Source organism: Oncorhynchus gorbuscha, linkage group LG12 (genome assembly GCF_021184085.1).
Source record: "Oncorhynchus gorbuscha isolate QuinsamMale2020 ecotype Even-year linkage group LG12, OgorEven_v1.0, whole genome shotgun sequence".
NCBI lineage: Eukaryota > Metazoa > Chordata > Actinopteri > Salmoniformes > Salmonidae > Oncorhynchus > Oncorhynchus gorbuscha.
Window position 1 is genome coordinate 78,226,626 of NC_060184.1, and position 72,089 is coordinate 78,298,714.

Here is a 72,089-nt window from a genome sequence, read left to right on the forward strand (position 1 = left end):
CACCACCATCATCACCACCATCATCACCATCACCACCATCACCACCATCACCACCACCATCACCACCATCACCACCACCACCATCACTGCCATCCCCTTCACCATCATCACCACCATCATCACCACCACCACCATCATCACCATCACCACCACCATCACTGCCATCCCCTCCACCATCACAACCACCATCACCACTACCACCATCACCACCATCATCACCATCCCATCACCGTCACCACCACCACCATCACTGCCATCCCCTCCACCATCACAACCACCATCACCACCACCACCATTACCACCACCATCACCATCACCACCACCACCATCATCACCACCACCACCATCACCACCACCATCAACATCATCATCATCACCACCATCATCACCACCACCACCATCATCACCACCATCATCACCACCATCACCACCATCATCACCACCATCACCACCATCATCACCATCACCACCATCATCATCATCACCACCATCATCATCATCACCACCACCATCACCACCACCATCACCACCTCCACCATCATCACCACCTCCATCATCACCACCACCACCATCACTGCCATCCCTTCCACCATCATTACCACCATCACCATCATCACCACCATCATCACCATCACCACCACCATCACTGCCATCCCCTCCACCATCACCACCATCATCACCACCATCACCACCACCATCATCACCACCATCATCACCATCACCATCACCATCACCACCACCACCACTACCCCCATCAGAACCATCATCACCACCACCATCACTGCCATCCCCTCCACCACCATCACCACCACCATCAACATCACCATCATCACCATCATTACCACTATCACCACCACCATCAACATCACCATCACATCCTCACCACTACCATCATCATCACCACCTACACCACCACCACCATCATATTCACCACCATCATTACCACAATCATCTCTATCACACCATCACCATCACCTTGTAATACAGCGGTGTCGGCCTCTAACCTCAATGATATACACTATTTGCAGTAGACTCAGTAATAAATCATATTAAAGTGAGCTGTTGATATAACCCACAGAGATCTCTTTGCGGTGAGGCCAGACTTGTCATTGGATGACCTGTACCGTGTGTTGTATACGTGTCAGTGAGAATATTCACCTTTACCATAACAACCTGGTTATGTGACGCAGGGAATTTAAATCAAAAGATCATCCCAATGAAGTATCGTTTATACTGTGTGAGACATGGAGAGAAAAATAATGATGTTGAGGTCGATAACTGTATAAACCCTCTCAACAGATAATATTTTATCGGTTGCAAGTCGCCTTTAGCAGAAGCGTTGTAATGTTGCGGCACAATCTGGGTAGCGTGGCTCAGTTTTTAAAGTGGAACTAATACTTTAATTGCATTATGAATTACGAAGCATTATGAATTACGAAACATGAATCGGAGGTTTGCTATGCACTTAATTCATTTTAATGATCCTGAATCACTGCTTTCATTGCTCATTGCTTCCTTACCTCTAGGATTGTTGTTTTTATGATTTGAGGCAAGATGTTCATTGTTTGACTCTGGATCCTTAACAACAAAAACATATCCAAATGTTGTGCAGGAAGTATAATGTCGTAGGAAACAACTTCCAGCTTTGTGAATATTGATGTCGGGCTTAATTAGGGCAATTAAAACAACATTGTGTGATCTTGAATTGCTTTCTGATTCCAGTCTCTGATGACGCGTGAAGAGCACTTCACGTTGTGTTCTGAGAGATAATGATTCGAGCAGTGAAGGGAGTCGTGTTGGCGTCATTACCAACGCAGTGATTTATCAGTGAGTTCTCGATCATTTTCAAAACGATCGTAGATAATTGGAAACACAAGCAACACAACCCCTATGCCTTATCGCTTAGCCAAACTTTGAAAATAGTGTTTTCTCCAATCATAGTCTTAATCATTCCTGGAATGACAAGGGTTGTATGCAATTAATAAACCTGCCCTAGCCTGTTTTCTCCTTCATTAATAAACCTGCCCTAGCCTGTTTTCTCCTTCATTAATAAACCTGCCCTAGCCTGTTTTCTCCTTCATTAATAAACCTGCCCTAGCCTGTTTTCTCCCTCATTAATAAACCTGCCCTAGCCTGTTTTCTCCCTCATTAATAAACCTGCCCTAGCCTGTTTTCTCCTTCATAAATAAACCTGCCCGAGCCTGTTTTCTCCCTCATAAATAAACCTGCCCTAGCCTGTTTTCTCCTTCATTAATAAACCTGCCCTAGCCTGTTTTCTCCTTCATTAATAAACCTGCCCTAGCCTGTTTTCTCCTTCATTAATAAACCTGCCCTAGCCTGTTTTCTCCCTCATTAATAAACCTGCCCTAGCCTGTTTTCTCCCTCATTAATAAACCTGCCCTAGCCTGTTTTCTCCTTCATAAATAAACCTGCCCGAGCCTGTTTTCTCCCTCATAAATAAATCTGCCCTAGCCTGTTTTCTCCCTCATAAATAAACCTGCCCGAGCCTGTTTTCTCCCTCATAAATAAACCTGCCCTAGCCTGTTTTCTCCCTCATTAATAAACCTGCCCTAGCCTGTTTTCTCCTTCATAAATAAACCTGCCCGAGCCTGTTTTCTCCCTCATAAATAAACCTGCCCTAGCCTGTTTTCTCCTTCATTAATAAACCTGCCCTAGCCTGTTTTCTCCTTCATTAAAAAACCTGCCCGAGCCTGTTTTCTCCCTCATTAATAAACCTGCCCGAGCCTGTTTTCTCCCTCATTAATAAACCTGCCCGAGCCTGTTTTCTCCCTCATAAATAAACCTGCCCTAGCCTGTTTTCTCTCTCAATAATAAACCTGCCCTAGCCTGTTTTCTCCCTCATTAATAAATCTGCCCTAGCCTGTTTTCTCCCTCATTAATAAATCTGCCCTAGCCTGTTTTCTCCCTCATTAATAAACCTGCCCTAGCCTGTTTTCTCCCTCATTAATAAACCTGACCTAGCCTGTTTTCTCCCTCATTAATAAACCTGACCTAGCCTGTTTTCTCCCTCATTAATAAACCTGACCTGGCCTGTTTTCTCCCTCATTAATAAACCTGACCTGGCCTGTTTTCTCCCTCATAAATAAACCTGCCCTAGCCTGTTTTCTCCCTCATAAATAAACCTGCCCTAGCCTGTTTTCTCACTCATTAACTGAAACTGAACAAACAACCCCCGGCTTTCTTGAATCAGTTTAGGCTCTCTAACCCTCTGTTGCGTCTTACAGTATTGAATACATTATCGTCTGCCATTTGAAAATGCCTCCCCTGGAATGTGGTAATTGCATTGGGCAGACTGGCCGGTACCTGTGGTCCTCAGGCAGAGATTTTGAACCCTGGTTGGGAGAGGGTTTTGTTCCACGCTTTCCATCTGTTTTTGTTTTCAGACAAATTATGTTTTAAATATTGTAGAGTGGCAACTGGTCTGTGTGTTGAGTCACTAATGCACGCCAAGGTTGCCGTTAGACCTTCCACTGACTCAACCACTGTTTATCAAGGTTAACAGTTTTTGTGCTAAAATAATTCACGTGGTGGAAATTCCCAGGTACAATCATGATGATTTTCTGCTGTTCGGTGATCTTTAATTGCATACTCTCACCATTCGTACATCAGTCTTTAGTTTAACCAAACCAAATGGCAGGGTTGTGCTGCTGAAATGACTGATTGGATCTTTAAGGGCCTAGACACAGAGCCCAGTTTAAGGATACAAAACACTCAAATCACTCATTCGTGACTTCAAAAAGCACTGAGGTACAATTACTTTGACTCTAACGATAACATCACAACGATGTGAAGGGCCTATTGAAGAACTTTAAGAGGCTAGGAGAACAAAGTCGTCCTTTCAGGAGGACTTGAGAACATTTCATGCTCTCTGGACCCATATCCCCATATGCCTTCTTTCTGAGTGTCAGAGAATGACTGAAACACAGGGCCTGAAATAAAATGCAAATCCTGAAAGCCAATCAGATTGGATAGAATGAGTAAACAACAACGTCTGCAGAGCCGTCGCTTTAGATAAGCATCCTGAAAAGGAACGCATCACGGCCCACGTGCACCCAAAGACAAGTCAAAGTGGAGTGGCACAAGATACATGACCTGGTGTCTACATGAATGAGAACAATCACAAGTCTGATACATTACCTGGGGAAACTGGAGTCTACCTGAAGAGATCAACCACAACTATCATTCATTACCTGGGGAAACTGGAGTCTACCTGAAGAGATCAACCACAACTATCATTCATTACCTGGGGAAACTGGAGTCTGCCTGAAGAGATCAATCACAAGTATGATACGTTACCTGGGATACTGGAGTCTACCTGAAGAGATCAACCACAACTATCATTCATTACCTGGGGAAACTGTAACGCACCTTAAAGAGATCAATCACAAGTATGATACATTACCTGGGGAAACAGGAGCCTACCTGAAGGAGATCAATCACTAGAATGATACATGACCTATGGAAAGCAACTGGAGCCTGAAGGAGATCAACCTCAACATGAATTCAAAGCTGTGTACTTTATCATGGTGTGAGAGAGCGTGGCCAGGCAGACCTCCAACTAAAAGGGGAGGCCATGGGCGATCGCTAAGGGAAGCAAAACAATTGGTTCATGGGTGATTCCTGCAATGATTCTTAGCATTTGTAGCATGCTAATGATGACTTTGATTTGTGCTATGGGTTAATGAGGATAATTGATCTCTCATATGTAAATTACAATAGAGGGAACTGCAGAAATGTCTTGTTTCATATCATTGTTCTTTTGTTTTCCCGTTCTGCCCCAGTTTTCATTGAAATACATTGAGATTCAGCAGTAACCTTTTGGAAAGTGGAACTTGACATTTACATTTTTCATCTTCAGGATGTTATGTTGCGGAAGAGATGGGGCTTTACCGGGCTCAGTTTGATTTTCTGCTCGGTACACTGGCAAACACGTGACGGAATCGGACTGAACTGGACTTACTTGGTTACGGCGGTCTCACAAAGCAACACTCACTTCAGCTCAGGTCACCGATGCAAAAGTCAAGATCGTGCATCACGATCTCAATTTCCCCCAGTGTTGCTCTCCCTCTAGGAATTTGGTGGAATAACTTATATTTATAGGTGGGGCTGCTAACAATATCCAGTTATTTCAGGAAGCAAATTAATAAATCATAATGGAGGATTGGGATGCTTGCACCGGTCCTAGAGACAAATACTGTAGTGTGTGTGTGTGTGTGCGTGTGTGTGTGTGTGTGTGTGTGTGTGTGTGTGTGTGTGTGTGTGTGTGTGTGTGTGTGTGTGTGTGTAATGAACACTGAGTGCAAACTGCTTCAATGTTCTCACACTTGATTTATTTATTCAATTACATTTCATTTTCATTGGACTTTTCATGGCGGTGAAATGCAATTGCTTATAAAATATGTATTGCAGCCTCCAGAGTGGTGCAACAGTCTAAGGCACTGCATCGCAGTGCTTGAGGCAGTCACTACAGACCCGGGTTCGATCCCAGGCTGTGTCACAACTGGCCATGACTGGGAGTCACATAAGGCGGTGCACAATTGGCCCAGTGTCGTCAGGGTTAGGGGAGGGTTTGGACGGGGGGGTTTACTTGGCTCATTGTGCTCTAGCGACTCCTTGTGGCGGGCAGGGCGCCTGCAGTCTGACTTGGGGTTGTCAGTTGAACTGTGTTTCCTCCGACACATTGATGCAGCTGGCTTCCGGGTTTAGCGGGTTGGTGTTGAAAAGTGTGGTTTGGCGGATCATGTTTTCGGGGGATGCATGACTCGACCATTGCCTCTCCCGAGCCCGTTGCAGCGATGAGACAAGATTGAAATTGGGAGAAAAAAAATAGGTACAAAATAAAAATGTAATTATCAAACAAAATATGTAATGTAATTTTAACTCGGATGTGGATAGCATTTTTACTGTAACTTCAGTGAGTAAGAAATGGGGTTCTCGTCAACCTCCAGCTATAACCCACAGTATGCCTTCAAAGTACTTCCTGTTTCGGTTCTGCAGTACGGTGGTTCATTTATGACTGTTATGACTGAATCCATGAGAGGAAAGTTTGTCTCCAGTGACTGTTTCTCCGTAAAAGCAGGCAGGTTTTAACAAAGTCAGAACGCACGGTTTACAGCAGCTCACGGTTTACAGCAGCGCACGGTTTACAGCAGCTCACGGTTTACAGCAGCTCACGGTTTACAGCAGCTCGGGGTTTACAGCAGCTCACGGTTTACAGCAGCTCGGGGTTTACAGCAGCTCGGGGTTTACAGCAGCTCGGGGTTTACAGCAGCTCGGGGTTTACAGCAGCTCGGGGTTTACAGCAGCTCGGGGTTTACAGCAGCTCGGGGTTTACAGCAGATCACGGGTTTACAGCAGCTCACGGTTTATAGCAGCTCACGGTTTACAGCAGCTCGGGGTTTACAGCAGCTCACGGGTTTACATCAGCTCACCTCAGATGTAAAGGAACCACAAGACATTTTCCCCCCTGTGTATTGTCCCTATGTGGACATGCCCGAGGACACCCATGTGTAACATGTATGCACGCATGACTGTAAGTCACTTTGGATAAAAGCATCTGCTAAATGTCATATATTATTATATATATTATGACATCACCGAGCCATTTGCATCAATAACATGATTAAACATGTTCCTCTAGGACTGATCATTACTTTGTAGTCGTTTTTAGTAAAAAAAAACATTTTTGCTCAATATAAGAGATGTTCAACGGAGTTGTCAATTTTGGAAAAAAAAGGAGCATATAATCTCCCCACCATCACACCGATGTGATCATAACATGTTTGTCACAGCCTCACAGATAGGAGTAATCTGACTGACTGTCTGGGTATTTTCTGAGAATAAATGTGTCACAGCCAAGGTAAATGCACTCTCTCTTGTTAGAGTGATATGGGCTAGCATGATAATGCACGAGTCATTTGAGGAAAATGGGTGTGTCAGACAGTGGTGCACATCCAAAACATATTAATTGAAGCATTGGACCAATTACTGCGCGGCTAGGGCTAGCACCTCATTGGACCAATTACTGCGCGGCTAGGGCTAGCACCTCATTGGACCAATTACTGCCCGGCTAGGGCTAGCACCTCATTGGACCAATTACTGTGCGGCAAGGGCTAGCACCCCATTGGACCAATTACTGCCCGGCTAGGGCTAGCACCTCATTAGACCAATTACTGCCCGGCAAGGGCTAGCACCTCATTGGACCAATTACTGCGCGGCTAGGGCTAGCACCTCATTGGACCAATTACTGTGCGGCAAGGGCTAGCACCTCATTGGACCAATTACTGCCCGGCTAGGGCTAGCACCTCATTGGACCAATTACTGTGCGGCAAGGGCTAGCACCCCATTGGACCAATTACTGCCCGGCTAGGGCTAGCACCTCATTGGACCAACTACTGCCCGGCAAGGGCTAGCACCTCAGTGGACCAATTACTGCCCGGCTAGGGCTAGCACCCCATTGGACTCTGCTATCCATCCGTTTCCAGGGCGTGAAAACATCTTCGGTCATAAAAGTAAGAAGGGGGCAGCGTAATGCATTATAAAGCTTTGGGCTCAACAAGGTTTCCTGTGCCAGACTCTACACTCCTCTTCTGAGTCCCACACCATCCTAAGTTTCCTTGCCCTGTCAGGGAGTTGGACTGGCTACTGTGTGTGTGTGTGTGTGTGTGTGTGTGTGTGTGTGTGTGTGTGTGTGTGTGTGTGTGTGTGTGTGTGTGTGTGTCAGGAAGGGGGTACGGTGCTGTATAGAGCAAAGCAGAGTGACTAATCTATCCATCAGAAAGGGGCTGTCTGGCAGAGGAAGGGGTCTGTCGGTCAGAGGAAGGGGTCTGTCGGCCAGAGGGAGGGGTCTGTCGGCCAGAGGGAGGAGTCTGTCGGCCAGAGGGAGGGGTCTGTCGGCCAGAGGGAGGGGTCTGTCGGCCAGAGGGAGGGGTCTGTCGGCCAGAGGAAAGGGGTAGTGGAGAAATGTGCTCCCCACAGCCCCATGGTGCACTGCTGCACTGCTCTTAATAACTGACGTTGAGAAGTTAGCACTTAAAACATCCCACTTGATATATGTTGGTCGATCAGTGGGGACTGTCTCTTTCTGATGGAGCTGTATTTCTTTTGGATTGGCTTCTATTTTGGTACACAGATGTAATGCTTGTCTAAGGTATCTACCAACACAGTTGACAGGATCAGCTTCATCTGTCGCACACACAACAACATACCTTTGGTGCAGGAGAATAAAATAACCCTGGTGCAGGGGAATAAGATAACCCTGGTGCAGGGGGAAAAAAAAGATAAAAATTGTAGAAATAATTCTCTGTGCACATAAATCAGATGCACGTTTTAATACGATATTTAATGTGCCATGCCTTCTGTCAGAAATGACCTTCGTAGGACCACAGGTGTAAAATACTGAAAGGTTCATCAAAGTTTAATTGATTCTGCCTTCTCTATTACAAAGCGAGCAGAGACTTCTTTCATGAACTTGTTGATGCTTGTTACATACAGTATGCTAGAGTGATGAATCTTCAGGTTTAGAGCCACACATTAAATCACAGAGTTCATTTTGTAAAGTGCCCGTCGAGTGACCTTCTAACTTTATGAATCCTACCACACAACAGCTGTCACTTGTCATTAAAGCAATGCCACTGTTGGAATTTAATTGACAAATGTGCAATAAGACAAAATACCGGCCAAAGTCATAAAAGCTAATTACTAAAAGTACGAAATACTGTACGACCAGGGACAGATAGGCCTCAACCAGTACTCGAGCACTGGCCCTTTAGCCCTACTCTTTAGCCATCATTTTGACTCTCTACAATTTTGTAGAGTCAAACGAAATTCGACATCAAACTAGCTAATGACATAAGCTCTTGAATCTGAGGAAATACCATCTCCCCTGCCCCAAGAACGCACTTGTCTGACTTGCATACCATGGCCACTGACTGCGGGCTCCAGAAGGGGATACTGGAATACTGGTAGGAAGCTACTTTTGACTTGTATCTGTCACGTGCGTCTCTCACTATTAGGTACAAAGAATGGGGGCAATTCTGCTTTTTAGTAAGAGGCGGATGTCAACAGCAGAACAAACTCACATCAAGTCAAAAACGGGTTTGTTTCGATACAGCATAGCTAACCAGACAGATAGCTAGCATATTTACATCATTCACTCTGATCAGCTGATCACCACTCTTTTACCGATGTCAATCATCTGTTGTCTCTGGGCCTAGGAGTCAATGGCACTAGCTTGTCTCTGGGCCTAAGAGTCAATGGCACTAGCTTGTCTCTGGGCCTAGGAGTCAATGGCACTAGCTTGTCTCTGGGCCTAGGAGTCAATGGCACTAGCTTGTCTCTGGGCCTAGGAGTCAATGGCACTCGCTTGTCTCTGGGCCTAGGAGTCAATGGCACTCGCTTGTCTCTGGGCCTAGGAGTCAATGGCACTAGCTTGTCTCTGGGCCTAGGAGTCAATGGCGCTAACTTGCTTACAACATGTGATGAGTGAGTGTGTTATTGCAAAGGCTGCCATTTTTGAACTTGAGCAACTGTCCCCCCCCCCACACACAAAAAAAGGTCTGTGATTGGCTCTGAGTGTGACACAGGGGTACATTTTATCCAGACATACAATTCAATACAATCACAGTTTATTTTGCATAGATTTTTTGACATAACATGTTTAGTCATACATGTACTGAAGCAGCGCCTTCCATTATTGATGGTGTGTGAAGGACAGAGGGACATTGCCTGAAGCTGTGGAACCCAATTCGCATAATTTGAAATACAGAATCTTTTGGAAGGTTGATTGGACACAATGGCTTTCATTTTCGGTTTTGACAGATAAAAGCAAGAGCACGCCAGATTTAATTTGGTATTTTTAAGAAATCTTTGAGGATTGATGTTTTCTAAAGAAACAAACTGTTTCAGCAGCTGTGTTATTCCAGAACAAAATGTTCCCACAAGTTCTGCAGAAAATAGCCAATAACACATTACAACACAGTCCAACAACACAGTCCAAGAACACAGTCCAACCACACAGTCCAACCACACAGTCCAACCACACAGTCCAACCACACAGTCCAACCACACAGTCCAACTGCAGAAAATAGCCAATAACACATTACAACAACACAGTCCAACAACACAGTCCAACAACACAGTCCAACAACACAGTCCAACCACGCAGTCCAACCACGCAGTCCAACCACGCAGTCCAACCACGCAGTCCAACCACGCAGTCCAACCACGCAGTCCAACCACACAGTCCAACCACACAGTCCAACCGCACAGTCCAACCGCACAGTCCAACCACACAGTCCAACCACACAGTCCAACCACACAGTCCAACCACACAGTCCAACCACACAGGTACCAAAATCCGAGTTACAGAAGTTAACAAAGCTATATAAAAGTCCAGATCCCAGTTGAGCCCCCAAATATGTTATTGTGTGTGGACTTGGGTGATTAATGATTTAATGTATTGCTATGAGGTGTTAGAGGTAAGGTAGTGAGTTAGCTGATGTCAACACACAATCCTGGTATTTAATGGTTGGTGTTATGTTATGCTATTCTCATAACGTTGTTATATGAGCATCTGTATATGACGCCACGACCTCAAGATAAAACAAAACAGGAAGTTATAGAACAAATCAACTAATATGGCATATCGCAGAGCCACCGGAAAACGCTGGCGAGACGACAGCATTTTCCGCTGTACTTTTCAATCCTAACACGTCTACCACACATAGTCATGAATTCACGTCATAGAAAAACATACAACCGAAAAGAAAAGCAGTCGTTTCTAATTGGACAAGTTGACATAGTACCGTCCCCCAATTTCTGCCAGGGTTTGTCTCTGTTTTGTCTAGTGAATTCAACCCTGTCCCTGGGATCTCACGCGGTAACCCGCCAAGCTCGCTGTGACAGGTGGATTCACTTGTCAGTCACAGTAGTCTCCTAGCTACAGCCTACAGCGCCTCATCAATCATGCCCCTAAACAACTAGTTTGGTTACACCAGCACTTCATTGTTTGACTTTGCACTCTGCACTTAGTTTCTTTCTTCGCTCATGCTCCCCTCCTGCTTGGCACATGAGAGTCACTTAGAAATGTCAGTTTTTTTGAAAGAAAAGCAATTTTTTGTCCATAAAAATATATATTTAACCTTATTTAACTGGGTAGGCCAGTTGAGAACAAGTTCTCATTTACAACTGAGACCTGGCCAAGATAAAGCAAAGCAGTGCGACACAAACAACACAAAGTTACACACGGAATAAACAAACGTACAGTCAATAACACAATAGAAAAGTCTGGGTGCAAATCAAATACTTGTTCTCCCCACTGTATATACAGTGTGTGAAAATGGGGTAAGATAAGGGAGGTAAAGGCAATAAATAGGACCTAGTGGCGAAACAATGACAATTTAGCAATTAAACACTTAAGTGATAGATGTGCAGAAGATGAATGTGCAAGTAGAGATACTGGGGTGCAAAGGAGTCTTGTGGATCTTCAATGCTGCAGAAATGTTTTGGTAACTTTCCCCAGATCTGTGCCTCGACACAATCTTGTCTCGGAGCCCTACGGACAATTACTTCGACCTCATGGCTTGGTTTTGGCTCTGACATGCACTGTCAACTGTGGGACCTTATACAGACAGGTGTGTGCCTTTCCAAATCATATCCAATCAAGTTAATTTACCACAGGTGAACTCCAATGAAGTTGTATAAACATCTCAAGGATGATCAATGGAAACAGGATGCACCTGAGCTCAATTTCGTAAATAAGGCATTTATGTTTTTTATATTTAATACATTTACAAAAAATTCTAAACTTGTTTTTGCTTTGTCATTATGGGGTATTGTGTGTGTAGATTGATAAGGGGAGAAAGATGTAATCCGTGTTAAAATAAGGCTGTAAAATAACAAAATGTGGAAAAAGTCAAGGGGTCTGAATACTTTCCGAATGCACTGTACTGATCAAAGCACACCATTTGCATTTTTGTAGTAGCAACCCATATTGATCCATGTTGATCCAGAGCTTGAAATGTCTAAATGTTTATTTTGTGTTTTGATTTTCACAATAATCAAATATTTTGTAAAATTAGTTGTGCACTTGTCTGTGTTTGATGGGGTATCAAATAAATTGTTAGTTTGTTCCTAACATGACCAGCATATTTGCTAAGAAATCCAATGAAGTTTGTCGGTAGTGTATCAATATACAGTACGTCCACCTAGTCACACCATTAGGGACGTGATCCACATTTTTCCGGCAGCATTATACTGGGTGACTGTGTAATGAAACCTATACAGGCCTGAAGCTAATAAGATAACCCTTCAGGAAAATAGTTGGCAACACTTGCAGAAAGATGAATGGCAACTAAAGCATTTTTTGCGAGCAAGGAGAGGCAGGAGATACTAGCCAGACTAGTGGGCTAAGGAACAGATGCTGGGTATTGGAGAAAGGCCATAAGTGTGTGTTCCTCAAACAATACAGTGGATGAAGCCGCTCCATTGGTGAACAAATAAACGTGGACAGAGAGGAAGAAGCAGAAGAGACGAGTGCAGAGGAAAAATGTGTGTTAAGGGAACCCGTACTTCTACTGTCTCTAATGGCTCAGAAATGAAACCTGACGAGAGGGAAGATGAATTACCTGCAGTGTCAGGTGTGGTGAAGACTTCGGATTCCTGAATATCACCTTGATGGACATGCAAAGGATGATTCTGGCCCAGTGGGAGTGAACATTTTGGAGAAAGTGTATCCATACCTTTTGGCTGACCCATATAGTCTCAGGCTTGGCAGAAAATAAATCGGGTACAATTAAATCGATGAAAGTCGATCTAAGGGGACTTGTGATAATCTTTTGTGTTTCTTCCGCCCAGAGGGAGCGAGCACTTCGCGTCACGCAACCTTGGGTCAAGACCTGTGACTGTGCTCTCCGGAGTAGGGCACCTTTGAAAGGAATGATTACCGGAAGTGGCGTTAAGTGTTGAGGCGGAACAACTGAAATGGAAGATTCCCTGTGTCTGTGACGCCCTCCATTTGGTGTCGAAGGAGACCCGGTGACGAGTGTGGTGAAACCAAAAGACACGGTCTGTCCTGTTGAAGCAGCCTTTACCTGACAAAGTTATGTTAGGACATGTTAGTTATCCCGTGAGAGCTTTTGTGCCGAGCTTATGGTCATGTTGCAGCAGTGTGTAGGAGGGCGGTTCTGAGATGTGAGAAGTGTGCAGAAGATCATGGGACAAAGGAATATGTAGTATTGCTGGGGATTAGAAGTGTCAGGTGCGAGAGAGGTACAGGTTGAGATTGCCAGACTAGTGAAGAGAGTGATATGAATTTGTGCTTCAGTAAGGTTGGCTTCTTCTTCATTGCCATTGTTATTCAACTGTACCAAAGAAATGGAATGTAAAAATCACAGAGAAAAAATCACAGAGAAATCACAGAGTACTTGGGTGTACAGTTTTACTGAAGAAGAGTTACAAGGTGTGTTGAACTAAAGAGTTCCGTTCCCCACCGGTCGTCGGCCTGGGTGAACGCCGTGGTACTAAATAAGAAGAATGAGTTTTCATATTTTTGCAAGAGCAGTGAGCAAAGCCACATGTCCACCAGATGCACCAAACTCTTTGTGTTCCGGCGGAGGTCATTTATTTTTGATGTAGCAGTCCGCAACTCTACATTGGGGTTTGCTGCGGTAGGCTGTGGTGCATTCTGTGAACCGCATGTGTTCAATATTTTTTACTCGTGCAGTGCTTTACCATGTGGTGGTTAACACACACAGACTCCAATTAGCTAGCTTTTAGCTAGTTGAAAAGTGAAGCTGCTAGTGCATCAAGTACAGAAAATGCAGGCTAGATATCCCCAATGTAGTGTTGTGGACTACTCCATTGAGAATGGGCATCCCTAATGTAGTGTTGTGGACTACTCCATTGAGAATGGGCATCCCCAATGTAGTGTTGTGGACTACTCCATTGAGAATGGGCATCCCTAATGTCGTGTTGTGGACTACTCCATTGAGAATGGGCATCCCTAATGTAGTGTTGTGGACTGCTCCATTGAGAATGGGCATCCCTAATGTAGTGTTGTGGACTGCTCCATTGAGAATGGGCATCCCCAATGTAGTGTTGTGGACTACTCCATTGAGAATGGGCATCCCTAATGTAGTGTTGTGGACTGCTCCATTGAGAATGGGCATCCCCAATGTAGTGTTGTGGACTACTCCATTGAGAATGGGCATCCCTAATGTAGTGTTGTGGACTGCTCCATTGAGAATGGGCATCCCCAATGTAGTGTTGTGGACTACTCCATTGAGAATGGGCATCCCTAATGTAGTGTTGTGGACTACTCCATTGAGAATGGGCATCCCTAATGTAGTGTTGTGGACTACTCCATTGAGAATGGGCATCCCTAATGTAGTGTTGTGGACTGCTCCATTGAGAATGGGCATCCCTAATGTAGTGTTGTGGACTACTCCATTGAGAATGGGCATCCCTAATGTAGTGTTGTGGACTACTCCATTGAGAATGGGCATCCCTAATGTAGTGTTGTGGACTGCTCCATTGAGAATGGATTACTTCCGCCAGAACGCAAAGAGTCTGAGGCACGTTGTGCACATAATGCACAGTGCAAACACTGTTTTGACTACATCTTTTTTTTAGACAGTTTTACTTCAAGTTTGTACAGATTTAGATAGCTAGCGAGTGTATTCGTATAGCTAGAAATTGTATATGGTATCGATATGGCTAGTGGCAGAAAGAAGTCACGGACCACGGCTATGATTCTGGATAACAGGGTGACCAGCACGGAACAGGAATATAGCAGCGACTCGGACAACTGCGATTCTGCAGAGGAGTTTTTTCTTGAATTGTTGACTGGATCCTCTTTTTAATATTGTAAGTACAACTTCATGACTTTATTTATTTAACCCACTTGAGCTTTTTATTTTTTCTGGTTAGTTATGCATCTAGAAAAACGTGTCATTGCTTGCAACCAAAGGGCTCTCCAGATGGTGGTGCAATCTGCCCACACACTGCCTGCCCTCCTGGACACCTACAGCACCGATATCACAGGAAGGCCAAAAAGATGATCAAGGACATCAACCACCCGAGCCACGGCCTGTTCACCCCACTATAATCCAGAAGCCACCCGAGCCACGGCCTGTTCACCTCACTATCATCCAGAAGCCACCCGAGCCACGGCCTGTTCACCCCACTATAATCCAGAAGCCACCCGAGCCACGGCCTGTTCACCTCACTATCATCCAGAAGCCACCCGAGCCACGGCCTGTTCACCCCACTATAATCCAGAAGCCACCCGAGCCACGGCCTGTTCACCTCACTATCATCCAGAAGCCACCCGAGCCACGGCCTGTTCACCCCACTATAATCCAGAAGCCACCCGAGCCACGGCCTGTTCACCCCACTATAATCCAGAAGCCACCCGAGCCACGGCCTTTTCACCCCACTATAATCCAGAAGCCACCCGAGCCACGGCCTGTTCACCCCACTATAATCCAGAAGCCACCCGAGCCACAGCCTGTTCACCCCACTATAATCCAGAAGCCACGCGAGCCACGGCCTGTTCACCCCACTATAATCCAGAAGCCACCCGAGCCACGGCCTGTTCACCCCACTATAATCCAGAAGCCACCCGAGCCACGGCCTGTTCACCCCACTATAATCCAGAAGCCACCCGAGCCACGGCCTGTTCACCCCACTATAATCCAGAAGCCACCCGAGCCACGGCCTGTTCACCTATCATCCAGAAGGCGAAGTCAGTACAGGTGCATCAAAGCTGGGACCAAAAGTCTAAAAAACGACTTACATCTCAAGGCCAGAATTTAGTCACTGTCACTAGCCGACTACCACCCGGTTACTCAACCTTGCACCTTAGAGGCTCCTGCCCTGTATACATAGACATGACATCCCTGGTCACTTTAACAATGTTTACATACTGTTTTACTCCTTTCATATGTACTGTATTCTATTGTATTCTAGTCAATGCCACTCCAACATTGCTCATTCTAATATTTATATATTTCTTAATTCCATTCTTTTACTTTGAGATTGGTGTGTATTATTGTGAATGATTAGATACTACCACACTGTTGGAGCTAGGAACACACGCATTTAGTTAGATACTACTGCACTGTTGGAGCTAGGAACACAAGCATTTAGTTAGATACTACTGCACTGTTGGAGCTAGGAACACAAGTATTTAGTTAGATACTACTGCACTGTTGGAGCTAGGAACACACGCATTTAGTTAGATACTTCTGCACTGTTGGAGCTAGAAACACAAGCATTTAGTTAGATACTACCACACTGTTGGAGCTAGGAACACAAGCATTTAGTTAGATACTACTACACTGTTGGAGCTAGGAACACAAGCATTTAGTTAGTTACTACTGCACTGTTGGAGCTAGGAACACAAGCATTTAGTTAGATACTACTGCACTGTTGGAGCTAGGAACACAAGCATTTAGTTAGATACTACCACACTGTTGGAGCTAGGAACACAAGCATTTAGTTAGATACTACCACACTGTTGGAGCGAGGAACACAAGCATTTTGTTACACCCGCAATAACATCTGCTAAATATGTGTATGTGACCAATAACATCTGCTAAATATGTGTATGTGACCAATAAAATTTGATTTTATTTTATTGAATTTGTGTCCCAAATGGCATTCAATTCCCTATACAGTGCACCACTTTTGACCTTGAACCTACTTCACTACAAAGGGAATAGGGTACCATTTGGGATGTGGCATCAGGTCTAAAGTAGTGCACTATGTAGGGAATAGCGTCCCATTTGGGATGTGGACTCAGGTCTAAAGTAGTGCACTATAATATATCCTTATGTACATATTCTTTATCCCCTTACACTGTGTATAAGACAGTAGTTTTGGAATTGTTAGTTAGATTACTTGTTGGTTATCACTGCATTGTCGGAACTAGAAGCACAAGCATTTCGCTACACTCGCATTAACATCTGCTAACCATGTGTATGTGACAAATAAAATTTGATTTGATTTGGAATAGGGTACCATTTGGGATGTGGACTCAGGTCTAAAGTAGTGCACTATGTAGAGAATAGGGTACCATTTGGGATGTGGACTCAGGTCTAAAGTAGTGCACTATGTAGGGAATAGGGTACCATTTGGGACATACAGTATATCTAAGGTCCAGACTCAAAGCATTACTGTTATTTTGCTTTAGATAACTATCAATCTTTATATTTTCCAATGCTTTTCAGAATAGGATGTGTTTTACCTTAGTAAAACAGAATATCATATTCCCGTCCCGGTCATTTAGACTTGTTTACCCCCCCCCCCCACTGTATAACTCCATTGTGTGTGTGTGAACCACTGGGCAACATTGCCCTACTGCAGTGGTTCACAGCCATGGGAGCCTCTTTTTAGAATACGTGAGTGAAATACTTACACTTGTCTCTAACGTGTAGGGCTCAGCACTTTCCAAACAGTCCCACTACAAGTCAGAATGTTAAACAAACTTCAATTTACTGTACCTGTTGTCCACCAATTTTGTCCCTGTGTCAGGGGTATTCTGATAAAAAATATCCACAGGGTATGTGTTATCAACCCGACCTTCAGTAAGCTGGTCTGTATAGTTTGTATTTACGGTTTTTATTTTCAATACTGATGCAATTTGGCAAACACTTCTACAATATGGCCAAGCCTAACTGAAGAGCAAACACTTCTACAATATGGCCAAGCCTAACTGAAGAGCAAACACTTCTACAATATGGCCAAGCCTAACTGAATAGCAAACACTTCTACAATATGGCCAAGCCTAACTGAAGAGCAAACACTTCTACAATATGGCCAAGCCTAACTGAAGAGCAAACACTTCTACAATATGGCCAAGCCTAACTGAAGAGCAAACACTTCTACAATATGGCCAAGCCTAACTGAAGAGCAAACACTTCTACAATATGGCCAAGCCTAACTGAAGAGCAAACACTTCTACAATATGGCCAAGCCTAACTGAAGAGCAAACACTTCTACAATATGGCCAAGCCTAACTGAAGAGCAAACACTTCTACAATATGGCCAAGCCTAACTGAAGTGCAAACACTTCCAGTTGATTGCAAAGTAACGTGCTTCATTCGACTACATTCAGTTACATTCAGCTATTGTTTACATATTGTGCATCATGTTTAATGTGTCGACAGATTGATTATACAAGTGACAGAATCTACCGGTGTCACAAAATGTTGGATAGACAACACTTTCTTGTGGATATCCTATCTCAACCTTCTACTGCCAAAAGGATCAACAGCATGTACAATCGGTAAAGTAAGTGTGAATATAATTTTATTTAACATTCTGACTTTTTTATACAGCGACTTCTTTCAGACTGATATCACGGAGTAACCATGGTAACAGTCTGATGTTTAGGCAACAACCAGGGTTACTAGGACCCCTGAGGTTACTTGGCCTATCCACAGGGGTGTACTTCAGAAGACTCATGAGACCATAGGCATAGTGGTAAAATGCACATGAGGGGGTACTTCAGGGGTATTTCAGGCAGCGCAACATTCAGTCGACATTAACTGATAAGGGTTTGGAACCACGAACCGAACACTTCCATGCCTTTGTACCTGTTGACAGTTTTTGTGCACGGTTTAAATCAAAGGCACATTTCAGGCTTTGTATTTTGTACCAGTTTACACTGTAATGTAGTGCCCCCCCCCAGAAAGGACTCTGATTATGAGAGGGAGAGGGAGCCAACCGCCTATCCCCCTGCTAACCAGACTGGGTTCACAATCGCCCCGGTAACCAGACTGGGTTCACCATCGCCCCGGTAACCAGACTAGGTTCACCATCGCCCCGGTAACCAGACTGGGTTCACCATCGCCCCGGTAACCAGACTGGGTTCACCATACCCCTGGTAACCAGACTGGGTCCACAATCACCCTGGTAACCAGACTAGGTCCACCATCCCCTTGCTAATCAGACTGGGTCCACCATCCCCCTGCTAACCAGACTGGGTTCACCATCGCCCCAGTAACTAGACTGGGTTCACTATCCCCCTGGTAACCAGACTGGGTTCATTATCCCCCTGCTAACCAGACTGGGTTCACTATCCCCCTGCTAACCAGACTGGGTTCACCATCCCCCTGCTAACCAGACTGGGTTCACCATCCCCCTGCTAATCAGACTGGGTTCACTATCCCACTGGTAACCAGACTGGGTTCACCATCCCCCTGCTAACCAGACTGGGTTCACCATCCCCCTGCTAACCAGACTGGGTTCACCATCCCCCTGCTAACCAGACTGGGTTCACTATCCCCCTGGTAACCAGACTGGGTTCACCATCCCCCTGCTAACCAGACTGGGTTCACTATCCCCCTGCTTATCAGTCTGGGTCCACCATCCCCTGGTAACCAGTCTGGGCACACTATCCCCCTGGTAACCAGACTGGGTCCACTATCCCCCTGGTAACCAGTCTGGGTCCACCATCCCCCTGGTAACCAGTCTGGGTCCACCATCCCCCTGGTAACCAGTCTGGGTCCACCATCCCCCTGGTAACCAGTCTGGGCACACCATCCCCCTGGTAACCAGTCTGGGCACACCATCCCCCTGGTAACCAGTCTGGGCACACCATCCCCCTGGTAACCAGTCTGGGCACACCATCCCCCTGGTAACCAGTCTGGGTTCACCATCCCCCTGGTAACCAGACTGGGTTCACCATCCCCCTGCTAACCAGACTGGGTTCACTATCCCCCTGGTAACCAGACTGGGTTCACCATCCCCCTGCTAACCAGACTGGGTTCACTATCCCCCTGCTTATCAGTCTGGGTCCACCATCCCCCTGGTAACCAGTCTGGGCACACTATCCCCCTGGTAACCAGACTGGGTCCACTATCCCCCTGGTAACCAGTCTGGGTCCACCATCCCCCTGGTAACCAGTCTGGGTCCACCATCCCCCTGGTAACCAGTCTGGGTCCACCATCCCCCTGGTAACCAGTCTGGGCACACCATCCCCCTGGTAACCAGTCTGGGCACACCATCCCCCTGGTAACCAGTCTGGGCACACCATCCCCCTGGTAACCAGTCTGGGTTCACCATCCCCCTGGTAACCAGACTGGGTTCACCATCCCCCTGGTAACCAGACTGGGTTCACTATCCCCCTGGTAACCAGTCTAGGCACACCATCCCCCTGGTAACCAGTCTGGGTTCACCATCCCCCTGGTAACCAGACTGGGTTCACCATCCCCCTGGTAACCAGACTGGGTTCACCATCCCCCTGGTAACCAGACTGGGCACACCATCCCCCTTGTAACCAGTCTAGGCACACCATCCTCCTGGTAACCAGTCTGGGCACACCATCCCCCTGATGGGTCCACCGTCCCTTTGCTGCCAGAAATGTTGAAGTGTGAGTGCTTCTCTGCTTGGCTCAAATCAAATACACATTTCAGAAGCTCTATTCACCTAGAAGTGCCTTCTTCATGTGATGTGAAACATTCCTTTGAATGTAAAACTATAATTATTTGTACACCTTACTGTCTGGATTGTGTAATTCCTATCTATGATCTGATCATATATGTACAAACTACAAGGTGTTTTGTTTCAAATGATACCATACATGCGCTGTAAATCATTCCTGAGATATAGTTTGGGTATGTCATTTTAGGCAGAAATGTGAATTTTTGCCTGATAGCTGAAGAGGCTCTAGCTAACAAAACTATTAACGTTAGCTTTTGTATCCTAGCTATATAGCTCGGTAGCTAGCATTAGGTAGCTAAGTAGATGCAACCATGCAGCCAGCAGCTAACATTAATATTTTAGTATAGAGATTCAGAGATGGAAAATGGTATATCATACACGACAGTTGGGCAATAATGGGAAAGTAATTGCGCTTTGAAATTTGATAAACTTGTAACCTCACTTTTGAGAAAATGGCCCTTGAATGTTTAGGTACACCTACTGGAGATCTCCTCTTTGTCAACACCCATTCAGCATCGTTCACACCCTATAAAGCTTTAGCCCCACCCATCTCTTTAAGGATTCACATGTGAGGCTATGTACAAAACAACCAAAGATTTCAAGACCTATGGCTGGTTTATACAACGGGTGTGTTCGTAAAATTTGATCTTGAGTGCCAGAGTGCACTCTGGGTGTTCGTTACACTCAGAGCGTTGTCCGATTGTCGGTTCGTAAATTCAAAGTGTTTTGTTCTCGGTGTGTTCAGAGTGCACACTGGATGCCCAAGCCAATGAGTAGGGTTGATCTGAGCATTCTGACCTAACAACAGCAGTCAAGCACCCAAGCCTACTGGCTAAAGCTGGCTAGCTTGCTAGCTACTTCGAGACACAAATGAGAGACCAGCTCACTGATCCTTTTACTCGCCCTAGTAGAACTGGTTAGGCTGTTTTAACGTTGTCCAGAGATCTTTTTTTTTAAAGCTCCTGTTATAGACAGAATCGTGTTACATGGCAGACCAATCCAAACTCATCTCTCGGCATGTCCAGCCCACTCATTATCTCAGCCAATCATGACTAGGGGGAAGGTTGTCAGGGATTTCCTCCTCTTCTTCCGAAGAGGAGAGGCAAAAAGGATCAGAGGCCCAATAAGCGGCGTGGTTACCAGGCTGCCTAAGTATGATTCTCAATCATAGACAACTAATGACACCTGCCTCTGATTGAGAACCATACTAGGCCGAAACATAGAAATACCCAGAACATAGAAAAACAAACATAGACTGCCCACCCAACTCACGCCCTGACCATACTAAATATTGACAAAACAAACGAAATAAAGGTCAGAACGTGACAAAGGTTGTCGGCTTTTTCCGTGGCTAAACCGACTAGGCTCCTAATTTGACAATTTTATTCATATTTAAAGATGGAATAACGATGTGTTATTAACGCACATGAAAGTTCACAAGCCCAGAAGGCATTGCTGCATTTTGAAAAAAAATACAACGTTTAAGTTCAAATGGTTCTCCTGTGAAGTACTGACGCGCGACATATGCCTAATTTCCTAAAACGAGTCACGTATATGGATTTTACAGGCAATCAGTTCCTACAGTGAGTGCCTGGGAACCAACCTCCGGGGGTCAGATGGAGACCAGGATAACAACAATGTCACTCTATTTTATGAATTACACACAACTAAAAACAATGTTACAAAGTCTACTGGGGTATCATTTTGGCTTTCACACTACTTTTGAACCTCTGGGGTATCATTTTGGCTTTCACACTACTTTTGAACCTTTGGGGTATCATTTTGGCTTTCACACTACTTTTGAACCTTTGGGGTATCGATTTGGCTTTCACACTACTTTTGAACCTCTGGGGTATCATTTTGGCTTTCACAACACTTTTGAACGCCTGGGGTATCGTTTTGGCTTTCACAACACTTTTGAACGTCTGGGGTATCGTTTTGGCTTTCACAACACTTTTGAACCTCTGGGATATCTTTTTGGCTTTGGTTAAATGTTCTTATTGTCTCTTCTTTGCAAAGACAAATAGAGATTTTATTTCGGGGCTGACAGATCTTCACAAATAATTATACGCCCACAGTCCCCCCTGCTGTGTCCCATCAGCACTATTATAGTTCTATATTGATCCATCATTTAGTGTCTCCCACTGACTCCAGTCGAATCTGTCAAGCCCCGACTTCCTCGTACGCAATCAGGCCCGAGTTGCCACTTCTTGTTAAGACTGAAGTTTAATGAAGCAATTATTTCATAAGGGGATTATATGGACATGGGTGGGAATGACTAATGTTTTATGACATTTACAGGACATTTACATTGTGTGCTGCGCTACTTGAGGAATCTGTCACGGTAGCTAAGCAACAACATGTTAAATCCCATCCATTCATTTCCATTCCCCCATCCCGATGTTATTGATGAGGATCTACAGTGTACAGTATTTGTTGATGAGGATCTACAGTGTACAGTATTTGTTGATGAGGATCTACAGTGTACAGTATTTGTTGATGAGGATCTACAGTGTACAGTATTTGTTGATGAGGATCTACAGTATACAGTATTTGTTGATGAGGATCTACAGTATACAGTATTTGTTGATGAGGATCTACAGTATACAGCATTTGTTGATGAGGATCTACAGTATACAGTATTTGTTGATGAGGATCTACAGTATACAGTATTTGTTGATGAGGATCTACAGTATACAGTATTTGTTGATGAGGATCTACAGTATACAGTATTTGTTGATGAGGATCTACAGTATACAGTATTTGTTGATGAGGATCTACAGTATACAGTATTTGTTGATGAGGATCTACAGTATACAGTATTTGTTGATGAGGATCTACAGTGTACAGTATTTGTTGATGAGGATCTACAGTGTACAGTATTTGTTGATGAGGATCTACAGTATACAGTATTTGTTGATGAGGATCTACAGTATACAGTATTTGTTGATGAGGATCTACAGTATACAGTATTTGTTGATGAGGATCTACAGTGTACAGTATTTGTTGATGAGGATCTACAGTGTACAGTATTTGTTGATGAGGATCTACAGTATACAGTATTTGTTGATGAGGATCTACAGTGTACAGTATTTGTTGATGAGGATCTACAGTATACAGTATTTGTTGATGAGGATCTACAGTATACAGTATTTGTTGATGAGGATCTACAGTATACAGTATTTGTTGATGAGGATCTACAGTGTACAGTATTTGTTGATGAGGATCTACAGTATACAGTATTTGTTGATGAGGATCTACAGTATACAGTATTTGTTGATGAGGATCTACAGTATACAGTATTTGTTGATGAGGATCTACAGTATACAGTATTTGTTGATGAGGATCTACAGTATACAGTATTTGTTGATGAGGATCTACAGTATACAGTATTTGTTGATGAGGATCTACAGTATACAGTATTTGTTGATGAGGATCTACAGTATACAGTATTTGTTGATGAGGATCTACAGTATACAGTATTTGTTGATGAGGATCTACAGTATACAGTATTTGTTGATGAGGATCTACAGTATACAGTATTTGTTGATGAGGATCTACAGTATACAGTATTTGTTGATGAGGATCTACAGTATACAGTATTTGTTGATGAGGATCTACAGTATACAGTATTTGTTGATGAGGATCTACAGTATACAGTATTTGTTGATGAGGATCTACAGTATACAGTATTTGTTGATGAGGATCTACAGTATACAGTATTTGTTGATGAGGATCTACAGTATACAGTATTTGTTGATGAGGATCTACAGTATACAGTATTTGTTGATGAGGATCTACAGTATACAGTATTTGTTGATGAGGATCTACAGTATACAGTATTTGTTGATGAGGATCTACAGTATACAGTATTTGTTGATGAGGATCTACAGTATACAGTATTTGTTGATGAGGATCTACAGTATACAGTATTTGTTGATGAGGATCTACAGTATACAGTATTTGTTGATGAGGATCTACAGTATACAGTATTTGTTGATGAGGATCTACAGTATACAGTATTTGTTGATGAGGATCTACAGTATACAGTATTTGTTGATGAGGATCTACAGTATACAGTATTTGTTGATGAGGATCTACAGTATACAGTATTTGTTGATGAGGATCTACAGTATACAGTATTTGTTGATGAGGATCTACAGTATACAGTATTTGTTGATGAGGATCTACAGTATACAGTATTTGTTGATGAGGATCTACAGTATACAGTATTTGTTGATGAGGATCTACAGTATACAGTATTTGTTGATGAGGATCTACAGTGTACAGTATTTGTTGATGAGGATCTACAGTATACAGTATTTGTTGATGAGGATCTACAGTGTACAGTATTGGTTGATGAGGATCTACAGTGTACAGTATTGGTTGATGAGGATCTACAGTATACAGTATTGGTTGATGAGGATCTACAGTGTACAGTATTGGTTGATGAGGATCTACAGTATACAGTATTGGTTGATGAGGATCTACAGTATACAGTATTTGTTGATGAGGATCTACAGTATACAGTATTTGTTGATGAGGATCTACAGTATACAGTATTTGTTGATGAGGATCTACAGTATACAGTATTTGTTGATGAGGATCTACAGTATACAGTATTTGTTGATGAGGATCTACAGTATACAGTATTTGTTGATGAGGATCTACAGTGTACAGTATTTGTTGATGAGGATCTACAGTGTACAGTATTTGTTGATGAGGATCTACAGTGTACAGTATTTGTTGATGAGGATCTACAGTGTACAGTATTTGTTGATGAGGATCTACAGTATACAGTATTGGTTGATGAGGATCTACAGTATACAGTATTGGTTGATGAGGATCTACAGTATACAGTATTGGTTGATGAGGATCTACAGTATACAGTATTGGTTGATGAGGATCTACAGTATACAGTATTGGTTGATGAGGAGGGGTTTTTTCCGCCCTTAAAAGTAAAGGCATATCTAATGAGGCGAAGTTGTGAAAACACACGCGACACACGAGACACAATGTGTCACTGAAGTTGATGAGAATTGGGATCCAGATTTAGATCCTTGCAATACATGAGAACAAAGTAATTATGGAACTAAAACTAAAACTAAACTACACAAAACATAGAACATTTGACTCAACACCATGGATATAGGCTGGACTGTTGTGGACAACTATTTTCTTTGACATTGAAATGTTGTTGGTTGTGAATCTAAGATTGCTACAGAAACATCCATTTCATAATATTTTGTAATGTTTTGAAACGTCTGTGGTTGTTTTAGTCAACACCTTGTCGTGCACAAGACATTTAAAAGGAAATACAGGGAGGAGCTGCGAATGCGGGTTCTCCCATCTGGTCCTCGCTAGTAAATCGCTGAGGACAGAGTTTTACAGTAAGTGTGGCCAGGCATCCCTATGCATGGCACTACGCTCAGTGAGCTTTGACTCTGGTAGGGCTGGGGGCTGCTGGGGGTTGGGTAGCGGTAAAACAATCAGCCCAACGTGTGTGCAAAATGCCATCTGTATTCCATCAAAGCCAAAATGAACAAAGAAATGTTTACTGTGTCACACCGTAGGCCCAGATTCAGTCAGAAAAGCACCGTCAGTAATCCGCAGTGGACAGAAATCGGCTTTTGTACAGCAACAAAATGCATCTATTCATCAATCAAAAGGAATGTGTTGTTTCACACAGTAAACACTGGCTATCCAGATTGCTTTCATTTGCTTTACTGACAATTTTATATTTCCACAGTGCAGGTTTCCAGTAGTGTGATTTCTATTGAATTCCTTGGATAGTCTGCAATAAATATAATGAATTGTCCAACAATTCAGTTCTTTGACTAGCAAATCCACAAAGATAAAAGGCCTAATGAAATGATCATTCACTTGACCTCTGAGACAGAGGTGACTCTGGACCATAGAGATAGACAGAGGTGACTCTGGACCATAGAGATAGACAGAGGTGACTCTGGACCATAGAGATAGACAGAGGTGACTCTGGACCATAGAGATAGACAGAGGTGACTCTGGACCATAGAGATAGACAGAGGTGACTCTGGACCATAGAGATAGACAGAGGTGACTCTGGACCATAGAGATAGACAGAGGTGACTCTGGACCATAGAGATAGACAGAGGTGACTCTGGACCATAGAGATAGACAGAGGTGACTCTGGACCATAGAGATAGACAGAGGTGACTCTGGACCATAGAGATAGACAGAGGTGACTCTGGACCATAGAGATAGACAGAGGTGACTCTGGACCATAGAGATAGACAGAGGTGACTCTGGACCATAGAGATAGACAGAGGTGACTCTGGACCATAGAGATAGACAGAGGTGACTCTGGACCATAGAGATAGACAGAGGTGACTCTGGACCATAGAGATAGACAGAGGTGACTCTGGACCATAGAGATAGACAGAGGTGACTCTGGACCATAGAGATAGACAGAGGTGACTCTGGACCATAGAGATAGACAGAGGTGACTCTGGACCATAGAGATAGACAGAGGTGACTCTGGACCATAGAGATAGACAGAGGTGACTCTGGACCATAGAGATAGACAGAGGTGACTCTGGACCATAGAGATAGACAGAGGTGACTCTGGACCATAGAGATAGACAGAGGTGACTCTGGACCATAGAGATAGACAGAGGTGACTCTGGACCATAGAGATAGACAGAGGTGACTCTGGACAATAGAGATAGACAGAGGTGACTCTGGACCATAGAGATAGACAGAGGTGACTCTGGACCATAGAGATAGACAGAGGTGACTCTGGACCATAGAGATAGACAGAGGTGATTCTGGACCATAGAGATAGACAGAGGTGATTCTGGACCATAGAGATAGACAGAGGTGACTCTGGACCATAGAGATAGACAGAGGTGACTCTGGACCATAGAGATAGACAGAGGTGACTCTGGACCATAGAGATAGACAGAGGTGACTCTGGACCATAGAGATAGACAGAGGTGACTCTGGACCATAGAGATAGACAGAGGTGACTCTGGACCATAGAGATAGACAGAGGTGACTCTGGACCATAGAGATAGACAGAGGTGACTCTGGACCATAGAGATAGACAGAGGTGACTCTGGACCATAGAGATAGACAGAGGTGATTCTGGACCATAGAGATAGACAGAGGTGACTCTGGACCATAGAGATAGACAGAGGTGATTCTGGACCATAGAGATAGACAGAGGTGATTCTGGACCATAGAGATAGACAGAGGTGATTCTGGACCATAGAGATAGACAGAGGTGACTCTGGACCATAGAGATAGACAGAGGTGACTCTGGACCATAGAGATAGACAGAGGTGATTCTGGACCATAGAGATAGACAGAGGTTGAAAGGAGGCGCATGCAGACATCGATCCGTTTTGTACCTGTAAAAACTCAGGTTATATGTAGAAACCAGACAGCATAGTTTAAATTACGCCTCTAAAATCGAGAGAGAGCGGTCAGTTATATAAAACAGCAAACAAATCTGTCGGGAAAAGCGACGCTGCGACTCAAACCCAGAAGCCATTGCTTCCCTTAGAGGAGATAATGAACATCTTGGAGATGTAAATGAGAGCAGCGAACAGCTGAAAGATATACATGAAAACATCCTCAGTAAAACAAACAAACTGATGCAATCTGTTATTTAAAAAACAGTTGATAGAGCATGGCGCTTGTAACGCCAGGGTAGTGGGTTCGATCCCCGGGACCACCCATATGTAGAATGTATGCACACATGACTGTAAGTCGCTTTGGATAAACGCGTCTGCTAAATGGCATATATTATTATTTATTATTATAGAGTCTATCGTATCAGATATGCATATGAAGGATGGACGCATGGACGAACAGGACAACAAAATGGGCCTTCTGGAAACAAAAGGTACAAACTGTGGAAGACGAACTGGACCAGCAAGAAGACAGAACGAGATATTATATTGTCCCCACCAGAAGATGTTGGGTATAAAGGAGACCTTTCCAGCTACGTGATCAATCTGATATTGGAAGAGTTGGAGCATCTGGAGTGATGCCATCGCTTCGGCCGAGAAACAGAAGAACGCTAAATAACCTCGCATGGTCATCTTTAAACTGTTGAACTATCAGACCAATGTCGACAATCTGAAGGCACAAGAGATTCAAATCCATAGCCAGTCCATTCATTTCATCCAGGATCTGTCTGCTAAACTGAAAGGGGGGGGGGGAAATGTTAGCAATTCATTCCGATCAGACAGTCACTGGAGGAAAAAAGGAATTAAGTCCGATTCCCGGCAGTGCTGTGGGTATAGAAGGGAACACAAGGGAGGGAGTTCACAAGCACCGATGAAGCAGTGAACAGTTTGCAGGAAAACTTTCCAGTTGAAAGAAAGCCCAATGCCCTGAGGAGAGGACAAAGCAGAAAGAAGTGATAAGCACACTAGGCTACATACAGTGATGCTTAAAACCAGCTTATTGTAAATTGAGACAATATTCTTTCCCCACTCACCCTAATACAATCTAGACTCTATTGTCCCCCAAGTAACTGTTATTCTCTATGAAGTAGTGATTGAATTAGTCGATGCCAATGAGATACATGGGCACTGAAAAATGCAATATCAAAGAGGAAATATTATGGATGTTGTGTGTGTGTGGGGGGGGGGGGCGAGGGTGTGAGTGGGTGTATGTGTGATTATGTCTCTATGAATGTGAGAGGGAAGGATAATAAATATGTGTAGGGGGGCAGGAAATAATGGGTGTAAGCAGGCATTGTGTATATGTTGTGTGTGAATGACGGAGAAGGGATGAGTAAGTAGATGTATAGAGAGGTGTAAATGTGTCTGAAAAGAAGGGAGGGGGGCAAGGATTGGAGTTTGGGATAGATTTGTCCTTCGTGGGCAAGGTTGAGTTAAGATGGGAGCTGGGGATAAGCTTGGCTTTGGTGGGCAAGGGTGAGTTAAGATGGGTGGTGGGCATATACTTGGTCTCGGTGGGCAAGAGAGGGCAAGATGGTAATACGCTTGGCATGGGTGGGCAAGAGAGGGCAAGATGGTAATACGCTTGGCATGGGTGGGCAAGAGAGGGCAAGATGGTAATACGCTTGGCATGGGTGGGCAAGAGAGGGCAAGATGGTAATACGCTTGGCATGGGTGGGCAAGAGAGGGCAAGATGGTAATACGCTTGGCATGGGTGGGCAAGAGAGGGCAAGATGATAATACGCTTGGCATGGGTGGGCAAGAGAGGGCAAGATGGTAATACGCTTGGCATGGGTGGGCAAGATGGTAATACGCTTGGCATGGGTGGGCAAGAGAGGGCAAGATGGTAATACGCTTGGCATGGGTGGGCAAGAGAGGGCAAGATGGTAATACGCTTGGCATGGGTGGGCAAGAGAGGGCAAGATGGTAATACGCTTGGCATGGGTGGGCAAGAGAGGGCAAGATGGTAATACGCTTGGCATGGGTGGGCAAGAGAGGGCAAGATGGTAATACGCTTGGCATGGGTGGGCAAGAGAGGGCAAGATGGTAATACGCTTGGCATGGGTGGGCAAGAGAGGGCAAGATGGTAATACGCTTGGCATGGGTGGGCAAGAGAGGGCAAGATGATAATACGCTTGGCATGGGTGGGCAAGAGAGGGCAAGATGGTAATACGCTTGGCATGGGTGGGCAAGAGAGGGCAAGATGGTAATACGCTTGGCATGGGTGGGCAAGAGAGGGCAAGATGGTAATACGCTTGGCATGGGTGGGCAAGAGAGGGCAAGATGGTAATACGCTTGGCATGGGTGGGCAAGAGAGGGCAAGATGGTAATACGCTTGGCATGGGTGGGCAAGAGAGCGCAAGATGGTAATACGCTTGGCATGGGTGGGCAAGAGAGGGCAAGATGGTAATACGCTTGGCATGGGTGGGCAAGAGAGGGCAAGATGGTAATACGCTTGGCATGGGTGGGCAAGAGAGGGCAAGATGGTAATACGCTTGGCATGGGTGGGCAAGAGAGGGCAAGATGGTAATACGCTTGGCATGGGTGGGCAAGAGAGGGCAAGATGGTAATACGCTTGGCATGGGTGGGCAAGAGTGGGCAAGATGGTAATACGCTTGGCATGGGTGGGCAAGAGAGGGCAAACCCCACCTCTTTAAGGAATACCTAGGATAGGATAAGTAATCCCTCTCACCCCCCCCCCCTTAAGTTTTAGATGCACTATTGTAAAGTGACTGTTCCACTGGATGTCATAAGGTGAATGCACCAATTTGTAAGTCACTCTGGATAAGAGCGTCTGCTAAATGACTTAAATGTAATGTAAATGTAAATGTAATATGCTTGGCATGGGTGGGCAAGAGAGGGCAAGATGGTAATACGCTTGGCATGGGTGGGCAAGAGAGGGCAAGATGGTAATACGCTTGGCATGGGTGGGCAAGAGAGGGGAAGATGGTAATACGCTTGGCATGGGTGGGCAAGAGAGGGCAAGATGGTAATACGCTTGGCATGGGTGGGCAAGAAAAATACATTTGGCCTTTGTGGGCAAGGTTGAGGGGCTGGGAGGGTCTGGTGGAGAAGGATGATTTGGTTTGGGAGAGAGAGAAGGAAGAACTTCATTTTTTAATGTTTTATGTTGTGACTTGCACTTCTCTCGGAGGACCCCCTCACCCAAGTCGACCCCCACCAGCCACTACACTTTAATTGAATCGATAAGGTAAAACAAATTAACCAGAGTACTTACGGCAGTCTTTCTTCAAAAGTATGTATAATGACATAATAAATAAAAAATAAAAAATAATTACAATAGTGAATCTTTTATACATTGGAGCAGCTGCAAGATAGATCCCTCTCTGATCTCAGTCAGGGAAAGAGCTCAAAGAGTAAATGGCTACATGTCCCTTACATCGTGGGAGGAGAGAATACAATCATATCGTTACGCAACCATTATTTAATGTAAGCCACACTTCCAGAACACAAGGGCCTTGTTTTAGGTTACATATATATCAGGAGTTTATGAAATACATAACATCACAGTCCAACACAGAACAGAGCATAAACCTTGAGAAGTTACAACAGCTCACCCCCCCCAGCCCCCCCCCCGCCCTCAAATTCCGCCATCACAATTCCCCCTCTGTTGCCATGGAAACATAAGCATCACCATACATGATATATCTGAGCTGTTGTCAGACGGAACTTTACATTTTCTGGTGTCTGGGAAGTTGGCATTTTACACAGAAAGGAGTGATCTGAATTGAACTCCTGAATGAGGATTTAGTAACAATAATCTAGGGGGGAAAATGGAGGGGAAAAGGAGGTTTATGGGGATTCATAGGGATCCCTCCCATTTCCCTCAGATTATTTTTACTAAATTACCATTCAGGAGTTACATTTCCAATAGGGAAATCTGGATCTCTCTGAAGGGGGAGACAGTGGTGAGGACTGTTGTCATTTTACCTTTATTTAACCAGGCAAGTCAGTTAAGAACAAATTCTTATTTTCAATGACGGCCTAGGAACAGTGGGTTAACTGCCTGTTCAGGGGCAGAATGACAGATTTGTACCTTGTCAGCTCGGGGGTTTGAACTTGCAACCTTCCGGGTACTAGTCCAACGCTCTAAACACTAGGCTACCCTCCCTCATGACCAGCTGGTGGGGGAGGAGATGTTGCTGTTTCACACAATCTCCTCACCAAGATCGTCCGGCATGAGAACATACAGAACCTTCCTGACCCACCACTGCACAGTTGCCTCCCTTAGATGATAGGAGAATATCCAAAGACAATCTATTCTGTAAAACCATAAGTAGTATGGTGGTAAAACTGCAAGATTATATTATACTACTTTTATTGCATCAAATGGTTGTTTTATTTAACAGAATGGAGTATTCTTAACTATTTGTGCATGTGTTCCACTGAGGATGGGCCTCTGGGAGATAACACTGACGCGAGATTTACCATGTCTTTTGGGTGATAAAACCTAAAGAGCATTCCAGAGCACAAGTTAATGTTTCTGCTCTAGACCGTAGCAGAGAGAGAGATGGTTCCAGTTTGGAGTCGGCGGGCCAGACACTGGTCTCTATACAATGAAAACTGTTGACACAGCATATACTGCCTTCTATATATTATAGGTATCTTTCATACAAATCTTAACCTTGTGGCCATTCTATGTATCGGTTGTTCGTCATGTAGGTTGAAAGGGGTGTATCTTGTAGGTTGAAAGGGGTGTATCATGTAGGTTGAAAGGGGTGTATCTTGTAGGTTGAAAGGGGTGTATCTTGTAGGTTGAAAGGGGTGTATCTTGTAGGTTGAAAGGGGTGTATCTTGTAGGTTGAAAGGGGTGTATCTTGTAGGTTGAAAGGGGTGTATCTTGTAGGTTGAAAGGGGTGTATCTTGTAGGTTGAAAGGGGTGTATCGTGTAGGTTGAAAGGGGTGTATCGTGTAGGTTGAAAGGGGTGTATCGTGTAGGTTGAAAGGGGTGTATCGTGTAGGTTGAAAGGGGTGTATCGTGTAGGTTGAAAGGGGTGTATCGTGTAGGTTGAAAGGGGTGTATCGTGTAGGTTGAAAGGGGTGTATCTTGTAGGTTGAAAGGGGTGTATCTTGGCTATAAAAGACATTTTGTGCTTTTGTCTCGTCGCTTTTCAACGGATCATCAGAAACACTGATTCGTCGACCAGCCATCGCTATTGCAAAGCATCTCACTATTAAAGATTTACTTTCAGTATAACTCTGACTTGTGTGATAAGTTTGTCTCTCCTCATTTGATAGTAAAGAAATGAACCACCACAGTAGACTTAGCTACACTTTTCAGCAGTTAATTCTTCAATAGCAGTAGCATGACCCATTATGTTTTACTTAATAGGACCTCTAATGGAATCAAGCACAGTTGTTATGCCGTAATTGGGAATTAATGCAGAGAAAAAAACTTTTGCAGGGTCAGCTACAATGGTCCACCTATAGAAGTGGGAGAAATGGTGATTTCAGGGTACTGGGGTAGAATGCACAGCAGTGACAACATAGGAAGCATAGAATGATCCTGACCAGTTTGTAGGCAGGTAATAGTATGCTTTCTCCCCACACACATACAGTGCATTTGGAAAGTATCTGATTTTTTTTCCCCCAATCTACACACAATACTCCATAAAAACTGAAATATTACATTTACATAAGTATTCAGACCCTTTACACAGTACTTTGCCTAAGCACCGTTGGCAGCGATTACAGCTTCGAGTCTTCTTGGGTATGACGCTACAAGCTTGGCTGCACAACTGTTTTTGAGGAGTTTCTCCCATTCTTCTCAATAAATATGTATTTATACATATAGTAGTTATTGTGATCCTCCCATTCTATGGAATGCCCACTGCCCTCGTATGTCATGTCTGCTAAAATGTTTAACTTGATTCTTCAATGATAGACGGAATAGATAAGGTTAACTTTGATTCTATACAAGAAAATACCAATACAATCTATCACATGGAATATGCACGGGTGATTCGTGATGGGGGAACACTTCAAGAGATGTGGTTTTCTTGCTCGAGTTACATTTAAAAAACAGGAGATATTTAACATTTAAAGAGGAGTTGGGTTGGAGAGGCCCTATGCTGCCACCTACTGTAGTAACAGCAGAGGAGTAGGCATCCTGATAAATAAGAATACACCCTTTTCCCTTATATCCCAGAACATAGATGAAGAAGGTCGTTTTTTAATGTTGAATTGTTTCTTACATGATGAAAAACATTGATTTCATTGTATATCACACCAGGGGCAAATCAGGTATTTGTGAGATAGAACTCAAACTAAATTAGATAAAAATCCAGACAGGAAGTATTATTTTAGCAGGTGACCTAAATCAAACATTCTATAAGATTGACAGACGTGGTAATTACAAAAAGGCAAATTTATGGAATCTTCCAAAGAGTCGAGAACATTTAAAATGTTAATCTCTACAAGTAATCTACAGGACACCTGGGGATTACTACTCCCACAACTACAACATCATTTTGAGAATGAACAGAGTGCATCTTCTGGACTCTAAATGTATTAAATACGTAAATGGAGAAAATGGAAACCTGTACTATTACAAATGTAGATAGAGGACAGAGAAAAGCCAACCCCTGAAATCATCTTGGATGCCTTTAAACCATACATTAGGGGAGTGATAATCTCAAAAAACTGAATCTGATTTAGAAATAAAAATGAAAGAATAAAAAATCACTTTCTTATAAAATATCTTTACAAGGTATAGAAGAGAATGTCATTTCTGAAGAGCGCTAACAATTGCAGATTAAACTAAGCTATTTGAAGTAGCAGCTAGCCTAGCTGCTAGCTAGCATCATATCAAGCTGGAGGGGTTTCTTGAGGGCTTGATTGAAGCCTGTCACGCGGTTAGCCATTGTGACTGGCACCACAGATTGTGGATTCAATCTTCTCTGTCTGGAACTACAGCGTAACTTACGTTGAAGAACAGCTTGCAGTTCTCCCAGGAATCAGCTCAATGACGTGACATAGGAGAGCGGCAAGATGATAGCAATCTGTAAGTCATTAAGAGAAGACATCAGTTCTGTGTGTGAATCCCATGATAACAATGACGGATAAATCAGACTATCTTGTGGGACCATCAAGGTGGAACAACCTTGAACAACAGGAAGCTTCTCACTGTAACCAGTGCCTGCAATCTGGTTCAGGTTATAAATCAACCTACCAGGGTGTTTGCAAACACTACAGGAACAAGATCATCCACATGTATCAATCACATGTTTACTAATACTGTAGAACTTTGTTCTAAAGCTGTAACTGTACCCATTGGCTGCAGTGATCACAATATAGTGGCTATATGCAGGAAAGCCAAAGTTCCAAAAGCTGGGCCTAAAATAGTGTATAAGAAATCATACAAAACATTTTTGCTGTGACTCTTATGTGGACTATGTTAAATATATTTGTTGGTCTGATGTGATAAATGAGGAGCATCCGGATACTGCACTTGATGCATTTATTAAATTGCTTCTTCCAATTATTGCTAAACATGCACCTTTTAAGAAACTGATTGTTGGAACTATTAATGCTCCATGGATGGATGAGAAATTAAAAAACTGTATGGTTGAAAGAGACGGGGCAAAATGAGTGGCTAATAAGTCTGGCTGCACATCTGACTGGCTGACTTACTGCAAATTGAGAGATTATGTGAATAAACTCAACAACAAAAAATAAGAAACTGATTTATGAAGCCAAGATCAATGACAAAGCTCTGGAGTTTGAAATTTTGGTTAAAAAGACAAATCAATCAAATGGCTTATTCATCACAAAACCATTTGATATTGACAATTATTTGAATGATTACTAATGACATATTTAGGCAGGAAATGCCAACAACGAACATAGAGCCTTTGTTTTCATGCATAAAAAATAAATAATAATGAATGAAAAGCATTGCAAGTTTGAATTTTGCAAAACTTTAGCGTGGGAGAGGTGGAAAATGAATCACGAAACATGACATAATACAGAACAATAATAGACAAGAACAGCTCAAGGACAATAAAAAAAATGTATTAGAAAAGCCACACGTAGAATATCAATACCAATACATACACACAAACTATCTAGGTCCAATAGGGGAGAGGCGTTGTGCCATGACAAAGGTGATTCTGGACCATAGAGATAGACAGAGGTGATTCTGGACCATACAGATAGACAGAGGTGACTCTGGACCATAGAGATAGACAGAGGTGATTCTGGACCATACAGATAGACAGAGGTGACTATGGACCATACAGATAGACAGAGGTGACTCTGGACCATACAGATAGACAGAGGTGATTATGGACCATACAGATAGACAGAGGTGACTCTGGACCATAGAGATAGACAGAGGTGATTCTGGACCATACAGATAGACAGAGGTGACTATGGACCATACAGATAGACAGAGGTAACTCTGGACCATAGAGATAGACAGAGGTGACTCTGGACCATACAGATAGACAGAGGTGATACTGGACGAAGTCAGAACAGCTGGTGATACATTTCCAATAAACTTTTTGAAAAAATTAAATTCCATTCCCTTAAACCCCAGCCAGCAGCACATTCAACAATAAAACAGCTAGATAATTACTATGCCTGAGGAGCTGGAGCGTCTCCTACCCCCCACAGGTACCAAGCATTGGCTGCCTGCAGTCCTCTTATGGACAGGGATGGAAGAGGCTGCTTGACAAACTCTAAAGGGATAGCAGTCGATATGGCATTAATCAACATGGTGAGGTAATGCACTTTCCTAAGCTTCGAAACTCTTACAGCGTTCATGTAAAGAACGAACATATAGAATAATGTAAAGCCCCATCTGTCTCTGTATTGTGTGCAGTGTTCAGAGGGGGCTGGTTGGGAGTATGCATCTTGTTCTCTGTGCCTTTGCAGGATATCAGGTTGAAAATCCTCACAGGGGCTTATCGAAAGGCCCCATCAATATGACGGCATGCACAGAGATGTGCTGTGAATGGTAATACCATGTTTTTACTGCAATACTCTGGAGAGATAGAGTACCTCTGTATTTGTTACGCTGGGTGAATGTGGTCCTGAGACCAGATCAAAGGGACCAGCTGTGGCAGGAAGTAGACATGTGTAGCCCAATACAAACAGGATGAAGGTAAAGAGGTAGACAGAGAGAGGTTCGAGTTGAATGTGGATGTGCTACTGTATGATACTACATACAGTAGAAAAGGTAGGAAAGAACAAATAGTATTCTGTGAGTATTCTGTCTCCACACTGCAAAGAAAACAGAGCGTAAACACAACAAGGAAATATAAAAGCTCAGGAATATGTAGCACATTTCTTACACCTTGACTACACCGCTCGCGTCGCAAGTCAGGGCATTGCAAAATACATTTTGAAATCTAAATTATTCAATTATTGCACCAACACTGCTCGCGCGCGCCAACGAGCATATGCGTTGCCAAGGGCTAAAATAGTAGTCAAGGGCTAAAATAGTAGTCAGTTCTATTTGTGACGCAGATCGCGCTGCAAGTCCTGCCTCTCCCATTTCCTCATTGGTTTATAGAAGCAAAAACCCACGTGCCATCTCCTCATTGGGTTATATCCACGTGGGTGATTGAAAGACAAACTGTGTTGTCGGTCGTTGTGGTAATACTATGAAAGTTTAGATGGCAATCACCATATAAGTTCAAAGAAGAAAAAGCCTGGAAGGAGGAGAGATGACTAGAAACGATTCGGTTGACCGTTTTATGTGTGTATTAATTGTCAGAGTGGAGGACCTTGTGCATTTCAGGTAAAATAACAACTCAATGTTTATATCACAGGACAAATTAGCTAGCAAGTGCAAGCTAACAAGCTAAATTGCCATGAATGTTTAATGCTTTTCGACCTGTCCCCAAAATTAATGTAAATTAATGTAATTGGTTCAGAGTTTGTTTTGATATTTTAACCTGCGTGTCGGGATCGCGTTTGATATAGGGAGACAAAATACATTTACGCAGGATGACGATGATGGCCCAACCAGTTTGGGTTCCGTGTTAGGAAATTGACTTTTGCTTTTGATATTAAAAAAAAGGGAGGAGAAAAGTAAAACATGGTTTCAGGAGAAGTTGATTTATCCCCAAGGGGGAATTGGTTTTGCATGTTCGTCCTCTGGAGTTTTACCATAGCTTTGGACTTCTGCTTGTGTGGTCTAACGCATCATTCAGTTTGAATTTGGTCGGGGGACGAAACAGTGGAAAAGCCTTATAAATGTCAAGATACTATGCTGCTCTGTAAGAGAGAGGTAGAATTAAGGAAAATACCTCTTAACACGTCTTAGGTGCCTCCTTATTCTTCAGTCGCCTTGCTTATAAAGCCAAGACCAATCTAAAGCTTAGGGGAGAGACACATCAAAATCTGCAGTTTGGTTTTACAGACCCCCAGGGTATCACATAGGTCTTAGTCGGGCATGAACATGCAGTCTAATCCCATAATGAAGTCACATTCCCCTCAAGTGTAGAAAAGGAGAGAGCCGCTTGACAGTTCTATTAAAAATGTGAGATGAAATACCACATGAAGGTGAATCGAGATCTCCTTCTTTGTTTTCGCCGGTGAGAATTGTTTTTTTTTTGACCGTGTAGGAAACTGTTTCCCTGTTATATATATATATATATATATGAGAGTAAATGCAATCTACAGCTCTATAAATGCTATCACCGAGGTTTAATCAAACTCGATCATTTGCATCCGTTGTTGCCTACTTGTGGGAAGTGTTGTTGAACACACCCCAGATGTCCTCGTCCTCTCAGAATGAAGACTGCATACAGACCGCTGCAATATAGGCTTCAAATATTACCAAGTATTAATAAGTCAACTCATGCACACTTCTCGTACACATACACATAGTTGTCTTTCCACTGAAGAACCACAACAGACAGCATAATCTCCATACTGAAAATGTCCTCTGTTATTATATTGAATATACGAACTGTGTAATGGCTTAAAAATGGTTACATCGCCTAAAACTTAGACCTAATGAATGGTACCGTAAACTTGTGTGTGGGCATATTCTCGTTAAAAAAATAAGTATAGGGCTTTTATTTCCAGTACAGTAAGGAAAGACAGAATAATGGTGTGTTGCATAGACTATTGCATTAATTTAACCCGGAATACAGCTGAAAGAAATAAGGAACCGTTTGACTGTGAACTAAACATACAGAATGTTCAAGGTCTTTTTGCTCTCGTGACAAATGTTTACCCGTATTCTAACCTGGCCAGTGTTCCAGCTATCTGTAACTAGATTATCCGTCACCAACCCTCTCGTACTCTTTGCTCAAAGTCATTAGATTTTCTGAGAATTGCAGAGAAAAACTCCCTGGTTGAAGAGGGATTTAGTATTGTAGTTTGAGGGTTCTTTTCATTTTATTTTATTTCTATTTCACCTTTATTTAACCAGGTAGGCTAGACAAGTTCTCATTTACAACTGCGACCTGGCCAAGACAAAGCATAGCAGTGTGAACAGACAGCAACACAGAGTTACACATGGAGTAAACAATAAACAAGTCAATAACACAGTAGGATTTTTTTTATTCATTTAACTTTTTAAAAAAGAGTCGATATACATTGTGTGCAAAAGGCATGAGGAGGTAGGCGAATAATTACAATTTATCAGATTAACACTGGAGTGATAAATGATCAGATGGTCATGTGCAGGTAGAGATACTGGTGTGCAAAAGAGCAGAAAAGTAAATAAATAAAAACAGTATGGGGATAAGGTAGGTAAATTTGGTGGGCTATTTACCGATGGACTATGTACAGCTGCAGCGATCAGTTAGCTGCTCAGATAGCAGATGTTTAAGTTGGTGAGGGAGATAAAAGTCTCCAACTTCATTGATTTTTGCAATTCATTCCAGACACAGGCAGCAGAGAACTGGAAGGAAAGGCGACCAAATGAGGTGATGGCTTTAGGGATGATCAGTGAGATACACCTGCTGGAGCGCGTGCTACGGGTAGGTGTTGCCATCGTGACCAGTGAACTGAGATAAGGCGGAGCTTTACCTAGCATGGACTTGTAGATGACCTGGAGCCAGTGGGTCTGGCGACAAATATGTAGCGAGGGCCAGCCGACTACAGCATACAGGTCGCAGTGGTGGGTGGTATAAGGTGCTTTAGTAACAAAGCGGATGGCACTGTGTTAAACTGCATCCAGTTTGCTGAGTAGAGTATTGGAAGCCATTTTGTAAATGACATTGCCGAAGTCGAGGATCTGTAGGATAGTCAGTTTTACTAGGGTAAGTTTGGCGGTGTGAGTGAAGTAGGCTTTGTTGCGAAATAGAAAGCCGATTCTAGATTTGATTTTGAATTGGAGATGTTTGATATGAGTCTGGAAGGAGGGTTTACAGTCTAACCAGACACCTAGGTACTTATAGATGTCCACATATTCTAGGTCGGAACCATGCAGGGTGGTGATGCTAGTCAGGCATGCGGGTGCAGGCAGCGAACAGTTGAAAAGCATGCATTTGGTTTAAGAGCAGTTGGAGGCCACAGAAGGAGTGTTGCATGGCATTGAAGCTTGTTTGGAGGTTAGATAGCACAGTGTCCAAGGAAGGGCCAGAAATATACAAAATGGTGTCGTCTGCGTAGAGGTGGATAAGGGAATCGCCCGCAGCAAGAGCAACATCATTGATATAATATATACAGAGAAAAGTGTCAGCCCGAGAATTGAACCCTGTGGCACCCCGATAGAGACTGCCAGAGGACCGGACAACATGCCCTCCGATTTGACACACTGAACTCAGTCTGCAAAGTAGTTGGAGAACCAGGCAAGGCAGTCATTAGAAAAACCGAGGCTACTGAGTCTGTCGATAAGAATATGGTGGTTGACAGAGTCGAAAGCCTTGGCCACGTCGATGAAGACGGCTGCACAGTACTGTCTTTTATCGATGGCGGTTATGATATTGTTTAGTACCTTTAGCGTGGCTGAGGTGCACCCGTGACCGGCTCGGAAACCAGATTGCACAGCGGAGAAGATACGGTGGGATTCGAGATGGTCAGTGATATATTTGTTGACATGGCTTTCGAAGACCTTAGATAGGCAGGGCAGGATGGATATAGGTCTGTAACAGTTTGGGTCCAGGGTGTCTCCCCCTTCGAAGAGGGGGATGACCGCGGCAGCTTTCCAGTCCTTGGGGATCTCAGACGATATGAAAGAAAGGTTGAGCAGGCTGGTAATAGGGGTTGCGGCAATGGCGGCGGATAGTTTCAGAAATAGAGGGTCCAGATTGTCAAGACCAGCTGATTTGTACGGGTCCAGGTTTTGCAGCTCTTTCAGAACATATGCTATCTGGATTTGGGTAAAGGAGAAGCTGGGGAGGCTTGGGCGAGTAGCCGCGGGGGGGGGTGCAGCTGTTGGTCGAGGTTGGAGTAGCCAGAAGGAAGGCATGGCCAGCCGTTGAGAAAGTTTTCGATTATCATGGATTTATCGGTGGTGACCGTGTTCCCTAGCCTCAGTGCAGTGGGCAGCTGGGAGGAGGTGCTCTTGTTCTCCATGGACTTTGCAGTGTCCCAGAACTTTTTGGAGTTAGAGCTACAGGATGCAAATTTCTACTTGAAAAAGATGGCCTTTGCTTTCCTGACTGACTGCGTGTATTGGTTCCTGACTTCCCTGAACAGTTGCATATTGCGGGGACTATTCGATGCTATTGCAGTTTGACACAGAATGTTTTTGTGCTGGTCGAGGGCAGTCAGGTCTGGAGTGAAACAGGGGCTAAATCTGTCCTTAGTTCTGCATTTTTTGAACAGAGCATGCTTTTCTAAGATGGTGAGGAATTTACTTTTAAAGAATGACCAGGCATGCTCAACTGACGGGATGAGGTCAATATCCTTCCAGGATACCCGGGCCAGGTCGATTAGAAAGGCCTGCTCACAAAAGTGTTTTAGGGAGCATTTGACAGTGATTAGGGGTGGTCGTTTGACTGCGGACCCATAGCGGATACAGGCAATGAGGCAGTGATCGCTGAGATCCTGATTGATGACATCGGAGGTGTATTTGGAGGGCCAGTTGGTCAGGATAATGTCTATGAGGGTGCCCTTGTTTACAGATTTAGGGTTGTATCTGGTGGGTTCCTTGATGATTTGTGTGAGATTGATGGCATCTAGCTTAGATTGTAGGACTGCCGGGGTGTTAAGCATATCCCAGTTTAGGTCACCAAACAGAACAAACTGGCTAGATGGGGGGTGATCAATTCACAAATGGTGTCCAGGGCACAGCTGGGAGCTGAGGGGGGTCGGAAGCAGGCGGCAACAGTGAGAGACTTATTTCTGTAGAGATTCATTTTTAAAATTAGAAGTTCGAACTGTTTGGGTATGGACCTGGAATGTATGACATTACTTTGCAGGCTATCTCTGCAGTAGACTGCAACTCCTCCCTTTTGGCAGTTCTATCTTGACGGAAAATTTTATAGTTGAGTTTGGAAATCTCAGAATTGTTGGTGGCCTTCCTAAACCAGGAATCACACACAGCAAGGACATCAGGGTTGGCAGAGTGTGCTAAAGCAGTGAGTAAAACAAACTTAGGGAGGAGGCTTCTGATGTTGACATGCACAAAACCATGGCTTTTCGATCACAGAAGTCAACAGATGAGGGTGCCTGGGGACATGCAGGGCCTGGGTTTAACTCCACATCACCCGTGGAACAGAGGAGGAGTAGAATGAGGGTGCGGCTAAAGGCTATCAAAACTGGTCGCCTAGAGCGTTGGGGACAAAGAATAAAAGGAGCGGATTTCTGGGCATGGTAGAATATATATAGGGCGTAATGCGCAGACAGGGGTACAGCGGAGGTAAGCCCGGGCACTGGGTGATGATAAGAGAGCTTGTATCTCTGGACATGCTGGTTGTAATGGGTGAGGTCACCGCATGTGTGGGAGGTGGGACAAAGGAGGCATCAGAGGTACTAGGAACTAGGGGGTCCATTGTAAACTAAAACAATGATAACTAACCTGAACAACAGTATACAAGGCATATTGACATTTGAGAGAGACATACAGTGAGGCATAACGTAATCACAGGTGTTGATTGGGAGAGTTAGCTAAAACAACAGCTAATCAGCTAACACAACAACAGCAGGTAAAATGGCGATGACAAGGCAGAGAGGGTCGGATTAACTACACACAGAGCCTGAGTTCGCGGCTGGGGCCGACAGATAAAAAATAAATAAACAGAGTGGAGTACCGTGATTAATGGACAGTCCAGCAGGCATCAGCTTTGTAGCCAAGTGATCATAGTGTCCAGGGGGCAGCAGTAGATGGAACAGGGGAGCCCCACTACGCTAGCGACACGGCGTTTAAAGTTAGTAGCGTCTGCCTCGACGGAGGCCGGATGAAGGCACAGCGGATGGAGTATTCGTCGGCAGACCAGTCGTGGCGGTGCGGTGGGGCGCCGTGTCGACAGAGAATACAAGCCAGATGGCGAAAGAGGTATTGTGGAATTTAGTTTGCTAGCCGGGAGATGTGCCTGGCTCACGGCTAACTGGTGCTAGCTTCGTGGCAGTGGCGTTAGCCACTATATCCAATCGGTAGCAGCGGTGATCCGGTGCCAAGGTCCAGAGTTTACATCAAGGATCCGGTGGAGTTTTGGGCTCTAGCCGTGTATGAGAGGGGTTCGGGTGAACAGCTGAGTAGGTCGGGAGGTGGGCCTCAGAGAATAGCTTCGGTACTAGGTGCCACGGTGAGTTAAAGCTAGCTGTGAGCTAGCTAGCTGCCAGCTGTGAGCTAGCTAGCTAGCTGTAAGCTAGCTGTGAAGATCAGTATTAGTGGTCCAGGGATTACGGCAGGAATCCGGCGTTGTTGTAGAGAGACAGTCCAATATTGGTAGACAAGCGATATTGGTAGACAGGCGAGTATTGTCCAGGCTAAAAACAGGGCTGGTATCTGTGCAGAAGGTAAAGGCCGCTAGCAGTGGCTAACAATGACTAAATAGCTTGTAGCTAATTAGCTGGTTAGCTTCTGGAGATTCTTGAATGTGTTCTAAAATTTAAAATAATAGCGAATCCATATCACATTGGGTGAGGCAGGTTACCGGAAGGTATAATCAAATAAAAAATCGAGAAGAGATTGAAAATAAATATAAATATATATACAAAAAATACAAAAGTACACGAGAGGACAAAACAAACACGTCTTCACTGCTACGCCATCTTGGATATTAAATCTTTAGATTGTGGCTGGATATCTCTCTACATAGACAAACACTGGAGACCAATTTCTCTTTTGCAGATTTCAGGGATCGATTCAATCCGTATCGCTGAGCCCGCTTGGAAATTTAAAGGCAACTTCCAATTTGAGAAAAGATATGCAGCGTTTACTGTGAATGCAGTGTCTCCGTAACATCGCTATAGCGCTGAACTTCAGAGATTTTTATTTATATTTATTTTACCAGGCAAGTCAGTTAAGAACAAATTTTTATTTTCAATGACAGCCTAGGAACAGTGGATTCACTGCCTGTTCAGGGGCAGAACGACAGATTTGCACCTTGTCAGCTCAGGGGTTTGAACTTGCAACCTTCTGGTTATTAGTCTAACGCTCTAACCACTAGGCTACCCTACCGCCCCAGATAATGATTGAAGCGTGCACTTAATGACCAGCCACATCTCCAGCCATGCGGAAACTGAACTACTTGCCAAAACTGTTGAGCATGAAAAACTTGTCAGCGTTGCAGTTCTTGACACAAACCGGTGTGCCTGGCACCTACTACCATACTCTACCTACTACCATACTCTACCTACTACCATACTCTACCTACTACCATACTCTACCTACTACCATACTCCATACTCTACCTACTACCATACTCCATACTCTACCTACTACCATACTCTACCTACTACCATACTCCATACTCTACCTACTACCATACTCTACCTACTACCATACTCTACCTACTACCATACTCTACCTACTACCATACGCTACCTACTACTCTACCTACTACCATACTCTACCTACTACCATACTCTACCTACTACCATACTCTACCTACTACCATACTCTACCTACTACCATACTCTACCTACTACCATACTCTACCTACTACCATACTCTACCTACTACCAACTCTACCTACTACCATACTCTACCTACTACCATACTCTACCTACTACCATACTCTACCTACCACCATACTCTACCTACTACCATACATAAACCGTTCAAAGGCACTTAAATCATTCACCCTCTGAATGTCACACATGCACAATCTATGTCTCAATTGTCTCAAGAATTAAAAATAGTTCTTTAACCTGTCTCCTCCCCTTCCTCTACACTGATTGAAGTGGATTTAACAAGTGACATCAATAAGGGATCATATCGTTCACCTGGATTCACCTGGTCAGTCCATGTCATGGAAAGAGCAGGTGTTGTTAATGTTTTGTACACTCAGTATATACAGTATAGTGCATTTCTACCAACCAAGGTACTCAAAGTGCTTTACAAATTAAGGGGGTTGATCACTTCTGCAATTAACATTGTATAAGCACATTTATTTTCAAGCAAATCAATAAAGCCCTTTGGTACATCAGTAGTAACAAAGTGCTAAAAAGCCTAAAACCCCAAAGAGAAAGCAATGCAGATGCACAGCAGTGAGTAACTACGTGTATTTTACAAGATTCGTTAACTAATATGCAACTGCTAGATGTTCATTAATATACTGTACATTTCTGTGCCACGGGATCATACCTGTCCATCTGTTGAACTAGTCCTGCCCACATGAAGGTTCCTAATTTGTGACATTGTCCGACATTGTCCATTGTAGTACCTTTGACTGAGGTATGGTTCTTAAGACACAGCACATGTCTCACCAGCAGAATTCTGAAGTGGTTCTGGAGCTTTTTTCCTTACAAAGGTGTAGAAGCCAGGGTTGACACAGAAGTACAGATATGTGACCATACGAGTAACTTACAGCTTATTGTCAAGTTTGCGGACTCACACAGTCGTCTTCATCCTTTTGAAGCATCACCACAACATTATTAGGTGTCCGGCACGACAAATATGAGTCTCACAGTCCTGGAAGAGATGACCGTCATGGCGATCCTAAAGTAGCAGTAAAAAAACAAAACAATGAGAGGATGTATGAAAAAAAAGCCTAACTGGAGGTAAGGCCCCAACATCTCCAACACCTTAAAGTTGATCCCTTCCAAGGCGCTGACCTCCTCACACATCAACCCCTGGGAGTAATACTCTACCTGGTCATAGAGTATAAACGGCTTGATGCACGCCAGGAGGCTGATGCCTCACACAGTGGCGAACGAGACCAGGGCATAATTTAATTTTACCTTTATTTAACCAGGCAAGTCAGTTAAGAACAAATTCTTATTTTCAATGATGGCCTGGGAACAGTGGGTTAACTGCCTGTTCAGGGGCAGAACGACAGCTCGGGGGATTTTTCTAACTTAATTGAGGAAAATAAGAACAATCCGAAATTCCTTTTTGATACTGTGGCAAAGCTAACTAAAAAGCAGCATTCCCCAAGAGAGGATGACTTGCACTTTAGCAGTGATAAATTCATGAACTTCTTTGAGGAAAAGATTATGATTATTAGAAAGCAAATTACGGACTCCTCTTTAAACCTGCGTATTCCTCCAAACCTCAGTTGTCCTGAGTCTGCACAACTCTGCCAGGACCTAGGATCAAGAGAGACGCTCAAGTGTTTTAGTACTATATCTCTTGACACAATGATGAAAATAATCATGGCCTCTAAACCTTCAAGCTGTATACTGGACCCTATTCCAACTAAACTACTGAAAGAGCTGCTTCCTGTGCTTGGCCCTCCTATGTTGAACATAATAAACGGCTCTCTATCCACTGGATGTGTACCAAACTCACTAAAAGTGGCAGTAATAAAGCCTCTCTTGAAAAAGCCAAACCTTGACCCAGAAAATATAAAAAACTATCGGCCTATATCGAATCTTCCATTCCTCTCAAAGATTTTAGAGAAGGCTGTTGCGCAGCAACTCACTGCCTTCCTGAAGACAAACAATGTATACGAAATGCTTCAGTCTGGTTTTAGACCCCATCATAGCACTGAGACGGCACTTGTGAAGGTGGTAAATGACATTTTGATGGCATCGGACCGAGGCTCTGCATCTGTCCTCGTGCTCCTAGACCTTAGTGCTGCTTTTGATACCATCGATCACCACATTCTTTTGGAGAGATTGGAAACCCAAATTGGTCTACACGGACATGTTCTAGCCTGGTTTAGGTCTTATCTGTCGGAAAGATATCAGTTTGTCTCTGTGAATGGTTTGTCCTCTGACAAATCAACTGTACATTTCGGTGTTCCTCAAGGTTCTGTTTTAGGACCACTATTGTTTTCACTATATATTTTACCTCTTGGGGATGTTATTCGAAAACATAATGTAAACTTTCACTGCTATGCGGATGACACACAGCTGTACATTTCAATGAAACATGGTGAAGCCCCAAAATTGCCCTCGCTAGAAGCATGTGTTTCAGACATAAGGAAGTGGATGGCTGCAAACTTTCTACTATTAAACTCGGACAAAACAGAGATGCTTGTTCTAGGTCCCAAGAAACAAAGAGATCTTCTGTTGAATCTGACAATTAATCTTAATGGTTGTACAGTCGTCTCAAATAAAACTGTGAAGGACCTCGGCGTTACTCTGGACCCTGATCTCTCTTTTGAAGAATATATCAAGACCATTTCGAGGACAGCTTTTTTCCATCTACGTAACATTGCAAAAATCAGAAACTTTCTGCCCAAAAATGATGCAGAAAAATTAATCCATGCTTTTGTCACTTCTAGGTTAGACTACTGCAATGCTCTATTTTCCGGCTACCCGGATAAAGCACTAAATAAACTTCAGTTAGTGCTAAATACGGCTGCTAGAATCCTGACTAGAACCAAAAAATTTGATCATATTACTCCAGTGCTAGCCTCTCTACACTGGCTTCCTGTCAAAGCAAGGGCTGATTTCAAGGTTTTACTGCTAACCTACAAAGCATTACATGGGCTTGCTCCTACCTACCTCTCTGATTTGGTCCTGCCGTACATACCTACACGTACGCTACGGTCACAAGACGCAGGCCTCCTAATTGTCCCTAGAATTTCTAAGCAAACAGCTGGAGGCAGGGCTTTCTCCTATAGAGCTCCATTTTTATGGAACGGTCTGCCTACCCATGTCAGAGACGCAAACTCGGTCTCAACCTTTAAGTCTTTACTGAAGACTCATCTCTTCAGTGGGTCATATGATTGAGTGTAGTCTGGCCCAGGAGTGGGAAGGTGAATGGAAAGGCTCTGGAGCAACGAACCGCCCTTGCTGTCTCTGCCTGGCCGGTTCCCCTCTTTCCACTGGGATTCTCTGCCTCTAACCCTGTTACGGGGCTGAGTCACTGGCTTGCTGGGGCTCTCTCGTGCCGTCCCTGGGGGGTGCGTCACCTGGGTGGGTTGATTCACTGTTGTGGTCAGCCTGTCTGGGTTCCCCCCCTTGGGTTGTACCGTGTCGGAGATCTTTGTGGGCTATACTCGGCCTTGTCTCAGGATGGTAAGTTGGTGGTTGAAGATTTCCCTCTAGTGGTGTGGGGGCTGTGCTTTGGCAAAGTGGGTGGGGTTATATCCTTCCTGTTTGGCCCTGTCCGGGGGTGTCCTCGGATGGGGCCACAGTGTCTCCTGACCCCTCCTGTCTCAGCCTCCAGTATTTATGCTGCAGTAGTTTATGTGTCGGGGGGCTAGGGTCAGTTTGTTTATCTGGAGTACTTCTCCTGTCCTATTCGGTGTCCTGTGTGAATCTAAGTGTGATCTAAATTTGATTTGATTTGATTTGATTTGATGATTTGAACTTGCAACCTCCCGGTTACTAGTCCACCGCTCTAACCACTAGGCTACGCTGCCGCCCCCAAGCTCCTCAGGCTCCTCAGGCAAAGCCTGGTGGACGGCCTGGTGTAGAGCCAGGTACCGGTCAAAGGTCATATGAGAGTCAGGAACAAGATGGAGCTGTAGAAACCCAGAAAGTAATTGCTGCCCACGATCTTACACCAGGCCCGGCCAAAGACCCAGCTGGACATGTGGTGGGTCACAGCCCAGAATGGCAGACTAGACATGAAGACCAGGTCTGACATTAACAGGTTGAATAGGAAGATGTTGACCACTGTGTTGAGTTTCTCCAACTTGCAGAAGATGCAGAAGACCAAATTGTTGCCCATCACTCTCCGCGTGAAGGTCAGCAAGTAGTAGATTGAGAGTTTGACCTCGAAGTCGTGGGTAATTTCCCTGTCACAGAACTCCGGAGCATCGTTCTCCGAGCTGTCCTCCTGGTAGCCCTCTGTTGCCGAGGAGTTCATTTGGTATTTCCATTGCTGAGTTTGTTTACTCAAAACCTGTCAAAACATTGCCAGCTCTTACAGTAAACAGCTTATTTAAATCATCAGCAATTGAGAGAGGAAAACAATAATTTTAACTGACTTAAACAAAACTTTTGGCTGGAGTGTTTGTTTGCAGCAAGTAAAGGGAAGAGTTGCTTTGTCAGGAGAGGTGTGTGTGTGTTTGGACTGTACAGAGTAGTCAGCAGGGTCTGAATCAGACCTTTGTCACCTGGCCTTTAGATTTAATATTTCTATTCCATCCTCATGTTCACATTCTGTCACACATTGTACAATCTCCCCCAAAACGTTTAAACTAACTGTAGGATCAGATATATAAAACCTACAGTGAACAGGTCCTCTGTAGCTCCGTATGGAACTTGCAACAGCAGGATAGTAGGTTTGATTCCTGGGACAACCCAATATGTCAAAAAATGTGTCCACGCATGATTGTAAGTCGCTTTGGATAAAAGTACCTGTTAAATGGTATATATTATAATGAATTAAACATGATATGCTTTCTCCATTTTTTCAAACATGCAGGCTTGAATGGAAGCAGGAAGTTAGCTACACACCGTGCATATTTTCAAAGTTGAGTCAGGAGCAGTGTTTATTTTGAAACGGGAATGTTTAACAGAAACCAAAAGCTGGTAGAACAATCCCCATGATCAAATGTACAGTCGCTAATGGGGTTGCAAAATTCCGGGTACTTTCAATAAATCCCCTGGTTTTCCCAAAATCCCAGTTGGAGGATTCCCAGAATCAGAAGGGAAATCCTGAGTCATCCAAAAAGGATTTCTGGGAAACCAGGAAATGTTTTGAAAGATCCCTTCACATTTTGCTCTCTTAAATGTAAATCTAAAAAAGGGTTCAATTAGATTTTTTCATAGTGATCTATACAACATACTCCACCTTTTCAAAGTAAAATAAAAATTATATAACATTTTGTAAATTAATAAAAAGTCACGACTGAGTGTCTCCACACACCAAAGTTAACACTTGGTGTAAGCACCTTAGGCAGTCATTACAGCTGTGAATCATTTTGAATAAGATTCTATCAACCTTGCACAACATATAGGCCTATCCATTGTTTTTGTAAAAATTGCTCAACCTCTTGTAAATTTAGTTGGGAACAATTGATGGATAGCAATACTTTCAAGCTGATTTATGTCAGGACGGACACTGGGCCATTCAGGAACACTACTTTCAAGCAGATTTATGTCAGGACTGACACTGGACCATTCAGGAACATTTACATTTACATTTACATTTAAGTCATTTAGCAGACGCTCTTATCCAGAGCGACTTACAAATTGGTGCATTCACCTTATGACATCCAGTGGAACAGCCACTTTACAATAGTGCATCTAAATCTTTTAAGGGGGGGGTGAGAAGGATTACTTTATCCTATCCTAGGTATTCCTTAAAGAGGTGGGGTTTCAGGTGTCTCCGGAAGGTGGTGATTGAATCCGCTGTCCTGGCGTCGTGAGGGAGTTTGTTCCACCATTGGGGGGCCAGGACAGCGAACAGTTTTGACTGGGCTGAGCGGGAACTGTACTTCCTCAGTGGTAGGGAGGCGAGCAGGCCAGAGGTGGATGAACACAGTGCCCTTGTTTGGGTGTAGGGCCTGATCAGAGCCTGGAGGTACTGAGGTGCTGTTCCCCTCACAGCTCCGTAGGCAAGCACCATGGTCTTGTAGCGGATGCGAGCTTCAGCTGGAAGCCAGTGGAGAGAGCGGAGGAGCGGGGTGACGTGAGAGTACTTGGGAAGGTTGAACACCAGACGGGCTGCGGCGTTCTGGATGAGTTGTAGGGGTTTAATGGCACAGGCAGGGAGCCCAGCCAACAGCGAGTTGCAGTAGTCCAGACGGGAGATGACAAGTGCCTGGATTAGGACCTGCTCCGCTTCCTGTGTGAGGCAGGGTCGTACTCTGCGGATGTTGTAGAGCATGAACCTACAGGAACGGGCCACCGCCTTGATGTTAGTTGAGAACGACAGGGTGTTGTCCAGGATCACGCCAAGGTTCTTAGCGTTCTGGGAGGAGGACACAATGGAGTTGTCAACCGTGATGGCGAGATCATGGAACGGGCAGTCCTTCCCCGGGAGGAAGAGCAGCTCCGTCTTACCGAGGTTCAGCTTGAGGTGGTGATCCATCATCCACACTGATATGTCTGCCAGACATGCAGAGATGCGATTCGCCACCTGGTCATCAGAAGGGGGAAAGGAGAAGATTAATTGTGTGTCGTCTGCATAGCAATAATAGGAGAGACCATGTGAGGTTATGACAGAGCCAATTGACTTGGTGTATAGCGAGAATAGGAGAGGGCCTAGAACAGAGCCCTGGGGGACACCAGTGGTGAGAGCGCGTGGTGAGGAGACAGATTCTCGCCACGCCACCTGGTAGGAGCGACCTGTCAGGTAGGAAGCAATCCAAGCTTGGGCCGCGCCGGAGATGCCCAACTCGGAGAGGGTGGAGAGGAGGATCTGATGGTTCACAGTATCGAAGGCAGCCGATAGGTCTAGAAGGATGAGAGCAGAGGAGAGAGAGTTAGCTTTAGCAGTGCGGAGCGCCTCCGTGATACAGAGAAGAGCAGTCTCAGTTGAATGACTAGTCTTGAAACCTGACTGATTTGGATCAAGAAGGTCATTCTGAGAGAGATAGCGGGAGAGCTGGCCAAGGACGGCACGTTCAAGAGTTTTGGAGAGAAAAGAAAGAAGGGATACTGGTCTGTAGTTGTTGACATCGGAGGGATAGAGTGTAGGTTTTTTCAGAAGGGGTGCAACTCTCGCTCTCTTGAAGACGGAAGGGACGTAGCCAGCGGTCAGGGATGAGTTGATGAGCGAGGTGAGGTAAGGGAGAAGGTCTCCGGAAATGGTCTGGAGAAGAGAGGAGGGCATAGGGTCAAGCGGGCAGGTTGTTGGGCGGCCGGCCGTCACAAGACGCGAGATTTCATCTGGAGAGAGAGGGGAGAAAGAGGTCAGAGCACAGGGTAGGGCAGTGTGAGCAGAACCAGCGGTGTCGTTTGACTTAGCAAACGAGGATCGGATGTCGTCGACCTTCTTTTCAAAATGGTTGACGAAGTCATCTGCAGAGAGGGAGGAGGGGGGGAGAGGGGGAGGAGGATTCAGGAGGGAGGAGAAGGTGGCAAAGAGCTTCCTAGGGTTAGAGGCAGATGCTTGGAATTTAGAGTGGTAGAAAGTGGCTTTAGCAGCAGAGACAGAGGAGGAAAATGTAGAGAGGAGGGAGTGAAAGGATGCCAGGTCCGCAGGGAGGCGAGTTTTCCTCCATCTCTGCTCGGCTGCCCGGAGCCCTGTTCTGTGAGCTCGCAATGAGTCGTCGAGCCACGGAGCGGGAGGGGAGGACCGAGCCGGCCTGGAGGATAGGGGACATAGAGAGTGAAAGGATGCAGAAAGGGAGGAGAGGAGGGTTGAGGAGGCAGAATCAGGAGATAGGTTGGAGACGGAAGGGGAACACTCAACCCGGTTTTCAGAAGACCACACGGCTTTTCCAACTCTTTACCTGGGGTTTGCTCCTTTCATATTTATGTTGATCCTGACAAACTCCCCAGTTCGTGCCAGTGACAAGCATACCCATAACAGGATGCTGCCACCACAATATTTGAAAATACAGAGGGTTTCACTCCATGTTGTGTTATATTGGATTTGACCCAAAACTGTCGTTTTTAATTTAGGCCAAAAAGTTAATTTCTTTAGTGATTTTTTTCTGCTTCAACTTAGGACACTGAGAGACAATTTCTCACAGCAGAAATGACAAACTAGTGGATACACTAGTGGATACGAAACACCAGTTTTCTGACAATCTATCTTTGGGCACTGGAAATATGGACTGAAACCTCGCAGTATGAGGGGACTTCTCTGAAATGATTTATGTGTAGGGATAACTACTGGTTGCTTTGTTTGTGAAGGTAGTTTTATGTGTCAACTCAACACAAACTCACCTCCCAGATCTGTCGCTTTCTTGAGAGTAAGATCCTTGTGCTCAAAAAATGTAGGTAGCACTCTATTCGTGTGAAGGCACATCTTGAAATGCTTGAGAAGTATGAGTTTATTTAAGGTCCTTGACCTCTTGAGAACCACACCACTGATCAAAAATACATGCTTGTTCCCTTGCAAACATATCTTAGCGATTCTGTCTCTCGTAAATTTACGGAACTGATGTCTGTATGGGACCAACTTGTAAACCGAAAGGATAGCAGCTTTAACAGTGTCAAATCAAATGAAATATTCTATTTTAAAAAGTCACATGCGCGAAATGCTTACTTTACTACAAGCCCTTAACCAGCAATGCAGTTTTAAGAAAATAGAGTTCAGAAAATATTTACGAAATGAACAAAATAAAAAGGAACACAATAAAAGAACAATAATGAGGCGATATACAGGAGGTACCGATACATAGTTAGTCGAGGTCATTTGTACATGTAGGTGGGGGTAAAGTGACTATGCATAGATAATAAACAGGTTAGTCGAGGTCATTTGTACATGTAGGTAGGGGTAAAGTGACTATGCATAGATAATAAACAGGTTAAACAGGTCATTTGTACATGTAGGTGGGGGTAAAGTCATGCATTGATAATAAACAGTTAGTCGAGGTGGGGGTAAAGTGACTATGCATAGATAATAAACAGGTTAGTCGAGGTCATTTGTACATGTAGGTAGGGGTAAAGTGACTATGCATAGATAATAAACAGGTTAGTCGAGGTCATTTGTACATGTAGGTAGGGGTAAAGTGACTATGCATAGATAATAAACAGGTTAGTTGAGGTAATTTGTACATGTAGGTAGGGGTAAAGTGACTATGCATAGATAATAAACAGGTTAGTTGTAGGGTAATTTGTACATGTAGGTAGGGGGGGTAAAGTGACTATGCATAGATAATAAACAGGTTAGTCGAGGTCATTTGTACATGTAGGTAGGGGTAAAGTGACTATGCATAGATAATAAACAGGTTAGTTGAGGTAATTTGTACATGTAGGTAGGGGTAAAGTGACTATGCATAGATAATAAACAGGTTAGTCGAGGTCATTTGTACATGTAGGTGGGGGTAAAGTGACTATGCATAGATAATAAACAGGTTAGTCGAGGTCATTTGTACATGTAGGTAGGGGTAAAGTGACTATGCATAGATAATAAACAGGTTAGTCGAGGTCATTTGTACATGTAGGTGGGGGTAAAGTGACTATGCATAGATAATAAACAGGTTAGTTGAGGTAATTTGTACATGTAGGTAGGGGGTAAAGTGACTATGCATAGATAATAAACAGGTTAGTCGAGGTCATTTGTACATGTAGGTGGGGGTAAAGTGACTATGCATAGATAATAAACAGGTTAGTTGAGGTCATTTGTACATGTAGGTAGGGGTAAAGTGACTATGCATAGATAATAAACAGGTTAGTTGAGGTCATTTGTACATGTAGGTAGGGGTAAAGTGACTATGCATAGATAATAAACAGGTTAGTTGAGGTCATTTGTACATGTAGGTAGGGGTAAAGTGACTATGCATAGATAATAAACAGGTTAGTTGAGGTAATTTGTACATGTAGGTGGGGTAAATAGATAATAAACAGAGTTGAGGTCATTTGTACATGCAGGTAGGGGTAAAGTGACTATGCATAGATAATAAACAGGTTAGTTGAGGTAATTTGTACATGTAGGTAGGGGTAAAGTGACTATGCATAGATAATAAACAGGTTAGTCGAGGTCATTTGTACATGTAGGTGGGGGTAAAGTGACTATGCATAGATAATAAACAGGTTAGTTGAGGTAATTTGTACATGTAGGTGGGGGTAAAGTGACTATGCATAGATAATAAACAGGTTAAAGGTCATTTGTACATGTAGGTGGGGGTAAAGTGACTATGCATAGATAATAAACAGGTTAGTCGAGGTCATTTGTACATGTAGGTGGGGGTAAAGTGACTATGCATAGATAATAAACAGGTTAGTCGAGGTCATTTGTACATGTAGGTAGGGGTAAAGTTTATGCATAGATAATAAACAGGTTAGTTGAGGTAATTTGTACATGTAGGTGGGGGTAAAGTGACTATGCATAGATAATAAACAGGTTAATTTGTACATGTAGGTGGGGGTAAAGTGACTATGCATAGATAATAAACAGGTTAGTTAGGTCATTTGTACATGTAGGTAGGGGGTAAAGTGACTATGCATAGATAATAAACAGGTTAGTCGAGGTCATTTGTACATGTAGGTGGGGGTAAAGTGACTATGCATAGATAATAAACAGGTTAGTTGAGGTAATTTGTACATGTAGGTAGGGGTAAAGTGATTATGCATAGATAATAAACAGGTTAGTCGAGGTCATTTGTACATGTAGGTGGGGGTAAAGTGACTATGCATAGATAATAAACAGGTTAGTTGAGGTAATTTGTACATGTAGGTAGGGGTAAAGTGACTATGCATAGATAATAAACAGGTTAGTTGTACATGTAGGTAGGGGTAAAGTGACTATGCATTAACAAACAGGTTACATTTGTACATGGTAGGGGTAAAGTGACTATGCATAGATAATAAACAGGTTAGTTGAGGTAATTTGTACATGTAGGTAGGGGTAAAGTGACTATGCATAGATAATAAACAGGTTAGTTGAGGTCATTTGTACATGTAGGTAGGGGTAAAGTGACTATGCATAGATAATAAACAGGTTAGTTGAGGTAATTTGTACATGTAGGTGGGGGTAAAGTGACTATGCATAGATAATAAACAGGTTAGTTGAGGTAATTTGTACATGTAGGTAGGGGTAAAGTGACTATGCATAGATAATAAACAGGTTAGGGGTCATTTGTACATGTAGGTGGGGGTAAAGTGACTATGCATAGATAATAAACAGGTTAGTTGAGGTAATTTGTACATGTAGGTGGGGGTAAAGTGACTATGCATAGATAATAAACAGGTTAGTTGAGGTCATTTGTACATGTAGGTGGGGGTAAAGTGACTATGCATAGATAATAAACAGGTTAGTTGAGGTCATTTGTACATGTAGGTGGGGGTAAAGTGACTATGCATAGATAATAAACAGGTTAGTTGAGGTAATTTGTACATGTAGGTGGGGGTAAAGTGACTATGCATAGATAATAAACAGGTTAGTTGAGGTAATTTGTACATGTAGGTGGGGGTAAAGTGACTATGCATAGATAATAAACAGGTTAGTTGAGGTAATTTGTACATGTAGGTGGGGGTAAAGTGACTATGCATAGATAATAAACAGGTTAGTTGAGGTAATTTGTACATGTAGGTAGGGGTAAAGTGACTATGCATAGATAATAAACAGGTTAGTCGAGGTCATTTGTACATGTAGGTAGGGGTAAAGTGACTATGCATAGATAATAAACAGGTTAGTTGAGGTAATTTGTACATGTAGGTGGGGGTAAAGTGACTATGCATAGATAATAAACAGGTTAGTCGAGGTCATTTGTACATGTAGGTGGGGGTAAAGTGACTATGCATAGATAATAAACAGGTTAGTCGAGGTCATTTGTACATGTAGGTAGGGGTAAAGTGACTATGCATAGATAATAAACAGGTTAGTCGAGGTAATTTGTACATGTAGGTAGGGGTAAAGTGACTATGCATAGATAATAAACAGGTTAGTCGAGGTCATTTGTACATGTAGGTGGGGGTAAAGTGACTATGCATAGATAATAAACAGGTTAGTTGAGGTAATTTGTACATGTAGGTGGGGGTAAAGTGACTATGCATAGATAATAAACAGGTTAGTTGAGGTCATTTGTACATGTAGGTGGGGGTAAAGTGACTATGCATAGATAATAAACAGGTTAGTTGAGGTCATTTGTACATGTAGGTGGGGGTAAAGTGACTATGCATAGATAATAAACAGGTTAGTTGAGGTAATTTGTACATGTAGGTGGGGGTAAAGTGACTATGCATAGATAATAAACAGGTTAGTTGAGGTAATTTGTACATGTAGGTGGGGGTAAAGTGACTATGCATAGATAATAAACAGGTTAGTTGAGGTAATTTGTACATGTAGGTGGGGGTAAAGTGACTATGCATAGATAATAAACAGGTTAGTTGAGGTAATTTGTACATGTAGGTAGGGGTAAAGTGACTATGCATAGATAATAAACAGGTTAGTCGAGGTCATTTGTACATGTAGGTAGGGGTAAAGTGACTATGCATAGATAATAAACAGGTTAGTCGAGGTCATTTGTACATGTAGGTGGGGGTAAAGTGACTATGCATAGATAATAAACAGGTTAGTTGAGGTAATTTGTACATGTAGGTAGGGGTAAAGTGATTATGCATAGATAATAAACAGGTTAGTCGAGGTCATTTGTACATGTAGGGGTAAAGTGACTATGCATAGATAATAAACAGGTTAGTTGAGGTAATTTGTACATGTAGGTAGGGGTAAAGTGACTATGCATAGATAATAAACAGGTTAGTCGAGGTCATTTGTACATGTAGGTAGGGGTAAAGTGACTATGCATAGATAACAAACAGGTTAGTTGAGGTCATTTGTACATGTAGGTAGGGGTAAAGTGACTATGCATAGATAATAAACAGGTTAGTTGAGGTAATTTGTACATGTAGGTAGGGGTAAAGTGACTATGCATAGATAATAAACAGGTTAGTTGAGGTCATTTGTACATGTAGGTAGGGGTAAAGTGACTATGCATAGATAATAAACAGGTTAGTTGAGGTAATTTGTACATGTAGGTGGGGGTAAAGTGACTATGCATAGATAATAAACAGGTTAGTTGAGGTAATTTGTACATGTAGGTAGGGGTAAAGTGACTATGCATAGATAATAAACAGGTTAGTCAGGTCATTTGTACATGTAGGTGGGGGTAAAGTGACTATGATAGATAATAAACAGGTTAGTTGAGGTAATTTGTACATGTAGGTAGGGGTAAAGTGACTATGCATAGATAATAAACAGGTTAGTTGAGGTAATTTGTACATGTAGGTAGGGGTAAAGTGACTATGCATAGATAATAAACAGGTTAGTCGAGGTCATTTGTACATGTAGGTGGGGGTAAAGTGACTATGCATAGATAATAAACAGGTTAGTTGAGGTAATTTGTACATGTAGGTAGGGGTAAAGTGACTATGCATAGATAATAAACAGGTTAGTCGAGGTCATTTGTACATGTAGGTAGGGGTAAAGTGACTATGCATAGATAACAAACAGGTTAGTTGAGGTCATTTGTACATGTAGGTAGGGGTAAAGTGACTATGCATAGATAATAAACAGGTTAGTTGAGGTAATTTGTACATGTAGGTAGGGGTAAAGTGACTATGCATAGATAATAAACAGGTTAGTTGAGGTAATTTGTACATGTAGGTAGGGGTAAAGTGACTATGCATAGATAATAAACAGGTTAGTTGAGGTAATTTGTACATGTAGGTGGGGGTAAAGTCACTATGCATAGATAATAAACAGGTTAGTTGAGGTAATTTGAGTAGGTGGGGGTAAAGTGACTATGCATAGATAATAAACAGGTTAGTTGAGGTAATTTGTACATGTAGGTGGGGGTAAAGTATGCATAGATAATAAACAGGTTAGTTGAGTACATGTAGGTGGGGGTAAAGTGACTGCATAGATAATAAACAGGTTAGTTGAGGTAATTTGTACATGTAGGTGGGGGTAAAGTGACTATGCATAGATAATAAACAGGTTAGTTGAGGTAATTTGTACATGTAGGTGGGGGTAAAGTGACTAATAGATAATAAACAGGTTAGTTGAGGTAATTTGTACATGAGGTGGGGGTAAAGTGACTAATAGATAATAAACAGGTTAGTTGAGGTAATTTGTACATGTAGGTGGGGGTAAAGTGACTATGCATAGATAATAAACAGGTTAGTTGAGGTAATTTGTACATGTAGGTGGGGGTAAAGTGACTATGCATAGATAATAAACAGGTTAGTTGAGGTAATTTGTACATGTAGGTGGGGGTAAAGTGACTAATAGATAATAAACAGGTTAGTTGAGGTAATTTGTACATGTAGGTGGGGGTAAAGTGACTATGCATAGATAATAAACAGGTTAGTTGAGGTAATTTGTACATGTAGGTGGGGGTAAAGTGACTATGCATAGATAATAAACAGGTTAGTTGAGGTAATTTGTACATGTAGGTGGGGGTAAAGTGACTATGCATAGATAATAAACAGGTTAGTTGAGGTAATTTGTACATGTAGGTGGGGGTAAAGTGACTATGCATAGATTATTTTTTAAACAGCAAGTAGCAGCAGTGTAAAAACAGAGGGGTGAGGGGGGGTGTCAATGCAAATAGTCTGGGTGGTCATTTGATTAATTGTTCAGCAGTCTTATGGCTTGAAGGTTAGAAGCTGTTAAGGAGCCTTTTGGACCTAGACATCAATCGCTCTGAGACCTTGAAGTAGTTGTTTCTCTTGCTCTGCAAGGGTTGCGGCTTTTGTGGAGCGATGGGGAACGGTGCTTCCAGGGCGGCTGTCATCGATGTGTGCAGAGGGTCCCTGGGTCGAGCCCAGGTAAGGGTGAGGAGAGGGTGAGGAGAGGGATGGAAGCTGTACTGTTAAATTGATGCTGTTGACCCAGATCTCTGGTTGTTGCGGAAAAGGAGGAGGTCAAAAGGGGGATGAATGTAACCGGTGTGCAATGGCTAGCTAGTTAGCGGCGTGAGCAATGTGTGCAGAGAGCAACTGTGTGCAGAGAGCAATGTGTGCAGAGAGCAATGTGTGCAGAGAGCAATGTGTGCAGAGAGCAATGTGTGCAGAGGGTGTGCAGAGAGCAACTGTGACAAAAACAAAGGATATATGTGGTGCCCTAAGACAATGGTCCCCAACCAGTCGATCACGATCGTCGATCTCCAAGGCATTTCTAGTCTATTTCTTCGCCATCAGCTGGAAGACGGTGTCCATTTTTGGTCAGTCTGTGGAGGAAAGAGAGAGCAGGGGGACGTTGAGAGACAGACCCTCAGTTTACTGCTCCCCCCCCCCGCTGGGACGGACCCTCAGTCTGCTGCTCTCTCCCTCCTCTGAGACTGACCCTCAGTCTGCTGCTCTCTCCCTCTGCTGAGACGGGCCCTCAGTCTGCTGCTCTCTCCCCCCGCTGAGACGGACCCTCAGTCTGCTGCTCTCTCCCTCCGCTGAGACGGACCCTCAGTCTGCTGCTCTCTCCCTCCTCTGAGACTGACCCTCAGTCTGCTGCTCTCTCTCTCCGCTGAGACTGACCCTCAGTCTGCTGCTCTTTCTCTCTGCTGAGACTGACTCTCAGTCTGCTGCTCTCTCCCTCCTCTGAGACTGACCCTCAGTCTGCTGCTCTCTCCCTCCGCTGAGACGGACCCTCAGTCTGCTGGTCTCTCCCTCCTCTGAGACTGACCCTCAGTCTGCTGCTCTCTCTCTCCGCTGAGACTGACCCTCAGTCTGCTGCTCTTTCTCTGCTGCTCTCTCTCTCCGCTGAGACTGACTCTCAGTCTGCTGCTCTCTCCCTCCTCTGAGACGGACCCTCAGTCTGCTGCTCTCTCTCTCTGCTGAGACGGACCCTCAGTCTGCTGCTCTCTCCCTCTGCTGAGACGGACCCTCAGTCTGCTGCTCTCTCCCTCCTCTGAGACTGACCCTCAGTCTGCTGCTCCCCCCTCTGCTGAGACAGACCCTCAGTCTGCTGCTCTCTCCCTCCTCTGAGACTGACCTTCAGTCTGCTGCTCTCTCTCTCCGCTGAGACTGACCCTCAGTCTGCTGCTCTTTTCTCTGCTGAGACTGACCCTCAGTCTGCTGCTCTCTCCCTCCACTGAGACGGACCCTCAGTCTGCTGCTCTCTACCCCTGCTGAGACTGACCCTCAGTCTGCTGCTCTCTACCCCTGCTGAGACTGACCCTCAGTCTGCTGCTCCCCCCCCTCTGCTGAGACAGACGCTCCTGCTGCTCTCTCCTCCACTGAGACTGACCCTCAGTCTGCTGCTCTCTCGCTCTGCTGAGACTGACCCTCAGTCTGCTGCTCTCTCCCTCCGCTGAGACTGACTCTCAGTCTGCTGCTCTCTCCTCCGCTGAGACTGACTCTCAGTCTGCTGCTCTCTCCTCCGCTGAGACTGACTCTCAGTCTGCTGCTCTCTCCCTCCGCTGAGACTGACTCTCAGTCTGCTGCTCTCTCCTCCGCTGAGACTGACTCTCAGTCTGCTGCTCTCCCTCTGCTGAGACGGGCCCTCAGTCTGCTGCTCTCTCCCCCCGCTGAGACGGACCCTCAGTCTGCTGCTCTCTCCCTCCGCTGAGACGGACCCTCAGTCTGCTGCTCTCTCCCTCCTCTGAGACTGACCCTCAGTCTGCTGCTCTCTCTCTCCGCTGAGACTGACCCTCAGTCTGCTGCTCTTTCTCTCTGCTGAGACTGACCCTCAGTCTGCTGCTCTCTCTCCGCTGAGACTGACCCTCAGTCTGCTGCTCTTTCTCTCTGCTGAGACTGACTCTCAGTCTGCTGCTCTCTCCCTCCTCTGAGACGGACCCTCAGTCTGCTGCTCTCTCTCTCTGCTGAGACGGACCCTCAGTCTGCTGCTCTCTCCCTCTGCTGAGACGGACCCTCAGTCTGCTGCTCTCTCCCTCCTCTGAGACTGACCCTCAGTCTGCTGCTCCCCCCCCCCCTCTGCTGAGACAGACCCTCAGTCTGCTGCTCTCTCCCTCCTCTGAGACTGACCTTCAGTCTGCTGCTCTCTCTCTCCGCTGAGACTGACCCTCAGTCTGCTGCTCTTTTTCTCTGCTGAGACTGACCCTCAGTCTGCTGCTCTCTCCCTCCACTGAGACGGACCCTCAGTCTGCTGCTCTCTACCCCTGCTGAGACTGACCCTCAGTCTGCTGCTCTCTCGCTCTGCTGAGACTGACCCTCAGTCTGCTGCTCCCCCCTCTGCTGAGACAGACGCTCAGTCTGCTGCTCTCTCCTCCACTGAGACTGACCCTCAGTCTGCTGCTCTCTCGCTCTGCTGAGACTGACCCTCAGTCTGCTGCTCTCTTCCTCCGCTGAGACTGACTCTCAGTCTGCTGCTCTCTCCCTCCGCTGAGACTGACTCTCAGTCTGCTGCTCTCTCCTCCGCTGAGACTGACTCTCAGTCTGCTGCTCTCTCCCTACGCTGAGACTGACTCTCAGTCTGCTGCTCTCTCCCTACACTGAGACTGACCCTCAGTCTGCTGCTCTCTCCCTCCACTGAGACTGACTCTCAGTCTGCTGCTCTCTCCCTACGCTAAGACTGACCCTCAGTCTGCTGGTCTCTCCCTCCCCTGAGACTGACCCTCAGTCTGCTGGTCTCTCCCTCCCCTGAGACTGACCCTCAGTCTGCTGCTCTCTCCCTCCGCTGAGACTGACTCTCAGTCTGCTGCTCTCTCCCTCGCTAAGACTGACCCTCAGTCTGCTGCTCTCTCCCTCCTCTGAGACTGACCCTCAGTCTGCTGCTCTCTCTCTGCTGAGACGGACCCTCAGTCTGCTGCTCTTTCTCTCTGCTGAGACTGACCCTCAGTCTGCTGCTCTCTCCCTCCTCTGAGACTGACCCTCAGTCTGCTGCTCTCTCTCTCCGCTGAGACTGACCCTCAGTCTGCTGCTCTTTCTCTCTGCTGAGACTGACCCTCAGTCTGCTGCTCTCTCCCTCCACTGAGACTGACCCTCAGTCTGCTGCTCTCTCCCTTTGCTGAGACGGACCCTCAGTCTGCTGCTCTTTCTCTCTGCTGAGACTGACCATCAGATGCAGGCACCACCAGCCCAGTAAAATAAAAAGCTAATTATTTAAATGTAGCTCACTCAGCTGTGCCTCACAAGTAATACAACAATGGATCTATTACCAGTGTGATCATATAGCCTACCTCAAATTTTGAAATATATATTTTTTTAATGTCCCGAACAACAATGCATTGGCAGGTGAATTCAAGCAAAGCCAGTATTCAGTGATATTGTTTGGGCCTATAGCTTGCTGCATAAACCTCATTGCTACAGTACTGTTTTCAATTGGTTAATGTTGCATAGGCTTACATTTTTTTTACATTAATAAAAAATCAGAAAAGGTTGGTGACCACTGCCCTAAGAGAAATGGTAGGTTGGTAGAATCTCGTTAAAAATGATCCACAGCTGTAAATGCTGCCAAAGGTGCTACCACTAAGGGTCACACTTTATTTGGATAGTCCAGATTTTCCATCTTTCATTTTAAGACAGAAAAACAATGTGAAGACTGTACACGGGTGTGTAGACTGTTACTTGAAAGGATTGGAAAGACGGACATAAAATACATGTCTATCATAAAATACATGTCTATCATAAAATACATGTCTATCATAAAATACATGTCTATCATAAAATACATGAACGCATATGAACATGTATTGCAGAATCTTAAATGTAAAAAATGTAAAATAGCACCAAAACAGCATAACTGCAGTTAAATCAGGAGATATAGTGTAGCACATCATGTAACAAATTAGCATTTACACTGTGTGTACCACAGCCCACAACATATTTACATTTAGGTGGTAAAATATTGACACGTGGAGGGCTTGACGACACACAATGGTATAAAAATGTCAGTATGTCAGCCAGCCTGGTTTTACAACAAAAAAAATGATTCACACTCCTACTTATATGTACAGATGTCGGATCTTAATATGAAACATTTCGTCGCAGGAGGAAAATAATTTGAATATGTATTTAATATTTACAATCGACGCCAAGAGGGCAGCTGGAAGCAGTGTTTGAGACATAGGCTATTCATTTATACGATCATTTAGACTGCAGGTCTACTGGGTGTCAGTACAAATAGCCTATGTAGACTGCGTGCAGGCTACAGCAAGTTGTCATGTTTGTCATTTATTGTCATGTCTTGTCCCTGTGCTCCCCATGCTATTCGTTTCCCTCTGCTGGTCTTGTTTGGTTCTTTCCCTCCTTCTATCCCTCTCTCTCCCCTCCCTCTCTCACTCTCTAATTCCCCTAATCATCATTTAGTCTTCCCACACCTGTTCCCGATCCTTTCCCCTGATTAGATTCCCTATTTATTCCTTTGTGATCCGTTCCTGTCCCGTCGGTTCCTTGTATTGTATTCACCATGCTGTGATTGCGTTTCGCCCTGTCCTGTCGTGTTTTTGCCGTGATTGTGTATCACCCTGTCCTGTCGTGTTTTGTGCCTTCATCAGATGCTGCGTGTGAGCAGGTGTCTCAGTCGACTACGGCCAGCGCCGACCCGAAGCGACCTGCAGTCTGTGGCCGCTTCTCCAGTTGTTTTCCCTCTACAAGTCTAGAGGATTTCTGTTATTCCGTTTTGGACTTTAATAAACTCTGTTTCTGTTAAGTCGCGTTTGGGTCCTCTTTCACCTGCATGACACAAGTTTTGTGTGATTTCTTATGTGGATTATAATAAATTGACAATATTTGTAGGGGGTTGATATATTTATCGTTAGTTGTGCTGAGTGATTAACCAAAATGTCGGTTATTTTTAGTTTTTTAAACAAATAATTGACCAAAGTTGGTTCAATTACTTGAATTCCATTTGTTTTGTGTGTTTGTGTGAGTGTGCAGTTTCTGTAGAGATACATCAGATCAAGCATCAAGTTGTAGTTTCCAACATGCCAATATTCTACATAGTTTAGTGCAGAAAATGTAGTAACTAACTACAATGACCATAATCCATTGCACCCCACCTAAAACTTGTCCGGTCTGTGCAGAGCAAGACATGGAGACTGAGAGAAAACAGGATCTAGAGGAATAGAAACTAGTTGTTTTTGCAAGCCTGAAAATACATGATCTAATTAGTTGATATTCAACCATCATAAAAGTTATTAAAATAAAATAAAACCAATATTTTATTAAAATTACGTCTTGTGAATAAATGAAAGTTAATAAGTGATCAGCAGTAATGGGCAGTCACTACCTTCATGGGGCTTTTACTAATGGTTTTATTCTGTGTTGTTACAGCATTCAACCCACATAATGCATAGTGTATTTAATGTAAATATGTATACATTTCTTATCTGTCCAGCTTATCACCTTATCGCCTCTAAAAATGTAAATACCTATTTGAAGGTTTGTGTCGAATTTCGAAAGTAATCTTAGAAGTTAACAGCGGCTTTGAGAATGATGATCGCATTCAATGATGACGCAAAAAAACGACTATGTATCCCCCCCCTTACCCCCCGTCACTGTCCATTTCGTGTTTTTAAAGGATGATAGAAGTGCTACACCTGGTGGAGAGAGATTGTAAGACAGAAATAGTTGCTTTATGCGTGCTGTACGTTACGACATGACACGTCACAATGTAACGGAGGGTCCTTTTTTCAACTTTTCTCCAATACTATAGAGCCATTACCATGTCGATCAACGCATGAATAGAAACCTAGTTCACACCCCCTGATTTTGACGTCAACACAGTCGCTACAGTCCCATTAGTTTTCTTTGTAGCCTTGTTTGAATGTTGCGGTTGCGCATATGTGCACCGAATGGGGTGAGTTTACATTAATTCTGCCATTGAAATTATGCATCAAATGGCTTGGTAGCTAGCTTTGGCTAACCCAGAATCTGACAGAAAAAGTTTGATGGCTAACTAGCCACCTTGTCATTGGCATAAAGAGTGAACAGATTAATCAGATGTGTGTGGTGATAGCTAACGAGCCATCACATTAGGTTGCCACAAGATAAACTAGCTAGCTGCAGTGTCAACTATGTAGCTAGCTAATATTAGCTAAATCAACAGGTCAGGCAACAGTAGCATCCTCCCATGCATTGCTCTCTGTGTGTGTGTGTGTGTGTGTGTGTGTGTGTGTGTGTGTGTGTGTGTGTGTGTGTGTGTGTGTGTGTGTGTGTGTGTGTGTGTGTGTGTGTGTGTGTGTGTGTGTGTGTGTGTGTGTGTGTGTGTGTGTGTGTGTGTGTGTGTGTGTGTGTGTGTGTGTGTGTGTCTGTGCGTTTGTTTCTGTCTGTAAATGACATTCTGTTTTTATGACAAGTTCTATAAGCACCTCTGTCATACAGTTAGTGTATCATCTCAGTGAGCTTTTCGTGCCATATAATGTAGAAATCAATATTTCTTTTTTTATTTTCCAGCCCTGTAGCGGCACAACCCGAGGGGGAGGAGAATGAGCCAGCCAAGAAAAGAAAGTGCCCTTCAAAGTGGAAAGGAGAAGTTCAGAAGAGAGGGAGGGAAGGCAAATTGACCCTTCATAGTGGAAAGGAGATGTTCAGAAGAGGAGGATGGAGGGTAAATCGACCCTTCATAGTGGAAAGGAGAGGTTCAGAAGAGAAGGAGGATGGAAGGCAAATCGACCCTTCATAGTGGAAAGGAGAGGTTCAGAAGAGAAGGAGGATGGAGGGTAAATCGACCCTTCATAGTGGAAAGGAGAGGTTCAGAAGAGAAGGAGGATGGAGGGTAAATTGACCCTTCATAGTGGAAAGGAGAGGTTCAGAAGAGAAGGAGGATGGAGGGTAAATCGACCCTTCATAGTGGAAAGGAGAGGTTCAGAAGAGAAGGAGAGAAGGCAAATCGACCCTTCATAGTGGAAAGGAGAGGTTCAGAAGAGAAGTAGGGAAGGCAAATCGACCCTTCATAGTGGAAAGGAGAGGTTCAGAAGAGAAGTAGGGAAGGCAAATCGACCCTTCATAGTGGAAAGGAGAGGTTCAGAAGAGAAGGAGAGAAGGCAAATCGACCCTTCATAGTGGAAAGGAGAGGTTCAGAAGAGAAGTAGGGAAGGCAAATCGACCCTTCATAGTGGAAAGGAGAGGTTCAGAAGAGAAGTAGGGAAGGCAAATCGACCCTTCATAGTGGAAAGGAGAGGTTCAGAAGAGGAGGAGGGAAGGCAAATCGACCCTTCATAGTGGAAAGGAGAGGTTCAGAGAGAAGAGGATGGAGGCAAATCGGACCCTTCATAGTGGAAAGGAGAGGTGGAAAGGAGGATGGAGGGTAAATTTCAGAAAGAAGAGGGAGGATCGACCCCCTTCATAGTGGAAAGGAGAGGTTCAGAAGAGAAGGAGGGAAGGCAAATCGACCCTTCATAGTGGAAAGGAGAGGTTCAGAAGAGAAGGAGGATGGAGGCAAATCGACCCTTCATAGTGGAAAGGAGAGGTTCAGAAGAGAAGGAGAGAAGGCAATTCGACCCTTCATAGTGGAAAGGAGAGGTTCAGAAGAGAAGTAGGGAAGGCAAATCAACCCTTCATAGTGGAAAGGAGAGGTTCAGAAGAGAAGGAGGATGGAGGGTAAATTGACCCTTCATAGAAGGAGGATGGAGGGTAAATTGACCCTTCATAGTGGAAAGGAGAGGTTCAGAAGAGAAGGAGGATGGAGGGTAAATTGACCCTTCATAGTGGAAAGGAGAGGTTCAGAAGAGAAGTAGGGAAGGCAAATCAACCCTTCATAGTGGAAAGGAGAGGTTCAGAAGAGAAGGAGGATGGAGGGTAAATCGACCCTTCATAGTGGAAAGGAGAGGTTCAGAAGAGAAGGAGGATGGAGGGTAAATCGACCCTTCATAGTGGAAAGGAGAGGTTCAGAAGAGAAGGAGGATGGAGGGTAAATTGACCCTTCATAGTGGAAAGTTCAGAAGAGAAGGAGGATGGAGGGTAAATTGACCCTTCATAGTGGAAAGGAGAGGTTCAGAAGAGAAGGAGGATGGAGGGTAAATTGACCCTTCATAGTGGAAATGAGAGTTTCAGAAGAGAAGGAGGATGGAGGGTAAATTGACCCTTCATAGTGGAAAGGAGAGGTTCAGAAGAGGAGGGAAGGCAAATTGACCCTTCATAGTGGAAAGGAGAGGTTCAGAAGAGAAGGAGGATGGAGGGTAAATTGACCCTTCATAGTGGAAAGGAGAGGTTCAGAAGAGAAGGAGGATGGAGGGTAAATCGACCCTTCATAGTGGAAAGGAGAGGTTCAGAAGAGAAGGAGGATGGAGGGTAAATCGACCCTTCATAGTGGAAAGGAGAGGTTCAGAAGAGAAGGAGAGAAGGTAAATCGACCCTTCATAGTGGAAAGGAGAGGTTCAGAAGAGAAGGAGGATGGAGGGTAAATCGACCCTTCATAGTGGAAAGGAGAGGTTCAGAAGAGAAGGAGGATGGAAGGCAAATCAACCCTTCATAGTGGAAAGGAGAGGTTCAGAAGAGAAGGAGGATGGAGGGTAAATTGACCCTTCATAGTGGAAAGGAGAGGTTCAGAAGAGAAGGAGGATGGAAAGGTAAATTGACCCTTCATAGTGGAAAGGAGAGGTTCAGAAGAGAAGAAGGAGGATGGAAGGTAAATTGACCCTTCATAGTGGAAAGGAGAGGTTCAGAAGAGAAGGAGGAGGGGTTCAAATGGAGGGTAAATTGACCCTTCATAGTGGAAAGGAGAGGTTCAGAAGAGAAGGAGGATGGAGGCAAATCGACCCTTCATAGTGGAAAGGAGAGGTTCAGAAGAGAAGGAGGATGGAGGGTAAATCGACCCTTCATAGTGGAAAGGAGAGGTTCAGAAGAGAAGGAGGGAAGGCAAATCAACCCTTCATAGTGGAAAGGAGAGGTTCAGAAGAGAAGGAGGATGGAGGGTAAATCGACCCTTCATAGTGGAAAGGAGAGGTTCAGAAGAGAAGGAGGATGGAGGGTAAATTGACCCTTCATAGTGGAAAGGAGAGGTTCAGAAGAGAAGGAGGATGGAGGGTAAATTGACCCTTCATAGTGGAAAGGAGAGGTTCAGAAGAGAAGGAGGATGGAGGGTAAATTGACCCTTCATAGTGGAAAGGAGAGGTTCAGAAGAGAAGGAGGATGGAGGGTAAATTGACCCTTCATAGTGGAAAGGAGAGGTTCAGAAGAGAAGGAGGATGGAGGGTAAATTGACCCTTCATAGTGGAAAGGAGAGGTTCAGAAGAGGAGGGAAGGCAAATTGACCCTTCATAGTGGAAAGGAGAGGTTCAGAAGAGAAGGAGGATGGAGGGTAAATTGACCCTTCATAGTGGAAAGGAGAGGTTCAGAAGAGAAGGAGGATGGAGGGTAAATCGACCCTTCATAGTGGAAAGGAGAGGTTCAGAAGAGAAGGAGGATGGAGGGTAAATCGACCCTTCATAGTGGAAAGGAGAGGTTCAGAAGAGAAGGAGAGAAGGTAAATCGACCCTTCATAGTGGAAAGGAGAGGTTCAGAAGAGAAGGAGGATGGAGGGTAAATCGACCCTTCATAGTGGAAAGGAGAGGTTCAGAAGAGAAGGAGGATGGAAGGCAAATCAACCCTTCATAGTGGAAAGGAGAGGTTCAGAAGAGAAGGAGGATGGAGGGTAAATTGACCCTTCATAGTGGAAAGGAGAGGTTCAGAAGAGAAGGAGGATGGAGGGTAAATTGACCCTTCATAGTGGAAAGGAGAGGTTCAGAAGAGAAGGAGGATGGAGGGTAAATTGACCCTTCATAGTGGAAAGGAGAGGTTCAGAAGAGAAGGAGGATGGAGGGTAAATTGACCCTTCATAGTGGAAAGGAGAGGTTCAGAAGAGAAGTAGGGAAGGCAAATCAACCCTTCATAGTGGAAAGGAGAGGTTCAGAAGAGAAGGAGGATGGAGGGTAAATCGACCCTTCATAGTGGAAAGGAGAGGTTCAGAAGAGAAGGAGGATGGAGGGTAAATTGACCCTTCATAGTGGAAAGGAGAGGTTCAGAAGAGAAGGAGGATGGAGGGTAAATTGACCCTTCATAGTGGAAAGGAGAGGTTCAGAAGAGAAGGAGGATGGAGGGTAAATTGACCCTTCATAGTGGAAATGAGAGTTTCAGAAGAGAAGGAGGATGGAGGGTAAATTGACCCTTCATAGTGGAAAGGAGAGGTTCAGAAGAGGAGGGAAGGCAAATTGACCCTTCATAGTGGAAAGGAGAGGTTCAGAAGAGAAGGAGGATGGAGGGTAAATTGACCCTTCATAGTGGAAAGGAGAGGTTCAGAAGAGAAGGAGGATGGAGGGTAAATCGACCCTTCATAGTGGAAAGGAGAGGTTCAGAAGAGAAGGAGGATGGAGGGTAAATCGACCCTTCATAGTGGAAAGGAGAGGTTCAGAAGAGAAGGAGAGAAGGTAAATCGACCCTTCATAGTGGAAAGGAGAGGTTCAGAAGAGAAGGAGGATGGAGGGTAAATCGACCCTTCATAGTGGAAAGGAGAGGTTCAGAAGAGAAGGAGGATGGAAGGCAAATCAACCCTTCATAGTGGAAAGGAGAGGTTCAGAAGAGAAGGAGGATGGAGGGTAAATTGACCCTTCATAGTGGAAAGGAGAGGTTCAGAAGAGAAGGAAGGAGGATGGAGGGTAAATTGACCCTTCATAGTGGAAAGGAGAGGTTCAGAAGAGAAGGAGGATGGAGGGTAAATTGACCCTTCATAGTGGAAAGGAGAGGTTCAGAAGAGAAGGAGGATGGAGGGTAAATTGACCCTTCATAGTGGAAAGGAGAGGTTCAGAAGAGAAGTAGGGAAGGCAAATCAACCCTTCATAGTGGAAAGGAGAGGTTCAGAAGAGAAGGAGGATGGAGGGTAAATTGACCCTTCATAGTGGAAAGGAGAGGTTCAGAAGAGAAGGAGGATGGAGGGTAAATTGACCCTTCATAGTGGAAAGGAGAGGTTCAGAAGAGAAGGAGGATGGAGGGTAAATTGACCCTTCATAGTGGAAAGGAGAGGTTCAGAAGAGAAGGAGGGAAATCAAATTGACCCTTCATAGTGGAAAGGAGAGGTTCAGAAGAGAAGGAGGATGGAGGGTAAATCGACCCTTCATAGTGGAAAGGAGAGGTTCAGAAGAGAAGGAGGATGGAGGGTAAATCGACCCTTCATAGTGGAAAGGAGAGGTTCAGAAGAGAAGGAGGATGGAGGGTAAATTGACCCTTCATAGTGGAAAGGAGAGGTTCAGAAGAGAAGGAGGATGGAGGGTAAATTGACCCTTCATAGTGGAAAGGAGAGGTTCAGAAGAGAAGGAGGATGGAGGGTAAATTGACCCTTCATAGTGGAAAGGAGAGGTTCAGAAGAGAAGGAGGATGGAGGGTAAATTGACCCTTCATAGTGGAAAGGAGAGGTTCAGAAGAGAAGGAGGATGGAGGCAAATCAACCCTTCATAGTGGAAAGGAGAGGTTCAGAAGAGAAGGAGGATGGAGGGTAAATCGACCCTTCATAGTGGAAAGGAGAGGTTCAGAAGAGAAGGAGGATGGAGGGTAAATCGACCCTTCATAGTGGAAAGGAGAGGTTCAGAAGAGAAGGAGGATGGAGGGTAAATTGACCCTTCATAGTGGAAAGGAGAGGTTCAGAAGAGAAGTAGGGAAGGCAAATCAACCCTTCATAGTGGAAAGGAGAGGTTCAGAAGAGAAGGAGGATGGAGGGTAAATCAACCCTTCATAGTGGAAAGGAGAGGTTCAGAAGAGAAGGAGGATGGAGGGTAAATTGACCCTTCATAGTGGAAAGGAGAGGTTCAGAAGAGAAGGAGGATGGAGGGTAAATTGACCCTTCATAGTGGAAAGGAGAGGTTCAGAAGAGAAGGAGGATGGAGGGTAAATTGACCCTTCATAGTGGAAAGGAGAGGTTCAGAAGAGGAGGTCTAGAAGGGATACAGCATTTGTAAAAAATATTTTTTAAATAGAATTAACGTAACAGTGTAGGAGTAGGTTAAGGTTAAGGTTAGGAAAAGGGTTGGGGTTAGCTGAAATGCAAAAATATATATATATACAGTGGGGCAAAAACGTATTTAGTCAGCCACCAATTGTGCAAGTTCTCCCACTTAAAAAGATGAGAGAGGCCTGTAATTTTCATCATAGGTACACTTCAACTATGACAGACAAAATGAGGAAAAAAAATCCAGAAAATAACATTGTAGGATTTTTAATGAATTTATTTGCAAACGATGGTGGAGGATAAGTATTTGGTCAATAACAAAAGTTTATCTCACTACTTATTTTTGTCAACAA

At 44.1% G+C, this 72,089-nt stretch overlaps 1 pseudogene; it reads right to left on the reverse strand.

The window, feature by feature from the left end:
* Nucleotides 1-38,752: 38,752 nt before the first annotated feature.
* Nucleotides 38,753-48,856, reverse strand: LOC123990430 (annotated as a pseudogene).
* Nucleotides 48,857-72,089: the final 23,233 nt, after the last annotated feature.